Source organism: Ptychodera flava (genome assembly GCF_041260155.1).
Source record: "Ptychodera flava strain L36383 chromosome 23 unlocalized genomic scaffold, AS_Pfla_20210202 Scaffold_24__1_contigs__length_23054250_pilon, whole genome shotgun sequence".
Lineage (NCBI taxonomy): Eukaryota > Metazoa > Hemichordata > Enteropneusta > Ptychoderidae > Ptychodera > Ptychodera flava.
The window spans coordinates 10,738,645-10,810,733 of record NW_027248278.1 but is presented as its reverse complement, the minus strand read 5'-3'; the positions used below and the strand labels follow the sequence as shown (position 1 = coordinate 10,810,733).

At 37.9% G+C, this 72,089-nt stretch overlaps 2 protein-coding genes across 2 annotated transcripts; one reads left to right on the top strand and one right to left on the bottom strand.

Moving 5' to 3' along the window:
* Positions 1-13,424: 13,424 nt before the first annotated feature.
* LOC139124420 (protein NYNRIN-like) lies at positions 13,425-14,336 on the top strand. The gene has a single exon (XM_070690553.1). It carries the CDS (start codon positions 13,425-13,427, stop codon positions 14,334-14,336), a length of 912 nt encoding a protein of 303 aa, XP_070546654.1.
* A 9,026-nt stretch (positions 14,337-23,362) lies between these two features.
* Positions 23,363-61,764, bottom strand: LOC139124417 (NADPH oxidase 5-like). The gene is given in 17 exon segments (XM_070690551.1): positions 23,363-23,725; positions 27,228-27,420; positions 31,458-31,624; positions 32,047-32,313; positions 34,320-34,529; positions 35,126-35,200; positions 36,112-36,500; positions 36,957-37,089; positions 37,478-37,669; positions 38,709-38,890; positions 39,410-39,511; positions 39,514-39,609; positions 40,486-40,679; positions 41,687-41,897; positions 44,017-44,167; positions 44,584-44,698; positions 61,594-61,764. Coding segments are annotated over 16 exon segments (3,039 nt in total). The 5' UTR covers position 44,698; positions 61,594-61,764.
* Positions 61,765-72,089: the final 10,325 nt, after the last annotated feature.

Sequence of the window (72,089 nt, the reverse complement as noted above, 5' to 3'; positions counted from 1 at the left end):
AGTAATCCCACTTTATCAGGTTAAAACAATCTGAAATAAAATAACAACGACAAACTTAAAGTAAAATACACATGCTAAAAAAGATTGAATCATACAGAGACTGGAAAACGTGTAAAAGTTAAAAATAAAAATTGGCGCCAACTTACAAAAAACCGAGCAGAAAACTGCTCCGCTTTCCTTCAAACCCAGGAGTCGAATGGTCAAAGTGTGGGTATTGTTTCAAAACAACGTCAAGGCTTATTTTACTTGAAAGACATTTGCATATTAAAGTGTAGGAAAGGTGGCAGTGCAAACCACACAGAAATGACGTACTAAAAATATCCGACTCTAAAAATACAGCTCAAACAGGTGAAATTATGAACCGTGGACAATAGCGTACATCCAAGGACACTTATGTAACAACTGAAATTCTACAATACATCAAACTAGAACAGTTACAAAGAAAACTAAAAAAGAATACTGCTGAAAGAGTGATGCCTACTAAAAATCGTCAAATGAATGAAATGAAGAAAGAGCTGTAAAATCTGCTTACACATCTAGAATTTTTGTGGTGTCTCTCTGTTCAAACCCTGAGGATACATTGTGTTGAGTTGAAATATCCACTTGGACTCTGTGAAATCTCTGGAGAATTTGTCATCTTTGTGTACCTTTTCAAGAATTACAACTTTCATATTTTTGACGGAGTGGTTAGATGAATTAAAATGTTGGCTCACGAACATTGCAGGATTATTAGGGTCAGACTTATTAGATTTAATCATACTCCTGTGTCCAGCCATTCTATATCTGATTTTATTCTTGGTTTGTCCAACATATTGACACATGCATTTATCACAGTAGATACAGTATATAACATTCTCAGTGTTACAATTATAATTCCCTTTTATTTGAAATATTTTTCCATTATGGATATTAGTCATTTTGTCCGTTTTTACCATATGTGAACACATTATTTTACATTTACTATCTCCACATGGTCCTGAACCATAATTTATATTGTCACTACGTTTCAATGTTAATTTATGTCTAACAATGAGTTGGCCAAGGTTTGCGCACACTCTTTGTGAAATAAGAGGTGGGTGGGGCACGACTTCACGCATTCTTTGGAAATTTTAATATATCTTGGTGTTTTTTGGCCATTTCTTTTATATTTGGGCGCAGAGGATGAAAGTCACTGACCCATGCTACTCTCTTTGTTGTCTTAGGTTTGTTATATTGAAGAAAATGTGTCCTAGGTTTATTACGAACCTTCTCTATGATTTCAATTATCTTATTTTTATTATATCCTGATTTAACCAATTTATCTTGAACTCTTCTATTCGCTGATCAAACCATTTGTCTAGGGAACAAATGCGTCTCAGTCTTATGGTACCACTGTAGATAATGCTGTTGAATATATGCTTGGGGTGAAAAGAGGATGGAGGCAGATATCTACCGCTATCGGTTGGTTTAATATATAGATCTGTCTCTACTCTTGAATTAATTAGGCTGGTGGACATATCCAGAAAATGTTGCATTTTTGTTCCGTATTCTAAAGTAAATTTGATTGACGGGTGAATGCTATTGAGGAAAGTGTGATAAGTTTGGAGTCTTTTTTCACCAAGTGTCCAAATACCGTACAAATCATCAATGAAACGTTTAAGAAAGTCTGCTTGATCTTTATAAACACTTGTTTTTCTCCAAAACCAGCTCATAAATATGTTAGCATACATGGGTGCAAAGGGAGTACCCATGGCTGTACCATGTGTTTGAAGGTAGTACTCTTCACAGAATTCAAGTAGTTATTTGAAGGATGATATCTGCTAGATCAATGATATCATGGATGTTTTGTCATTTAAAGTAGAGCAGGTTTTGAAAGCATGTTTTAATGCTTCTAATCCTTCTTTACGGGGAATATTAGGATAGAGGCTCACCACGTCAAGACTAAAAAAGAATGGTATTGTCTGGCAAGTTTGACAGCTGTGATGCATTATATGGTGCATATATATATATATATATATATATATATATATATATATATATATAATATAATATATATATATATATATATATATATATATATATATATATAAATTGTGTATGGCTCGAGTAACGGCACACGTGAATAAACAAATGTACGCGTGAACGCCGTGGTTGGTGGCTTTTGGAACGACTTATCGCTTGACTAAAAATATATATCACATGCACAAGCCAAGTTTGTCGTCTCTGAAGAAAAAATACGGGATTTATTCTCTGGTCGTTCTACGTCACGACAACCCGCGTCTATGTCATCAATTTTGGTGCGTCGGACTTTTTTTTGTCGATCTTCGGTGTGCTCGTAATATGTTAAACAAACAACATGGCGGCCGATGTTTCTCCCACGATCAAAAGTCATGTAATGAAATCGATATTTTCACAGACTACGACATTACTAATCCGAACAATGTAAACTCAAGAGTGTACCGCCTGTATATTCCGAAGGAATTACGTGAATAATTTGCAGAAACAACGAACTCGAAGCTGGTCGCGTATACCGTGGGTTCCGTACGCATTGCAAACAGGGTCAGGCGCGACGTTTACAGTGTTCGCGCCGTCGAGATTCAGTCGATATTTTTTCCCGAAAAATAGCTTATCTTCGTCCATGATAAATTTCTAGGACTATGCTATCTTTGAAATAGAGTATAACTTTACGGAAGGTAGCCTACGTGTAGACCGAGAGCTGTCATTTGCTCCACACACGAACGAACGTGAGCGCTAACGCACACGACGGACGACTGGAAATGATTGACAACTTGTGCACGGCGTACTGATATTTATTCCTAAAGTAGTTCAAAAGTTTAAACGCAGAGTCGTCATGGAAAACTTATTTTATTTTGCAAAAAATAACGAATTCTTGGCTTGTGCATGTGATAAGTATATTATTCCCTAATATTTTTCTTCGTTCAGCTCGGAAAATACTCGTGACGTAATGACCGTATCACCACTCGTCTTCGACTCGTGGTGACACGGTCATTACGTCACTCGTATTTTCCTTCGCTGAACGAAGAAAAATAGTAGGGAATAAATATATATATATATATATATATATATATATATATATATATATATATATATATATATATATATATATATATATATATATATATATATATAACAAACTTTTCCTTGCTCCGAAACAGACTACATTTAGCACAATATTCAGACAAATACTTTCTGCGACACTGGCTTGTGTACAATACATTAGGCCTAATTCTATGCAAAAGGAGTGGTTGCCCTAGATCCTTGATGTGTCAAATAGGTTTCGTGAGTCCACTGACCTCAAGTTGGACAGTTAGGATGGGGAATGGTTGTTAGGCATGTAGAAGGTATTACCAGTTATGTGTGCACAGAGGGATGGATGCAGCATTTCTCACCCAAATGGCTGCCACAGAAATATGATGATAAATAAGTGGCATATTTGTTGTCAGCAAGGTCATGTTTGATTGGAGAATATCAAAGCTACAATTTTGTGGATTTTATTAAGCTAAGGTTGTCAACCCTTTTCAATAGCATTCCATAGGCCTGGGTGTCATAGAAAATCTTCTCAAATATCGCTTTTGTGTCCTTCAGCTGCAATACAAGGAAACCTGTTGACCGACCATCCCTCGCCCCAATAGACGAAAATTGTCTGATATGCCTACTACATAACAGTAAATGACCCAATGGATTACAGTGATAAAGTTTGTTCGCCTTAGACTCTCTATTGTCTTTCAATGACTCTTCAACGACTAAATTCGATTGAAAACCATCGTAATCTCTAACCTGGGTTGATAGTTCTGCTGGTGGACAGAATTGTCCCCGAGGCTGTCTTCCATCCAGTAAAAGCGATGTATTCATTGCTTCGCTTCGATAAAGTTTATGTGAGATGTATGAAAGTGTGTGTACCAGCGTGTGTGCTTCACGAACTCTACGGCGATCGAGTGGCGATGATGCCGTCAGATTTGCAACATCCTTATCTCGGTTATTGAACCATCTTTTTGAGATTGGGGATTTACCGAAGGGTTCTGTTTGCGGCCTCTGCTGCTAGGTGATTGGGTTTGTTGTGGGTTCGAGCCCGATTGAAAACCATCGTAATCTCTAACCTGGGTTGATAGTTCCCTGGTGGACAGAATTATCCCCTAGGCTGTCTTCCACCCAGTAAAAGCGATGTATTCATTACTTCGCTTCGATAAAGTTTATGTGACATCGATGAAAGTGTGTGTACTAGCGTGGTGTGCTTTACGAACTCTACGGCGATCGAGTGGCGAGGCGTGGTCAGAATTGCAAACATCCCTTAGCTCGTTTATTGACCATCTTTTTGAGATTGGGATTTAGCCAAACGGTTCTGTTTGCGGCCGCTGTTGCTAGGTGATTGGGTACCGTACGCTGTGGGTTCGAGCCCGATTGAAAACCATCGTATTCGATGTATATCATAATGTTAAGTATTTTTTTATTTTTCATTGACTGATGTAAAATGTGTCAATGTAGGTTAAACGAAACACAAAGTTTACAAAATTGTGCAGATTTCAAAAATTGCTTTCGGTAACAATGTGATGAAAGTGGTAATAGAAAACAGCGTTGAAAATAATGCAGTAGGGACCGTAGATAATTAAAGGCCACACAGCACGTATCAAACTCGTACTTTCACCGAATGCCTTCCGCTAAACGGAACTTCGGAAGAACGAATATTCAACGACAGACTTAAGTTTTGATCTTTTTCAAATACGATAAATTGCTGAACATGTTCATAATGGCATGTCTTTTAACGACTATCATAAACATGATTTTAAAACAGAATTTCAAAGGAGATTGAGTGTCATGCAAAGGAAGGTTACAGTAAGTGTATATTTGCGCATCACACTAATCGAAATAGAACTCAACCTACTCTCAGCTTAAAGGTATACTGTCACCTGTTCCAATTTTGCCACAGTTACCATGGAAAGAGAAAATCTAACCAATCACAGATTTTAAGCGGGTGGCCGCTTTTTAAAAACAGCGCCCTCACATGGGCATTTTGAATACCAAGGAATGCCCCTTTGACCATATATGGGCATATTTAGATTACAGGTGACTGTATACCTTTAATGCGAGGATGTTCAATTGTCGTGAATATTTAATTAGCTATGGTCCCCAAGACGTAAAAATAGTTTCGTCCAATCGTAAATATTACCTTTTCACTCTATTTTTCGGGATGACTCTTTCATGGGGTCTTGAAAGTATATCATACATTTGAATAAATAAATAAACAAGTGAGTAATTGGAATATATGCGAAAAAACAACTTCAAAGTGGTAAAGATGCAATGATATATATAACGGATGTGGCAAAATATACACAAATGCTGCATTATTTGTCAGAATTATGAACAGCCACTAACTTTCTCAAATCTGTGATTTCGAAATCATTTCTTCTATTTCCGTCGACCTCGTAAATAGAGTTTCTTGTTCTACTCAATAAATTATGAAGGAATGCTTAGAGTTCAGCTTGCTGACAATGCCTGTACCTTTGCAATGTCCGACGTAAACATTGACAAATGATTACTTTTCCAACAGTAACATCCCACGTGTATTCAATGCCTTATTATTGCAAGGCTAATACTTTGTGTTACTACACATCTGCAGTGAAGGAATAAAAAACTGTAATTTATTCTAAAAAGAAAGACAATGACATTTTGATGAAAATTTACAGCCACTATCCTCTTTATCGTAACATTTTCATCTTTACGACAGTATTTTTGAAGTTATTGCATCAACAAATTTAGGATTGACAAGGCTACCTTTGATAGAGGGATAAGGTCATTATCGTTTCAAATCCTTCCGATCATATGCGGGCAAATATTCATTGTTCTTCTGCTCACTGAGACATGCTAATTTGTAAGTCGTCCCATCTCCACTCCGCATTATATTAATGGTAAATACAAGATATTATGTGACATCTACGTGATTTATATTTTATGTATGCGCCAAGTGTGAGTAGATCTCAGATGGTTGACATCTCAACGTATATCAGTGAACAAAACGACATTTCTCTCGTGAAATAAAACTCAACACCATCATTTGACAAAGAGCGACCTTATATATGCCTTTCACAAGGCTTGTAAAAGCGGGGTAGATCTTGATATGTGTCAGAATTTTCATTCGATAATTCATGGTACTTACATGTATGAAATAAATGACAAAAGTGTTCAAATCAATAAAGCGATAGATATATATATATATATATATATATATATATATATATATATATATATATATATATATATATATATATATATATATAGTTTTCGACTAACGGAAGGATTGCAAAGTTCATCACAATTGCCTCGACGCTCTGCTGAATGTTCATTTAATGAATGACCAAAACAAAGTAGTGCTCAATATTAGAAGGCACTTTTCCATCTATAAAACAAATGATTAGAAATGGCTCCAAAGTACCCAGCATATGTTAAAACATTTTCTTTTTTGGCAATACTTGACCCAGTTGTTTTTCTAAAGATCTTTATACTTCTAAAATCTAACAAATACTGAATAACGGTGTGCAAGCAGTGTTGTATGTAGTATGAGGACTGGCACTGATTTTTATTGTTATATGCATCTTTATACATTTAACGGATATAAATCACAATTATTTGTCACGTATGCCAGAAGGTTATGATACGTTACTGTATACGATCGCTGAAGAAAAAATAATTCCGTTATTATAACATTAAGAACCGTTTTAATCACGCGAAACAGTACATTTTATAGTCGTTAAATGTTCCTATTGAATAAGAACCATTATTATTTGCCTGAGTTGACTTACTGTTTATCTTCTCAGTTTCTTCAAGATGCTCTGAATTACTACACGTATATACTTTCTTTTGCTCACTTGATGATATCACAGGACTTTGACTCAATCAGTACCGCCATTACATCTGATTGGACGCGTTTTTCATTACGTGACGCAACAGTCACAATGTCGGCTTAACTTAAAAAAACATTTGCGAATAATGTCACAAGAGTTTTTTTGTTCTGCATTATTTTGAACTATCAAGTCGGTTAACATTTTGTCACATGCTGTTTCTCTCAGTGAGTAAAATGCGATTCAGGTGACGAAAAGGCAGATCAAATTGAAGACAATATTATAGTGAGATATGTTAAAACTTTCTTTGAAAGACATTCAAACACATGTGTTGAATGAAGGCCGCCAGTGCTGGCTTGTATCTCATTGTCAATTTACCTGGGTGAACTGAGTTTGTCATGCCACCATCTTGCCGTGTCTGTATCTGCCTATTTACGTAATTGTTTCGTAATCAATGAAGTAATAACGGCATGCAGGCGATCGGAAGGTGACATTGGAAGACTTGTATACATACACAGGCAGGTAAAGAGTCAACAGATTGCCAGCGATGTTCAAAGTTCTCCTTCGAAAAACTTGAACTTGAATTTTCACAATGTGTTTGATGACTTTTCCCAGAGCTGGCAGCCGCAGAAGAAAACTTTAACCTTCCCTCGACCCTCTTCGGCGACTTTCGGTGAACAGCTGTAAAACAACGATTAAATTTTCTATCAGAATAGAAGTCACAGGAATGACCAGAGACTTAGAATAGACATTAACTCTTAGCAGACTATAATTACCATGGCGCCTTTTTTACCAGGAAATATTGTCATTTCATGAGTTCATGCAAGTAGCATATGGTACCTGTGTACCAATCTGATATGAATCTGTTCAGGCGTTTTTGAGTTATCGTGTAAACAGACAGACAGACAGACAGACACACACACACACACACACACACACACACACACACACACACACCACTAACAAACACACAACACACGGACAGACAGACAGACATCGCTATGACATTAGCCCACGTGTTCACAAATGTGAGTTAACGAAGGAGGTAGTCAAAATGGTGATCGTTCAACTAATGACTAAGAAAAGAAACAACAGGTACAACAATATGCGTCAAATTACAATATTGGCAATGACGGATAAACGATGTTTGAATGAACTACAATTAACTTTAGAAATGGAATAATAACAGGACATATACTTATAAACACATTAAACATTGCGGAAACCTTCCTAATCGAATCGAATACTACTGTACATCAACAACTGTGTTATTCTTCATTGCAAATTGAATGTATTAAGTGAAAACAACAATCCTTTACCGTTTTTTCTTCCTCTCCTGTGATGTAGGTTAATTTTAATTGTCATAGAAATTACTGTGCATGAGTCGTAAAACAAGAAGCATTTCGCTTCTTGCCTCAAATCTTAATCACTAGTCTAAATGCATTTGTGTTAATCCCAATAGCCTTGGCGATAAGTGGGACAGTAGCGTCATCGGGGCGAAAACTACTCAGCATTAGATAAGCAGTCTGTATAGACGTTAGACCATTTCAAACATACAACGCTATGGCTGTGAGAAAAATCCCGAATCACCTATCAAATATCAGTGGAAGTGTTTAATAAAAGCAGTGCCAGATCCATTTACTTACTAAAACTTTGGAAGGTGCAATGTCCAAAATCCGAATTGACAAAATAATATTGTGACAGAGCTATTCACGGACATTGAATAGCGCCCCCATGGCTGTACTTGAACATTGCCTTTAGAAACTTTGATACCTTTTGTTCGAAATCTGTAGTTGCTTAGCAACATGAAAAGGTACGCGCCTTCATGTGCTTGAGCAGACCACGTTGTAATCTAGTCGAATAAAGACGTTGTGTTTGACCCAGCTATCTGGCTGTCGTTTTGTCTCCTTGGTGCCTAGTACCATCACAGGTAGGTCAGCTGGACGCCTCAAGACTGACAAATTGACGGCTGGGCAGATTGGAAGCCTTTCGTGTGACCAAGATCCGTAAGTCTGTAAGTCAGAGTCGGCGGGACCAGGCGCTACCACTGTGCCGCCATTTCTGACAATTTCTTGTGACCGTTGACGGGGATAAAAGCTGAAGCCCAAACGGCTACATTGGAGGCAGCGTCGGGATCGATTATCGTGCCATATAACTCTGATCAAACTGTTAAGCGGGAATAGATGGGAAAGATTACACTGTCTGAGAAAATTTCAGAAAATTGAGTGTCTCTCAATCGCGACCCGCATGCACGTAGCAGCCATACACATAAGGCTTGCTGTGTTGACGTCACTCCCCAACCCCGACAACACGATTTTGGCATCAAATTTCGAAAATTCGTAGCGAGACTATCGGCTGGCGCTTCTGGGCACTGTACACCTCACAGGGCTGTCTTGCATGCGATAGTTGTTTTTGTTTAGCTTTTTTTTGAATTTAATTTGTGTGTTAAGGCAGTCGGGCGACAGTCGATGTGTCCGCGCTCAAAGTTGCGGTACTCTGTGCGGCTCATTGAGTAATTTACCCCACCTACTTAGTTCTATAGACGTGGCGTGGTATGCTGTTTCACTAACTTGGGAAACTTTTGTTTTGAATACACGTTATAAATTGCCCTCTTGTAATCATGGTAGACAATTCAGTTGATAGTGGCATTGTAACATTCAAAAACGAAGCTGATATCAGTGGTGAGGGTAGCAAGTCACGTGACTGTGATGGAAAGATGTCAGTGGAGAGTAACACTTTGCAGGTTGATCAAGCTACAGGTGGCGAGGCCATTTCAAATGCCGAGCTATTGAGTGAAATCACTAAATTGAAATCTCTCTTGGAAAAGGAGAAGGCAAAAACGCTGAGAATACAGGAAAAGTTGGAGCATTCTAAGTCTTTGTTTGAACAGAAGGAAACTGCAAGACGCCCATCTGACTATAACAAAGGAGTTAGTAATACTACCATACAAAATGCTGTAGATAGTGAGATTTACACTTTACCAACACCTAGTAAAGTCAACCTTGGTGGGTTCACCAGCAGCACGCCACTGGCGCCATCAAGCGTTGGTGCCATTGGAAGTAGTTATACTGGAGGGGATATGTCAAATAGTAAGGTGACATCCTTGGTTGGTAGTACGGATGTCAAGTCCAAGCTTGCTGATTGGGATTGGTACTTCCAAAACCCAGAGACATCACTAAAACCCCTGCTAATTTGCATAAATTTGATAGGTATACCCCCATGAGTAGCATGCCCTCTAGTGGTAGCCTGGTGCATATGATCGATAAACCAAGTAAACCACTGGCAAAACCAGACCGCTATGATGGTTCTGATATCTGGGGAGATTATAAAATGCATTTTGAAATTTGTGCCCAACTTAACAAATGGAATGACCATGAAAAACTTCAGTACCTACAAATTTCTCTAAAGGGAGCAGCACATAAACTTTTAACATCGGTCAAACATGACAGTTTGACATACAAGTCCCTTTGTGATATGCTTGAACATAGGTTTGGCACTGAAGGTCAAGATGACTTCACCGTCTTAAGTTGCGCCAACGCACTCGTAACCCTGGTGAGTCTTTGAAAAGTTTAGCTCAAGATATTAGGGAGTTGGTCACTTTGGGTTACCCATATGCTGAAGGTCCCATGTTTAATCGGCTGTGTATCGAATCTTTCTTCAATGCATTAAGTGACACTAACTTGCGTCGCAAAGTAAATGAAACTGATCGTTGTAAGGAGGCAAATTTTGATGATGTTGTTAGGGCCAGTGTCTGTGAGGAAAGTTTTCAGCAGTCAGAAACGGCCAGTAATCTCTGCAGCGAGCAAACAAAAAGAATATCCCAGAAACATGCTCATGAGTTGACAGTCTCTGCAATTGATGGTAATTACCCAAACACTGATAAACTAACTGATAAAATAACTCTAGATTGGCGGAGTTGCAGTCAACACTGAAAAGTGTTAACATAGGTCAGAATGCAAGAGATTATGATGCTGTTGGTAGGAGGTCTGGTGGTATTGTCTGCTGGCGATGTGGACGAAAGGGTCATGTTCGTAAAAATTGCCCGTTGGAAGGTGGTAATTCGGGAAACGATCACCGTCTTGTCGAGAGGGCCAGCGACCAGCCGGAACTGACAGGCCCGTAGAACTGATTTCAAGCTGTACACAAACGATAAATGCCAATTCCGAATTCTTATCAGAGTCTAGGGGAAACACACCAGATGATAACTTATCTGACTGTCCTGCTAATGCCCTCTATGTAAATGCTGTTGTGGGGGGCAGAAAAGGTAGTTTCCTTGTTGACACTGGAGCCACCGATTCAATTATTTCAGCTCAGTTCTATGATCAGATCAGTTCACAAAATAAACCCAAATTGGATGTTGTAAATTCTGTAGTGAGACAGGCAGATGGTACCCTTTGAATGTTCATGGTATTGCAGATATGAGTGTACGTATTGGAGAGCATGAGGCAATTGCTCCTGTCCTTGTGGTAACACTATCACATGCCAGAATCTTGGGTATGAGTTTTCTGTCCTTAATCAATTGTCTTATTGACACTAAAAATGGGAAACTCATAATCGGGGAGGATACATTTGACTGTCATTTGAGGGTGGCGAAACCATTTATTTGTCGGTTGGTTGTTAAGAGGGCAACTGAGATTCCACCAGGATGTGAAATGATTATTCCTACCCGTATGTCCCGTAAACCTGGCAGGGGTCAAGATGGTTACACTGAAGGGGCTAACTCTGCAGTCAAGACCTGCATGTCCGTCATACATTCTACCTGTTTTGAAGTCCGGGATACCTCAGGTACAGTAAATGAACCAAAAGTACTTGCTGTTGTTGAGCCGGTTAAAAGGACTGCATTGTTGGGGAAAGGAGTGGTTGCCTGTAAGACCCTAGTCAATCCTAGGGAATCTTGCCTACCAGTTAGAGTGTTCAATGTTAGTGAAGCACCAGTAAAAGTGCATTCTGAGGAAGTTATTGGATTGCTAAGAGTAGAAAGTGGAAAGGGTAGTGAGATAAAACCTGCTCCATCTGAACCAGCATTTTCTGATATCCTTCATGTTAAGGACGATTGTAAGGTGATCAATAATGAAAGTCAACATGTTCCTGAGCACTTGACGGAACTGTATAAACAAAGCTGCAAACACCTTAATCATTATCAACAGGCAAATGTGGCAACAATGTTAAAAGAGTATCAGGACGTATTAAGTAGTAGTGACCATGATATTGGTCGTACAAACATCATTCAACACAAGATTGTTACGGGTAATGCGCCACCTATTAGACAAGCACCTTACCGTACACCTATTTGGAAAAGAGATGAAATTGATAAGCAGGTCAAGGGTCTGTTGTAGAGGGGTCTTATTGAGGAGTCAGTCAGTCCATGGGCTGCCCCATGTTTGCTTGTGCGTAAAAAGGATGGATCAGAACGCCTATGCGTTGACTATCGCAAACTAAACTCTGTCTCAATAAAAGATGCGTACCCAATTCCCAGGATTAATGATTCTCTTGATGCCCTACATGGTGCTGTATGGTTTTCAACCCTAGACTTACACAGTGGGTATTGGCAAGTTGAATTTGAGGAAAGCTCAAAGGAGAAAACTGCTTTTGTTACCAGGAATGGTCTGTATCAGTGGAATGTTCTCCCATTTGGTCTTTGTAATGGACCTAGTGTGTTTGAGAGACTGATGGAGAAGATATTCGCAGGCATGCAATGGGAAATCCTACTTTTATATTTGGATGACATAATTGTATTTGGCAAATCGTTTGAGGAGGAACTGCAAAGGCTGTGTAAGGTGTTTGATCGTGTTAGGGAGGCCAATCTTAAATTAAAACCGAGGAAGTGTGTTTTGTTTGCCATGGATGTTGAATTTCTTGGCCACAGGGTAAATAAAGAAGGTGTATCTACTGATCCTGCAAAGGTCAATGTAATCAAATGCTGGCCAGTACCTGAAAGTGTTACTGACGTACGTAGGTTTTTAGGATTGACATCCTACTACAGGCGTTTTATTAAAAACTACGCTGATGTCGCAAAACCATTACACAACTTGACCAAGAAGAATTCAGTCTTTCTTTGGTCAGATGCTTGCCAGAAAGCATTTGTTTCCTTGAAGGAAAAGTTAGTCACTGCGCCAGTATTGGCATTTCCTTCTGAGCATGGTGATTTCATCCTTGACACTGATGCTAGTGGGCAAGGCATAGGGGCTGTACTCAGTCAAATACAGGATGGAACAGAAAGACCATTAAATGCAGGACGAGTATTGATGAAACCTGAAAAGAGCTACTGTGTGACACGAAAGGAGATGTTGGCTGTCGTTTATTACATGAAATATTTTAGACATTATTTGTTGGGACGATACTTCACCTTGAGAACTGACCATGCATCATTGACATGGCTGCTAAATTTTAAGTCACCCGAAGGGCAAATTGCACGGTGGCTAGAAATGTTAGGTCAGTTTAACTACCATGTTGTACATAGACCTGGTGTAAAGCACTTAAATGCTGATGCATTGTCAAGGTACCCAGCAAATAACTGTAAACAGTGTGGAATGAAACATTTTTCGAAGGTTGTTGATAACTCTGTTCCATGCTCTGCTGACACGTTTCTCAATGCTGAGGCAAGGGAATTCCTGCCACAAACCCTATAGCAAAGCATTGTCTATGAACACCTGTGAGGATTCTGGGAGAATAACTGTAGAGCCAAATCAAACTAGGGACCCACTATCCCATGATCGCATGAAAGATGACCAACCTGAACAGTCTCAGATAAGTGAAGCTACTGTAAAAAGTGTAGAACATCTCTCCTTTGATCCTGTATGGACTAAGGAGGAGGTCAGAAAATCACAACTTAGTGACCCTGAAATCGCAGTTATAGTGTCAGCCATGGAAAATTCTGATGTTCGTCCTGATTGGAATGACATTTCACCTCATTCTCCTGCCACTAAAAGTTATTGGTCAATGTTTGATCAATTAGCAATCAACCAGGGATTACTTTATCGTATGTGGGAGTCACCTGACGGAGGTTCTAATCCTTGGCAACTGATACTGCCTTGGGCCTATCGCGGGGCAGTTATAAACAGTCTCCATTCTTCTCGGACAGGCGGTCACCTCGGAATAGATAAGACTATAAGTAAAATACGGTTGAGATATCACTGGTGGGGTTTGACAATGGATGTGAGAGCATGGTTGCGGATGTGTAACACATGTGCTCGAAACAGAGCACCTGGTCAAAAGGTAAAAGGACCTATGCAGACCTATGTGGTAGGTGGGCCAATGGAGAGAATTGCCCTGGATGTTGTAGGGCCATTTCCAGAGTCACAGAATGGAAATCGTAAGATCCTCGTAATTGGCGACTATTTTAAGAAGTGGATCGAGGCGTTTGCCATTCCAAATGAGGAAGCCACTACAGTCGCTAGAGTACTGGTTAACGAGTTTTTCTGTAGATTTGGCTTACCATATGAGGTCCATAGTGATAGAGGGAGAAATTTTATCTCTGCTGTTTTTCTGAGGTTTGCAAGTTGATGGAGATTGATCGGACGTTTACAACGCCTAGACACCTGCAAAGTGATTGCATGATAGAGAGGTATAATAAAACCCTGGTGGTAACCATCATGACCCTGATGGACCTGATGCTACACCAGAAAGACTGGGATGACATTTAGCAGTGGCTACCATGGCGTACCGTTCATCAGTACATGCTTCAACCGGAGAGACACCAAATATCCTTATACTTGGACGAGAGACCACTATGCCTGTAGATCTAATGTTTGAAATGACATCCCCGATGGAAATGGAAGGGCTGTCTACCGACTATGCAATACAACAACATCGGAGAATGCAGAATGCTCATTCAAGAGCCAGAGAAAGATTGAAACTAAGTAGTAGAAAGCAGAAACGGTACTACGACCGGAATGCCATGAGAAAGAGCTATCAACCAGGAGATTTTGTGTGGCTCCGTGAAGAGAGGCGCAAGAAAGGGGTTAGTCCAAAACTACAACAAACCTATGAGGGACCATATATGGTAGTGTCTAGGGTGACTGATCTTGTCTACCGCCTCCAACGAAGTCCTAAGTCGAAGTTCAAGGTAGTCCACTTTGAAAAGTTGAAACGCTACACAGGTCAACTGCTGGATGGATGGCTACACAGAATCCGGTTGCCCAATGGTGAAAAGAACTTTCTGAACAAGCCAGGCGATGCTCTGCAACCATGACAGATGTTGAGGGATTACGACAAGAGCCAAGTAAACAGGACGAGGCTGCTGACGAGGTAAATGTTCCTGATAAAGGTGAAGGCGAAACTTCTGTGATGCCCGAGTTAACTAAGTTTGAGGACCTGGATGTGGTGAATCCTCCTGAAATTAATCCTACCAAGGAGAAGGTATGCCCAAATGAGACCTTAAGAACCTCACCAGTACCATCGGAAGTGTCAGAGGACACCATCTTGGACACTGGACCAATAGACATTTCACCAGATGTGGCTGTTGAGCCAGAAACTATGGATGGTAGGAAGGAGTATCCAAGAAGAAAACGGCGCCCTTTACAGCAATATGGATGGATATCGGCCATTCATTAACTGTTGCTGATGATACAGGACATTATGTTATTGACATTTGATGAATTTTATTCAAGTTTATGTGTTATGGTTATTGTGCATTTACCTTCTCTTACAGGTTTTCTTCAAGTAATGACATGTGTTAAAGACTTTTGATCATAGGACTATATCAAGCTCTCCATCAGGAGAGTTGGAGGCCTTGGAAGGGGGGAATGTGACAGAGCTGTTCACGGACATTGAATAGCGCCCCCATGGCTGTACTTGAACATTGCCTTTAGAAACTTTGATACCTTTTGTTCGAAATCTGTAGTTGCTTAGCAACATGAAAAGGTACGCGCCTTCATGTGCTTGAGCAGACCACGTTGTGTTCTAGTCGAATAAAGACGTTGTGTTTGACCCAGCTATCTGGCTGTCGTTTTGTCTCCCTAAACTACATCCTTGGTGCCTAGTACCATCACAGGTAGGTCAACTTGACGCCTCAAGACGGACAAATTGACAGCTGGGCAGATTGGAAGCCTTTCGTGTGACCAAGATCCGTAAGTCTGTAAGTCAGAGTCGGCAGGACCAGGCGCTACCACTGTGCCGCCATTTCTGACAATTTCTTGTGACTGTTGACGGGGATAAAAGCTGAAGCCCAAACGGCTACAATATTTATACGCCGATTCCGATGGACAAACTGTTCATTTTGTCATACCTTCATTATAACGGCAGTGTATACCGTGATAACGATGGCATACCAAAACGGAATCGACTGCAATTATTTTAACAGTGAACCGAATAAAGATGAGTTTTCATGTTTATTGGGAAGCTCTTTGCATTACGCTGTCATAATTGTAACAAACTTTCCCGTTAGTATCGTTACATGAAGAGTTTTAACTGTGACCCAGAGTTTCCTCTCTTTGTTTTCTGGTAAGACAGATGTACGTCAAAAAGCTACAGCAAAAGTGCTTACATTTCAGTATACTATTGTCATGCACATATGAGTCGCAGGTGTTTTTGTCAATCGCACTTGCCAACACGACACATCGAAGGCAATCGCAAGAATTTAGCTCTGTGTAGGGTTCGATATACACTCTTATTATTTTTGAAAAACGTAACGTTAATTGAAAATTAGCGAGTTCAGTACACAATTTTCTCAGACATTTTAAAAAATGCTACGCCGTATAATACTGTGTACGTTCATCATGAAAGTTTCGACATTGGAGTAAGAAAACTTCTCTTCTTCCACTGTGAATTCGCAAACAGGCGTGTTTCAAACAGATAATTTGTCCTTCATCAGTGTCAACACTTGAATCGTTTTGACACTTCGTACCCTCAGCTGTTAACACGCCTGCCTTTGGATCTTTCTGTCGGAGAAAGTATGGACACTGATGAAGGACAAGTGACCTGTTCGAAACATGTGTGTTTCCTAATTCACAGTGGAAGAAGAGAACTTTTCTGTACTTCAATGCTACATCCTGGTAGAACGCTACAAAATTACTAAACAATAGTTAATTATTTTTGTCGCTATCTGTATAGCTTTTGGAAGCCTTCGACCCAAGTATCAACTTTGCAGGACCAATACAAACATATCATAAGGGAATGAGTTCATGAAACAATTTCAAACATTCTTTTCTCGGTTTATCTGCTTTATAGAGAAACAAATCAAAGTTGAAAAATAACTCAAATGTTGTGAAGGAATAAGATATACAGGTTTCTCGTTGGTCTTGAATATTACCATTTACGTCTCCAGTCCTGTATTCATCCTCGAATGCAAGTCACACATCAGACTTTTGTCAATAGACATCAAAGGGAGACAATCTCTATTTTAAATAAATTTTAAAGCTTAAATTACGTTAAAGAGGAACATACACAAGTGAATACAAATGTTACAATTTTGTGTGAAGATAATGCCTCCCATGTCCAGAATTTCCCTAAATGTTGTTGAAGTCATAAATAAATAGAAAAACAGTCTTGGCACTGACGCATATATTCAATTGTCGGCTAATCAAAGCCCACCATGGTTCTCCAAGGTCACTTATGTGCACTAGACATCTTCCTGACATCTTCGAGGTGTCGATGCGAGGACATTCTTTGACTTTAAACCGCCCAAAAGCTTAACACATACACGAAACATTTTGGGCAGTTGACCATACAAATTAACAACGTTGACATCTGAGTTGCATTGTCAAACATTTATAATAAACAGTCATTTCAGGTACACGTATTAGGTTTCATACGTGTCTCGTTGGAAAAGGAAAATGAAATGGAATTATTTCACATTGTAAATTCACCTGCTTCGCACGGCCAGATATAACACGACAAAAAAGTGAATGTATGACTCATCGGAGAATGAAGTAGCTACTCATATATTCTCACCTAGAGCCACTAGTGAGTTACCAAGTTAACCAGAACAATATAGAAATTGTAGACAAGAAACTTTCAACTACGTGTTATCCGGCTTACTAGTTAAACTTTTAAATGCCCATCTTGAAAGTTTACACTATTTCATATTATCCTCTTTTGTAAAAAAACACATTTACTGTAAAAGTGAAGCGTTGATGATGGCATTGCTCGAAGGTATCGAGCAAATTAACAATTTATTTTGTATACAGATTTTTATATAACGACTATGAACAACAGAATACGTCCCTTTTAATTTCCTAACTACATTGCAAGGGAATTAAAAGGGAAGTACATTGTAAATGTGTGTTCCATTGTTGTATTATGATAAACTTTTGTAGACAAAACGATGCTGATATAAGTCTGACGAATGACATGTGGGTGCCCTCATGGCTGCCACTTTGTGATATATTTTTTGTTTTGGAACAATGACGTAAACATGACTTTATTGTTATCATCAAAGGAGGTATAAATGCTACCTGCTTTATTCTACATACTCATTTTAGGACAGTCAAACTTTGTTTATATTTTGAAGCTTAAAGAAAAGTGAGTTCTGTATTCAATGCATTGTTGTGATCTCCCTGTTTCGAGTTTACCTTAGACAATGCTTCAATGGAAGTTAAGCTTAATGTTATTTTCTTTCGGATTGGTATAAATCAAATGTGGATACTACAAAGTTCCGATAAGCTCTCGGATAATTTGCAATCAAGACCTTTTTTCAAAAATAACATTCATTAAAACGTTCGATTTTCCTCTTTATATAATAAATTGACAAAAAACCCGCTTTAAAAGCATCATCAACAAGCATTTTGGTACGCAAACGGTTCACGCCGTTACAAATGTTGTGTGGAATAGGGTATAATTAAGCAATAAAGCACCCCCTGTGATGGTATACCACGAGATTTTGACCAGTCCACGACATATATGCATGAGCGATAGAGAGTGCATATATGAAGTGGACTGGTCAAAAAAGAGTGGTATACCGTCGCTGGATGTATTTTATTGATTATATCATAAGAGTATATTAAAATTCTGGGATGAAACGTCAAAAGAGGATTTTTGCAGTTGCCGAGTGTTCGCGTGTGTGCTAATAGTGGTATATCGCGAATATACCATGGTTCTTTTCACGTCTCGACAATCAGGTCGCTGCATTTTGCACCGTCAATATACTGGTATGATATAATTCTATATATTTTGTTAAAGTGGCACTCCCACTTGGTAACATTTTTAAAACACCATTTTTAATGCCAACGGTCCATTTTTGATGTGGCGACTGCGCGCGGATCGCGAGATATCGATAAAAACATGTCCTCAAAAAGTAAAAGTTTTGAATTCCGGTGGCCCACCTAAATCAACTTCCGAACATCGAACGTTTGGCACTTAGTCGTTGTCAAATAAGCTATGGAGTACGAGTCTACGCTGACTGCTGTACGCCACAGTACCACTCGCGTCTGTGATCGGTCATACTCCGCGGGAGAAAGCCGAGTCGTACTGACTCGGCAAAAATCGAAAAAGAAAGTTTGCTGATTCCACCAGAATTTGCATAGGTGACTGGCACAGTTACGTTTGCCTTATACATAGCGGCCGCCACGTGGTATGCATAGACGCATACCACGCGGCGGCCGCTATGTAAGCTTATGTATCGAACCACGCGTAACTGTGTAGCAGACGACAAAATGTAGTCATCAGAGGCGGCTAATATTTTATACGTCAAAACTTATATCTGTGTGATATTGGTTAAAATATAATACAACTGATTGAGAATAATGAAAACGACAAAAACTAAGGAGACGTTTTTAAAATACTTACCTGAGGTAAAGGCATAATGCTGTATATAAAGTCTTCGCAGTGGGAGGTAAATTAATTGCGTCATGCAAACTTATTATGGACTCCCTAGAACATCGTCAATCAGCACAACAATAACCCTGCGGGGGATTTCGGTCATAATCAGAAACGATCGTAAAAGTTCGGGATGTGAAAATTTCGCTCGGGAAATGACATGTTTTAATCGATATCTGGTGATCCCGCGCGCAGTCGCCACGTCCAATATCGACCGTTGGCATTAAAAAAACATGTTTTAAAAATGTGACCAAGTGGGAGTGCATCTTTAAGAATATCACTAATTCTAATGTTTGTTTTTATACAGAGGAAGACATTATTAGTATGCTTGATTTCCTCATTGACAACATATTTGTTGAACATGGAGAACACGTTTTAAACAGTGTATAGGAATTCCTATAGGTACTAGCTGTGCCCCCTTGCTTGCAGACAGTTCTGTACTTATACAAGGCAGAATTTATCCAGAATTTAACCAAACGGAACACAGTCTCTGTAGCTGGAAACTTCAACATTTCATTTAGATAAATTTCTATGAATAATTCCAAATTCAGTGACTATCTCGCTATGATTTATCGTCCAGCATTTGAGATTGAAGAAATTACGGCTTCTTGTGCTTCGTATCTGCAACTTGACTCCAATGCACATCTCGTCAGTAATATTCCACTGTCAACAGATTATGTGGTACACATTTTCCAGCTTATTCGATATGCAAGAGCATTGTGTGGACCGGTACTTTGCTGGCTGTTCTGTGCTCTTTTTTACCTGTCTTTGTAGCAATTGACTATGTAATAACGAATCCTGACCTATTGTTGTAGGATTATGGATGGGTATAATTGTGATTATTTCAAATCAGAAAATTCAAAATACTATACGATTCAATAACATGTACAATTTTATCTAGAGAATTGTTGAGAAAAGTTTCAATAAAAGTTTACATTTTCTCACTGTTGATGACGGTACGTGTTGGTTGTAGAGTCAATTTAATACGAGCGCTATCGTCTCAAGCTCTATTACACGTAGGAGACAAGTACGTGTCATGTTATGCATTGAAAAGCTTTGAGAAGCACGGCGCGCTTTAATCAGCCTGTACTACGTGCACGATTTGATCCACCAATATATCCTTTCATCGATGATTGTTGCCATTATCTTTTGAAGATCCCGCCCTGTCAGAATCTAAAGGAAAGTTATGCGGACTAACAAAATAGAGTTTAATACTAGGATGAATATTTTGACCGCTGAAGCAAAGTGATTTTTTTATTAATTTAGTGATTTCTTTATCCTCATGAGTTCCAAGTGTGGGTTTACCTTTGACAATGTCACAATATAAAAAAATCAAATCAACTTTCATTAAAGATTTGTTTTTTCAATAACATTTTAACTTTTTAGTTCGATATGAAGGTATGAGCTTCTATGGAATCGTATGCACCATAGGATATGTTTGCGATACTAGTTTTAACCAACTTCACTCTATTGTCATAATCTTCCAAATTGGCGCACAGAATATTAATATTCCACACTCACATTCTTGAACGCGAGTGATCAAGCTGCAACGTTTCTTTGTTTGGACTATAACAATTCTGGCGCCACGAAATACCAGCACAGTATCGACAACATGATATCGCTCATTTACATATTTAAAATAATTACCAAGTAAATTATTTTTCTCATGTTCTGCGTAGTATCCCCATGTTCTATTGTCTTTCAACCAATCGTAATATTGAGCTGTTGCTATCATTTTAATTTATTAACATGGGGATAGTACGCAGAATACCTCCATTAGAAAAATTAGTTACTGGGTAATTCTTTTAAATGTGTAAATGAGCGACATCATTTTGTCGATACTGTGCTGGTATTTCATATATATATATATATATATATATATATATATATATATATATATATATTTATCACATGAACTGGCCCGAATTCCCACCTGTGTGACGTAGAACAGGACGGATAAGAAATCCGAATTACCCCTGTTGTACGTCATCAACCGGAACTTTTTTCTTGCATGGTACCGTTCATACATGCGGGCCGCGACGTGAACATAGACCGATTTGTCGTGATCGATGCCGTGCTCTCATGACAGTTTTACAAAAAAGGTGACCCGATAAATCCACACATGGAAACATAGAAGGCATGTCCAGCGAAATTTCTAGTCGCTAAAACTATAGCTGTTCTCGAGAATCGAATGGGGATACCGCCGATCCAGTCGCGTCGCCTCGTAAGGCTCAATGTGGACGTCGTACCTGGCGATCCCTGTTGGAGATAAACCTGAAATCTACACCCCCGGGGTCTACACCTCAACGGAAGTTCAACTGAATAAATGAGTACAGTATAATCTTCGGGAAAGCGACATACAGGCACAAGCATAAAGTCATTCGACTAAAAACGATAAATTTCCTTCATCATACAACAAATTCTGTAAATTCTTGCTCGGAATCAAACCTGTAGCGCGTAAGGCTGTAGCGCTAGCGAAGACATCAGCTATATGCATTGCAGCGCTGTGGAATCCGATGTACTTCGAAAGTTGACTCAGACAACACTCAAAACAGAGTTTCCGTCAAGTAAAATTAGGATGTATCTACGGGTGAGATATATGTCACTGCAAACGTCAAAGTCCTTAAGACGAAAACATTGACGACCGAGATCGGGATTAACCAGTTGACACCGGCATGGCAGAGACCGGTGACGGCAGCGTTGTGGGCATAAACATCCCGGATAAACATGCAATGAGGTACACTCTGTGCATGTGTGTGTCATCGAACGGAATATTTCGCGCTCGCCACGGTCGTAAACTTGTGTGATATTTGAAAAGCCACGGAATCTTGAGAATGAGAATTACTGTTTCGATCGTGTCGTTGCATTTACTTCATAAATCTATTTGTAAATATTCTGAATAACTCTGAATACTATGGCTATCCGTCGCTAGCACGATGAAAGTTATGTCCACCGCGCACCGTACCGATCGATGGCCGACTTGCCTTGGCATCGGTACTGCGCGAGACAATGATTGACAGGTTCACGTGACAGAATCCGTATGTCTGGTTGGTGGAGATACCATTTCATGTAGCAAATTTCAGCTTGATGGGATTTATGAATGAAAGTATCTCCTGGGTGACGGGCCGCTTTACTCTATAAATGAAAGTAATCCGCGTAAGTAAAACACAAATAGCGACGAAATTCATGCAATTTGTTACGATAATTTTGATCCATTCACATCCAAAAGAAAATAAGAAGACTGTTCATGTGATAAATATATAATCCCATGGTATTTTTCTCTGTTTAACGTCATCGTATACTCGTGTTTTTCGCGGAGCCGCACAACTTCTCGCCTTCGGCTCGAGTTGTACGGCTCCGCGAAAAACACTCGTATACGATGACGTCAAACAGAGAAAAATACCATGGGATATATATATATATATATATATATATATATATATATATATATATATATATATATATATATATATATATATATATATATATATATATATATATATATATATATATATATATATATATATATATATATAAATCGGAAGTGAGGATGGTCTCAACAAGACACAACAAAAAGGCTTTCACGGTGACTAGCTTTCGCCCTGCTTACAGGGCATCATCAGGTCCAACTGGAGAACTCAAGTACATGTGGCACTGTTAGGGTTTTAAAGTGCAAAGTATGTAAATCAATTATCCAAATCGATTAACAGAACAGTCGACGCAAAAACAGGTGTAAATGCAACAATGGAAAGGAACTTGTGAATGAAGGATGACAGTTAAAAGGACAGAGGGGTTTCGGTGTTCAAGCCATCTGGATACATTGTTTTCAACTTCTTTATCCAAAATGTCTCTTTAGAATCCAACATGACAGGGTCTTTGTTTGTGATTTGTTCGATGACGACAACCTCGAGATCACTGTCCGAATGTCCCGATCCATTGAAGTGTGGTGCTACTAGTGGGCTAGTGTTATACTGTCGTCTACGGATACAGCTTCGATGGCCGGAAGTCTTTGTTTGACCATATTCCGTGTTTGTCCAATGTACATTAGTTGACATTTTCTGCAGACGATCGAGTAAATTACCCATGTTGATGTACACGATAGGTTGCCTCTCACTTTGAATCGTTCTCCCGTTACTTTGCTAGTAAAGGTATCAGTGGTTATCATATATTTACAATTAACGCAACGGGTAGCATTGCAAGGGTGAGATAAAGTTTGGTGTACGAAGTTGATGATTTTTATAACATTATTAATATTGGATTTCCAAGAGAGATTAGAGTCAATTAATATTGCAAGATACCTTGCACATGTCACGCCCTTTATCCGAGTGTTATCAATTGACAGATGTCCATCTATAGAAATTCTCCTCTGAGGCGTTTTAATTATCGTGTAGTTTGTCTTGTCGACATTAATGGTTAGTTTATTACTCTTGCACCAATTATTGACCAGGTTTAATTCAGCATTAATGGGGTCGAGATTAGCATATTGTGATTTAGTGAATTTGAATAAGTTAGTACCATCAGCAAACAGTCTAAAGTTGAAGAAGTGGCACTATTTTACTAGTGGTATAGCCACAAACTGATGACGTCAAAATCGCCATACACAAAACACAGACGCTCTGTAATTGCGGCACCGACTAACTGATAAGGTTAAAATAATATAAATTTGCACTTTCTTCAAATCACTGTCACAATCTCCGACAGCTTAGTTTTTGTATTGGTGAAGTACAGTGGGGCCAGGAATTGGGGTTAGCTGACCAAATTGTCGGAACGGAGTGAGCGAAGTGAGCTATTATGGCCATATTGACCCATTTCAATATAGCCGTTGCCAAAGACGGCACATAGTTACATAACAGAATTCAGAGTTCATTCAAATGCAAATAATAATCAATATGACGGCCAAAAATCTTTGCATGTTTTCATTTGCATTACTTCTTCTACAGACCGAAAATCACAGCTGTAAATTAGTTCAAACTCTGTTATTTATTGGTTTAATTTTTGTCGACAAATTTGTTTCCTTTATCTTCGCGATATGCCTCCCAATAGATTTTTAGCCAGGCTGTATTATGGAAATTTATGAAGAGGGAGCCTACACGGATGTAAAAAAAACAACATCTATAATGCATTTTTAGTTCCGGAAGTCCAAATACAGCTTACAGTGACAGACATTTGGTGATTGGAGTTATTGGTTGCGATGTTTGTGCTTGCTTTTTAATTTCTGTTGACCGGCGTACGTAATGCCGATGCTTTATCGATTTGTTCCTAGAGGTTCAAATATTATTCCGATGAATGGTAGGGGGCTTATTCTTTGTTGTCCAAGTCTCCTCAGTTCTCTCATTTCATGGCTAATCATTGTCTTCATTTTGTTGATCCTCAAACCTTCGCCCACACCAGCACCTTTGAAGGCATGTGGATGCATGCCATGCAAACTTGGATTGGCTTCACACTTATTTCCAACTTGTCTTTATAGACTATTATGAGTTCATGTGGCGGAGGCGTTTCGGCCATAAAGCTAAGGCGTAGATTTTACTTGTTCAACATATTTCAATTCTCTGTCCTTCAAGTTTACAGTCCCCTTCATCGATTAATTGCAACTCTGCACATAACACCATATTATGCCACATGTTTTGAGACGGTCTAAAAACTAATATCACGCCTAAGTTTACAACTCAGGAGGCCACTGCCGCTGATGTGTGACACTGGGAATGCACAAACCAGACGAAGTTCTTGCTAGTGACAATATAAGCACCCTAAATCATTATATTGGCAGCTAATTTTGTTTGCTTCTGTACTTAATTCACTTCATCGATGGGTGGAATTTTATGTTATTTCCGTGGCATATCCAACGAATTGTTGTTCACGTTTTCATCTACAATAGCAATCAAATATTGCATTTCATACAAGTTGAGTGAAGAACCACTTTTATATAAAAGTGTATCCTGTCAAAAACGGAAAACACACCTTGAGTTTCGTATTGTAAAAAAAGCAGCAAATGACAAAGTCAATAATAAATTTCAAACACAAAGTTTTCAACATAAAAAACATCCTAAACAAGTGAAAATTTAAGTTTATACTTTAACTGTGCAAATACAACAAAAAATATGAAAAATATTCAAACAATAACAAATTTGCACAACAAACACGACAATGCAGAGAAAATAATAAAGACAAGCAATAAAGCAATCAATACAGAGGCATAAACTCAATAAAAGAATGAAAATGTGTATAGGATACTACAAAATGAGGGAAAGGAGTGAAGATGGTAAAAAATTGGGACCCTACTTTTCAATCATTTCCCCCTAAAATTTCCAAGCCACCATTCCTAACTCTTACCCCAAAAATAATTTATCGCCCCTTTTAGAACGTAACCTTCGACCTCATTTCCATAAGTACGCACATCTTTGACGTCATCACTTTGTGGCTATACCACTTGTAAAATGGTGCCGAAGAAGTTAATTGATTTATCAATGTCATTAATGTAGATCAGAAAAAGAGTTTGGCCAAGTATTGAACCTTGTGGGACACCACATGGTACTTGTCTAGGATGTGAAGTTTCTCCATCTATGACAACGGAATGTTGACGATTTTGAAGGTAGTTCTCGAACCATGAGAGCGGAAGTCCTCTGACTCCATAATGCTCCAGTTTTTGCAAAAGCACGCTATAATCAATGGTATCAAAAGCCTTTTTAAGGTCGATGAAGATACCAAGAGTTGTGTGACCATCATCAAGTTTGTCAGCTATATCCGAGACAAGATTGGCCAAAGCAAGTTTTGTGCTATGTTTTTTTTTCCTGAATCCGTATTGAGTTTCCAGCAAGATCTCATATTTATCAAGGAATGAGACCAACTACTTGTTAACCACTTATTTTCGAAGAAAGTCCCAATAAATAATGATTCGCAATTAGCGATGGTGATATGATCGATACGAGAAAATGACAATGACGAATGTACATACAGGGCGACACCAACACCTTGAGAATGTTGACGATTGCAAGTGATAAGTTGATATGACGGCAGCTGGAACAGAGAACAATCAACATTGTTATGTAACCAGGTTTCTGTAAGAGCGATGATGGGAAAGTTATGCTGAATGATACTCAGCAGGTGAACAAGATCATCAAAATGTTTGCTAATTGAACGAATATTTAAATGAAGTACGGAAAGTGATAATGAGTCCAGCGTGTTGGAATTACCTGAATTGAAATCCTCAATGGAAAGTGAATCGCAACAACACTTGAGAATTGAAGGCTGAGAAATTATGTCCATGGTGATTTCGTAATTAAAATTGTCGATAAATTCTCAGTTCAGGCTATGCGGTTAACGGCCTTGCTTGTAGTGATCATGATGGGTTGCGAGTCTTCGTCTTTTCTGGTGTATATCTTTCCGTTGTTTGTCCAGATGAACTTCCAGTTGAGCAGTTTGCGTCGTTCGTTTGCTTGATGAAATAAGCGCTTCATAACTGGGGACAGACTTTCATTCTGGGGACAGACTTTCATTCTGACCTAGTGTTATTGGATTATGGATCGGTATGATTGCGATTATTTCATTAATGTATATTCTGTTTGTTGCATGTCTATCAAGATTCAACTGTTTTGGTGACCTATCTTTTAAGTTCTTCCTGGAGTGGTAAATGTTATTTCTCACTGTTCTTCTTGTGAACTTCACGATAATTGGCGGTGGTTGTTTCCTCTCAGTCGTCGTTTCCTGGTGCTGGCGACTAATGTCAATGTCACTTGCTGATAAAGTTACACCGACTGCCTGTGCTAACTGGATTACAATGTCATCGGTGTCTTCACCAGCATGTTGAGGTATACCACTTATTTCTAATATGTTTCGTCTGGTGTATTGTTGCAGTTCATGCAATTCATCTATATATATACGCACGCACACTAACTCAAACGGACCATGTAACCCATATAAAGGTACATGTTGATAGCAGGACATTGTTCCCTTCATATTGTGGTAATCATGCATTCGAAATTTAAAACTACCAAACTTTTCCTAACTGAAACAAACTATATTTAGCACAATGTTCAGACGAATAATTTCTGCGACACCGTCTTGTGTACAATACATTAATTCTAAGCATCAGGAGTGCTGCCCTGCATCCGTGATGAGTCAAATTGGCTTCGTGAGCGCACTGACCTCAGGTTGGGTAGTTATGGTAGGAAACGGTTGTTAGACAAGTATTAGGTATGTACCAGGCGCGTTAACGTTTGCACAAAGTGATGGGTGCACCATTTTTCACTCAAAATGGCTGCCACAGAAATATGATGATAAATGAGTGGCATATTTGTTGTCAGCAAGATCATGTTTGATTGGAGAATATGAAAGCTACAATTTTGTGTAATATTTAGGGCCAAAATGTAACACCAAATCTACACCTTATGCATCTTCTTTTGATACCATATACTTTCTGGCAAGTTATGTTAGTTAACCACTTCAAGAATCCGCGACAACAACTTTATTCCGGTATTTCTTGTGACATAATACATTTCAAAATATTCATTTGCCTTCAATCATGCCTACCACTTTTAACTTGCAATAAAAATTAAACTAAACATTTAAAAAGAGTTCCTAGGGTCACGTGATTTTTGGCGCTTCGTCTCCAATATTTCCTTTGTGATACAATATGTTTTTTTATCTTGCTAATTGGCATTTATTTACACTTTTATGCCGCGGCTGAATTACTGGTTAGGTAATTTCATCGGGATCATAAGTACGTCAAGAAAGGGAAAAGATTAAATACAACCAAGTAAACCATTCCATAAGGGTAGTACTTCAATGCATAAACTGATTTGTTAATGATGGTCGGATGGTTTGACATCCAAGATTTTATTAAGCTAAGGTTGTCAACCCTTTTCAATAGCATTCCATAGGCCTGGGTGTCATAGAAAATCTTCTCAAATAACGCTTTTGTGTTTTTCAGCTGCAATACAAGAAAACCTGTTGGCCGACCATCCCTCACCCCAATACACAAAAATTGTCTGATATGCCTGCTACTACACAACAGTGAATGACCCAATGGATTACAGTGATAAAGTTTGCTTGCCTTAGACTCTTATAGTCTTTCAAATGACTCTTCCACAACTAAATTCGATGTACATCATAATGTTAGTATTATTTTATTGTTTTCATTGACTGATGTAAAATATGTCAATTAAGGATAAACGAAACAAAAAGGTTTACAGAGTTGTGTAGATTTCAAAAACTGCGTTCGGTAACAATGTGATGAAAGTGGTAATAGAAAACAACGTTCAAAATAATAAAGTAGGGACCGTAGATAATTAAAGGCCACACAGCACGGAACTTCGGAAGAACGAATATTCAACGACAGACTTAAGTTTTTATCTTTCCAAAATACGATAAATTGCTGAACATGTTCATAATGGCATGTCTTTTAACGACGTTTATAAACATGATTTCAAAACAGAATCTCAAAGGAGATGGAGTGTCATGCAAAAACAAGGTTTCGTAATCATGGCATTGAGTTAATATACAGTATACACAGTATACAGTATAAATAGTAAGTATGTATTTGCGCATCACACTAATCGAAATAGAACCCAACCTACTCTCAGCTAAATGCGAGGAAGTTCATTTGTCGTGAATATTTAATCAGCTATGGTCCCTTAGACGTAAAAGACAATAATTTTGTTGCAATTGTAAATAGTACCTATTCACTTAATTTTTCGGGATGACTCTTTCAAGGGGTTTGAAAGTATATCATACATTTGAATAAATAAATAACAAGTAAGTAATTGGAATATATACGAAAAAACAACTTCAAAATAGTGGCAAAGGTGCGATTATATACATGACGGACGTGGCAAAATATACACAAATGCTGTATTATTTGTCAGAATTATTAACAGCCACTAACTTTCTCGAATCTGTGATTTCGGAATCATTTCTTCTATTCCGTCGACTGTGTAAATACAGTTTCTTGTTCAACTCGATAAATTATGAAGGAATGCTTAGAGTTCAGCTTGCTGATATGGCCTGTACCTGAGCAGTGCCCGATGTAAACATAGGCAACTGACTTACTTTTCCAATAGTACCATCTCAGGATGTATTCAATGACTTTTCTGCAAGGCTAATACTTTGTGTTACTACACATTCCGAGGGAAGGAATAAAAAACTGTAATTTATTCTAAAAGAAAGACGATGACATTTTGATGAAAATTTACAGCCACTATCCTCTTTATCGTAACATTTTCATCTTTACGACAGTATTTTTGAAGTTATTGCATCAACATTTAGGATTGACAAGGCTACCTGTGTTAAAGGGATAAGGTCATTATCGTTTCAAATCCTTCCGCTCAAATGCGGGCAAATATTTATTGTTCTTCTGCTCACTGAGACATGCTAATTTGTAAGTCGTCCCATCTCCACTCCCCATCTCCACATCTCACTATATTATTGGTACATACAAGATATTATGTGACATCTACGTGATATATATGTATGTATACGCCAAGTGTGAGTAGATCTCAGATGGTTGACATCTCAACGTATATCAGTGAACAAAACGACATTTCTCTTGTGAAATAAAACTCAACATCATCATTGGACAAAGAGCGACCTTATGCCTTTCACAAAACTTGCAAAGCGGGGTAGATCTTGATGTGTGTCAGAAGTTTCATTCGATAATTCATGGTACTTACATGTATGAAATAAATGACAAAAGTGTTGAAATAAATAAAGCGATATATATATACATATATATATATATATATATATATATATATATATATATATATATATATATATATATATATATATATTTAGTTTTTGACTAACGAAAGGATTGCAAAGTTCATCACCATTGCCTTGAGCTCTGCTGAATGTTCATATGATAAATGACCAAATCAAAATTAGTGCTCATATTAGAAGGCACTTTTCCATCTATAAAACAAAACTAATACAGCTTCTTGCAGTTTACAATGATTAGAAATGGCTTCAAAGTACCCAGTATACGTTAAAACAGTTCATTTTGGCAATACTTGACCCGGTTGTTTTTCTAAAAAATTCTATACTTCTACAATCTAACAAATACTGAATAGCGGTGTGAAAGCAGGGTGGTAAATAGTATGATGACTGACACTGATTTTTATTGTTATATGCATCTTTATACATTTAACGGATACAAATCACAATTAACGTATGCCAGATATATTGAATACATTTGCTGAAGAAAAAATAGTTCCGTTATTATAACATTAAGAAGTGTTTTAATCAGGCAATACAGTACTTTTTTGTAGTCGTTAAATGTTCCTATTGAATAAGAACCATTCTTATTTGCCTGAGTTGACTCACTGTTTATCTTCTCAGATTTCTTCAAGATCCTCTGAATTTCGAGGTATATTTATATCTTCTTTTGCTCATTTGATGACATATACAGGACTTTGACTCAACCAGTACCGCCATTACGTCTGATTGGACGTCTATTTCATCACGTGACACAACAGTCACACCGTTGGCTTAATTTAAAGAAACATGCGAATAATGACACAGAGTTCATTGTTCTGCATTATGTTGAACTCTCAAGTCGTTTAACAATGTGTCACATGCTGTTTCTTTCAGTGAGTAGAATGCGATTCAGGTGACGTTCGACGAAAAGGCAGATCAAATTGAAGACAATATATGGCGAGATATGTTAAAACTTTCTATGAAAGACATTCAAACACATGTGTTGAATGGAGGCCGCCAGTGCTGGCTTGTATCTCATTGTCAATTTACCTGGGTGAACTGAGTTTGTCATGCCACCATCTTGCCGTGTCTGTGCCTATTTACGTAATTGTTTCGTAATCAATGACGTCATAACGGCATGCAGGCGATCGGAAGGTGACATTGGAAGACTGATATGCATACATAGGCAGGTAAAGAGTCAACAGATCGCCAGCGATGTAAAAGTTCTCCTTCGAAAACTTGAACTTGAATTTTTCACAATGTGTTTTGATGACTTTTCCCAGAGCTGGCGAGCCGCAGAAGAAAACTTTAACCTTCCCTCGACCCTCTTCGGCGACTTTGGTGAACAGCTGTAAAACAACGATTAAATTTTCTATCAGAAAAGAAGTCACAGGAATGACCAGAGACTTAGAATAGACATTAACTCTTAGCAGGCAGTAATTACCATGGCGCCTTTTTTACCAGAAATATTGTCATTTCATGAGAGACCATAGGTTTAAAGAAATGCAAATATTTTTCTGGTATAGCATGGCCAAGAGGAGTAATAAACGGGCGCTAGAGCCCGAATAAAGGGTACCTAATATGTGTTTAATATTACTAAACATGCCAATCTTCAGTGATAGGGACTTCAAATTTGATGTAAGCTAGCTGTAAATAACACATTGTATGCCGTTCGCCTGTCGAGTCCTCAACGATGGCTATTAGAGGTGTCAGTCTCAAGAAAAAGAAGCTAAAATGTGCTTAACACATTCAGTGGGTATCATTAACTGACCTTGTCCCATTCAGGCCGCCCAGGTTGCGTTCTGGTTTTCAAACCAGTGATTAAATCTCGGTTTGACTTCTTGTGCAGCAGGTCGAGCGCCATCTGGAGTCCAATGCCTTTCATGTCTGTTTTACCGAGTGCAGCCGTCATGAACATATGGAGCTCGAGAAATCTGTCGAAGGATCCCTCCTCGGCTTGTTCCATTTCAAGCAGTGTTAGCAGACTGACAAACCATTCGAAACACTTCTGGTCACGATTGATCCAGATAAAGTCAACCTATCATGTAAGAGAAATGTGAGTCAGTTGTGTTCATCTACTGAGCAATTTCTTGCCCAGGGTTGAAGCGTCAGTGAGTATCATTATGCTCACTGTGTTTCGTCGAATGTTATCCAATTTTATTGTCATTGGTTCTAAGTTACACCTATTTAGCACGGTTAGCTGTGACGTCATTGGTAGTTGCATCTAAAAGCGAATTTAGGAATCATATGAATATTTTATCTATACATTGCGCAATAGAATTGACACTATTTTCTTCCTTATTTCAGTATAAATCAACGGATCGTCATGAAATCTTTTTGATGGGATGGTTAGAACAGGAAATTATCTCAAATTTCCGGCCTTTTAAATTTCGCATTACCCACCTTTTATAGTGTTAGCGTTTGTCCATATTTTACTTTGGAAATTTTAATGTCGTTTTCCGTCGTCATAGAAGAAAATACAGCGTCACTGTTTCGTTTCGTATACTGCAAATTACCTCAAGTCGACATGTACTCAATATGCATGATGGCTGCCATTTTGTTTTATAGCGAAAATAAATTGCGTATTTTCGTTAAAAGAGAACGGACAGATATTTCTTTTCATGACGTACCTAAGTGAGTAAAAATATTATGTTGACCACAGTCAACTACGGCCACAATTTCCCTTCTGTCGGACTTTGACGATTTAGCCAGCGTATGCCGACGTATCAAAATTTCTCTAAAACGCTGACTTGCTGAATTAACGATGAATTTTTCAATGTTGGGCGTATAGTCCGTGGGCTGGAGGGGCCCACCGTGCATCCCCCCATAAACCTACTACATGAGTACTTTTTTGTTCTTTAGCATCAGCTGAACTAGGAAAAAGATGTTAACATTGGATATTTGGGGATGCACTACCTCTCTGCACTGGTTTTTTGATTTGCATGTACCGCGAAAAATGGCGAAAAAATGGGTAGGGGTATGGGGTACTATATCCTCCCCTACATTAAGTAAACTAGCATGAAATAGCACAAACCTTACATTTTTGGAAAGCTCAGATACTGTTCTTTCTATGAAACACCAACTTTAGCAAAATAAATTTTTGTACATAGAATAGGATGACTTTAAAATGAATTTTTTGACAATTTTGAATTTTTTTACCCAAAATACCATGTAACAATTGTGATTTACTTTTTATTAAGCAAAATTTTGACAGCTTTTTGTGTTTAAAATTTATTCCGACATATTAAACAAGAAAAAAGTGTTATCATTAGATATTTAAGAATACACTACTCTGGAGTCAATTTTGAATTGCGTGTATTGGTATGGGGTGTGCAAAAGCTAGGGTTAGGGATACAACATTCTTTCCTTGATGAAGTAAACTGGCTTGAAATGCTATAACCCTTATAGTTTTAATAAGCTTAGATACTGGTCTTTGTAAAATGCATGAGGGTTTAGCAAAGAAAAATATGACGTCATAGTTTTGGATAACTTGAAATCGATTCTCCCTGGTAATTCAGTATTTTTAGCCGGAAGAAAATATGATAAATATGGTTTCCTTCCAATAAAGCAAATTAAATAGATTAATGGATGTTGTTTTCTAAGTAATAATACGCATCTACGACCGGCCACTGGATACAACATAGGTGTAATTTTCGCCTTGTGTTGTTTTCAGGTCCATGATTTATCGTAAAATCATAGTGTATATATATATATATATATATATATATATATATATATATATATATAATTCTTTTGCATTATTCTTTGATTTCGCATGCTAAATCATGTTTTGTCATTGTATTCTTTGGTTAACGAAAACACTATCATTGCATTATTTTGGTGATTCTCTTGGCAAAGATCTAAGCCTTCTCAGAGCGCCACCATTGTTAAGTTGTAAGCCCAGTGTACTTTCCTGCGCCAAAGTCTACCGCTGGCTGCGCTTTATAACACTCGTTTGCACAGCGTATCGAGCGGCGGTCAAGGGACCCAGGCCAGCCTTCTCAGAGTGCCGCCATTATGTGGGGTGTTGCGTACAAGCCGTACCTTTCTCAGCCTCATCGTCGCTGACATGTCGTCGCTCATCCAGACGTGGTTACACTTGGGACAAGTCTGTTTCATTTTCTTGTATCGATTCATAATACTTTGTAGTATCGAAGCAAAAGGAGTGACACCAATACCCGCGCCGATCAGGATGGCATGTTCGGCTTGCATTATTTCTCGTGTAGGAGTGCCGTACGGTCCGTCTATGTACACCTGAAAATCATGACAGATATATCATCCTATTTTGACATTTAACGAGAAAAAAAAAACATTTAACGGATAAATATACTATCACGAGGTATATTTGACAAAATTAAAAAGTTGTCGATGAAAGTGCAAACTCTTCGTAACTGCCCTCAAACGACTATAAAAATCTCCCCTACGTACCAGTTTCCCTCTGTCATTCACGCCAGAAAAAAAAAAATTCTCATCGACCTCTTCCAAGTTACACAAGAAACCCTCTACCCTCTTATTAACAAACAATCTCCCTACTTATAGACTCCCCTCAACAATGCCCACCCCACACGCACATGTGAATATTGTTCCATGCCTATCCGTTAATAAATGCTAAATGCTAAAAATGCTGAAGAATACATTTTCTGATAGACAATTGCTCGCGATCTATTTGGACACCCCGTAGCATGACGAGAAAATTAAAAATGTCCGCTCAGCGAGTAACTGCTCACAAACGTCCGATATATGCTGCATTAGCTTGTGTGTATTCAAAGTATATCTAACTTGTTATAAATTACAATAGAATAATGAAAATGTCTTATTGCCATTTTCCACAGCATTTATTGTATAGTTACCCGGACATGCTGGGCTAGGTGACTGGAACTCTCTACACTGATCTTTGTGTCTTCCTGAACTTGAACTCTCGGCGACTGTGTAATAAACGAAAGAAAAAAGGTCATTTGTTGTGCTGTAGCTGAGAAATGTATCAAAGTTATCGAGAGTTGTACAAATTCAGTTCATTTAGACAAACCGAAAGGGTTAGTTACTTGAATTGTACCGTTTGAATTGAGCTGAAGTTCTTGCATATAAAAATGTCCTAAATAATAGAAAGAACTGTAACAGTGAGGAAACGTAGGACAGCAATATATGTCGGATTTGAGACGCTATTGAAATAGAGATTAGAGCCATGTTCTTAGATTGTTACAAGCTAAACCCGTTTTAGTTGCAAATAAATTACTAGATTCTTGATTTCAGAAAGATTAAAACTGAGTTAGCATTTGAATATCTCTGTCATTCGGGAAATAAACGATGTTGGTAATTGTGTCATCCACGTTCGAATTACTGATACATTTACACTAAAACTACAAAACGCGCACTGGCTGATTTGTTAAAGTCCGAACATTGACATCTTTAAAACCTTGTGCATTTTGCTGTTTTCAAAGAAGAGTTAAGAAGAGTTGACATATAAAATATAATAAAATATAGATTAGAAACGGCATTGATGATAAAAATGCGAGAAACTAGAGGCCTGATTTGTTAGGTTTGCTAAAATGACTTCATGTTAAGCTTTGAAATGTGTGACGTATTAAAATGACGAGAAAAGTATGGAAAAAGTACAAGCAGAAGTCGGTGCAACGATAAAGATGGACCTTGGTGACGTGCACTTCAACTCAAAAAAAACAAACAAAATTTGTATTGGAGCTTTAAATTATTACTTTCATTCATGTCCGACTTAAATTGAGGCAGAACATAGACAGTCGAGAAACGTTTCTCTACTGTCTATGGGCAGAAAACAAAAAGGATCCCTTTCAAGTTAGTGGCTTATTTTGAGCATACTGACCTTCTCAATCTCTGTATGGCCATTCATAGGGGTATCTTTAACTTCGGCTTTTTCTTCGGACGTTTTAGTCACAGGAACTGTCGGCAAACTTGACGTCCGGCGAAAACCGATCATCTTCGGGTCCTCGTCGCTTGTTGGCATGATTGGGTAAGATGGCGTCTTTGAGATGTGCTCCTTGATAACCGAGTTCCGGTGTACAGCGCCCCCATTCAAATCCGTCAACGGAATGCCGCCATTCTGACGGTCTTCGGATTCCATATCGATGGCGAGGTTGACTTCGCCGATAGACGCGTTGCGTTGCTCTCTGGCTCGCCGCTTCTCATCTTCAAAATATTTATAAAGCCTGTTTGTCCACTGTCCAGCTGAACGAACATGTATCCAAATTGTGCCTGCAGTATGAGCGAAATCAAATCTCACTCGAGGTGTAGTTAATTATGCAAAAGCAATTGATAAGGCAAGCTACCACACAGCTCATAGAGTGTCCTATTATTCGGAAGCATATTTTATAATACAAACTGAAACTTAAATTTAATGGAGCCCATCAGCCGTTTAATGCATTCCATTTTAGTGTCGACGCATAAAATATTCAGTGTATGTGAAAGATGCATTTTGTGGCATAGATTAAGCCAGCAAAACTACAAGCACAAACGCTAGAGCCTATTTAAGGCTCGATGTTGACATATTTTCCGTTTCTCCTGGATTGAAGTCAGTGACAACAGTACTGGGGTAATGTAGCGGGCAAAATATCGTACTATTCTTTCATAAACGAGAAACACAATCTTCCTTGATAAAGAGGGTATTTCGCTATGCTTGCCATGGAGAGGCGGGGTGAAAAGAATCAATACCTAATTGTTCTGGAGCACTGCTTATCGTAAATGGATGCCACTCATACTTCGCTATGGCAGGTATCTGCAGATATATGTAGTCGCCAGCACGAAAGTGAAAATTCGTCGGCCTTGTAATGACCAAGTGTGTAACCTGGAGAACAATCAGATATGTCAGTTACAGAATGAGAGAGAGAGAGAGAGAGAGAGAGAGAGAGAGAGAGAGAGAGAGAGAGAGAGAGAGAGAGAGAGAGAGAGAGTTAGCATGCTATTTACTTGGCTTACTGGGTATGATGTACCTTACTACATTCGTCACGGGTGACCTTTAAGTCAATAACATTTTATCACTATCAACGTATTTAGTATTGAAATATAAAGATATGTCATACCAATAATATATAACTAATAAACTTTGAATATAGGTGATCAGCAATCAACAATTGCACGTGTTATATAATTTGTGCATTGACACCTTTGGAGGGTCTTTTACAAGTTGCAACTACTACTTGAGTGACTGTAAGCAATAAGTAAGTCGTACGTACCCCGGATGGCAGGAGGTTAGCTTCTTGGATGTACGTCTTGCCAAATCTCGCCATTTTGACTAGTTTAGACCGTGCAATCTTCTCTATGAGGAAAATAACACCCGGTGCAATAAACCACTTCCAGAACCGAGGACCGTGGACCAATAGGAATGCCCAAAACCAAACGTAAAGGAGATGTGTCCAATAGAATACCTGAGAGTATGACAGGAACATTCTTATAGGCCAGGATTATCAGGTGCAGTTAAGGTAGTATGCGCCTCGAAAGTGAAAGACTTAAACTTTTTGTCAAACATTCCTCAAGCAATCGTTCAAATGTTCTCTTTAGAACTCAGGAATAAAATTCGGGGTTCACCGTGAAAATTTTAGTACTACAGAAACAAATTACCCAAGATTTACCGACATCTAAAATTCAAAATGGCCGCCATCCCTCTGTTAACTCTATGAGGAAAAATAAAATTTTCGATTTTCGAAAAGCTAGGACGGTGAAACGTTTTCTTACACCAAGAGCTTTAAAATGAACCCCCACAAGTGGTAGATCAGAAAAGAATTGTAGAAGTTTGACAGTCCGAATTTCTTTCCCCGAGGCGCATTCTACCTTAAATCAACTTGTCAGATCTGACGAAAATTGCATAACGCATAACGCACTTTACACTCACTCAGAGCACGGGTAAATGCGATATAATCAAACGAAGACACATTCTGAATTTAATTCAAAAATGAATCTTAAAAGCTTGATTCGTTATTCATCTGGCAATATATACTGATTTGAACATTTGGATTGTAGTTTCGGCGCCAAACATTACATTTTACAGTTGGTTGAGAGTAGTTTTGTAAAGCCTTTTTCGGGATTGGCATATTCGGCTTCGTATCATTCTTTCCGTGTTCGAATGACTTTGTAAGTCATTCTAATGTCGTAGGTGCCACGGACATTAGCACTCATATGGCATGAGTCATTGCGTTCAGGAAAATGGCAACTGCGATTGATCGAGGGAAGCAAAGATCCTAGTCAGCTAAACATTTGAAATCGTCACTATATGCAAGGATTACGAATATTTCATACTATGCCTATGTTCTAAAAAAGGTTCAAACCTTGATTTTATCGTCGGTTTTCGCTCTGCCAAACGTTTTGTTGGCAGGGATTTGACGTAAAACGCGCTGTGTTTCGTTTGCCATGCGCGTGTTTAAATACCCATGGTCCCTAAGGGAGACTCTAGGCTAGCTCCGAACTGACCTGGAAATGTCCACTTCTCCTGACAAAGGGCATAGAGCAGACGACCATCACAAGCAAAATAAGATCCAAGATCCATCCTGTGAGGTACGCCGTGCCGTAATGCCAATCGACTGACCCAACCATTGCCTTCGTTGTGAAGAGACACTCCCAGATTTCAAGGCCAAGGGCGTCGTGGTTTGCAACTGTTATTGTTAAAGATACAGGTACGATATCAAAAAAAAAAGAATTCGTCGGTTACAGGGGCCCATGGCTGTGCAACCGAGTAAAAATAAAATTGAGATAATTATCTGATTGAACGAACGTTACATGCATACATGTACAGACACGTACATACATACATACATACATACATACATACATACATACATACATACATACATGCATACATGTACAGACACGTACATACATATACACACATACATACATACATACATACATACATACATACATACATACATACATACATACATACATACTTAGCAATCATTTCAAGTATACTGAAATGATATCCCTATCTCAAGTTTTAAGTTTATCAAGACGGTCATTGACATTCGTCAGAACCGTCTGATCATTGCTGTTATGCCTGAGTTCACGATATCATTATTGAGTATATTGAAGTAATTTTAAGCGTTTCCTGTCGTGAAATATTACAGCAAGGTTTTTCGTATTACATATAAGTACATTTAATATATTTAGCTTACTTATGTTGCCGATATGTGCTACAGTGTGAACTAACGTGAAGAAACCGATGACTAGGCCCACCATCTTGTGGAATATGATGTTCTGATCCAGCGGTAGTAGCCCGACGCCTTCGTGGCCCTTAGGAATGTCAAGCACTGTCTCAGCATGAGGACGAGGATGAATGCAGAATTGAAATTTAGACACTGGCCACATGCCCTGGCTGTAATGATAGTGACAGAAAATGTATCGAATGAGAAGAAATCATTGAAAAAACATTTTTCCACGCGATAGTGCATCTTTTTACGGTGAGCTTTCACCTAAAAATATTCAAAGTAAGATTAACAAACATCACTGTTTTCTCACTTTTTAAAACTTGCATAGCAATTTATCGTCATAGATTTTATCGATTTGTTTTGCCACATTCGGCTAGCTGGATGAAGCGCAGTTGTGACTACTTCAGCTACAACCTGTCGACGGTCTGCCTGAGGTCTGTTTGTTTTCAGTGTTTTAAACATAAATGTTTCCCTGTAAATATAGATAAGTGTTTTGTTGTGACTATATACTCCCAGGATCTTAAAACCTACAACAGTGACTGGCCGTAGTTAAATTTTACTGACTCTATGTCAACTAGACTGCCATAAATTATTTGTCCCGCGCCTAGTCTTGCTCAACTGGCCAGGTATAAGCACGTGGGTTCTAATTTCGTCTCGTATATTGAAAGTAGTATGCGCCCCGAAAGTGATAGACTTAAAACTTTTGTTCAAACTTTCCCCAAGGACTTTCTCAGCCATTCTCTTTCAAAATCAAGAATAAAATATCGGTGGCCACTGTGCAGATTTTAGTACTAGAGAAAGAAACTACCCAATATTTACAATATTTGAAATTCGATATGACCGCCATCCCTGACAGGTGTTAACTCTATGGAGAAGAATAAAATTTTCGATTCTCGAAAAACTAAGATGGTGAAAGTTTCTCTCACACCAAGAGCTTCAAAAAGAGCCCCCACAAGTGGTAGATCAGAAAAGAATTGTAAAAGTTTGAGAGTTAAAATATCTGTCCCCTAGGCGCATTCTACCTTAAATTCTAAGCTACCTACCTACAATGATGTACCAGTTGATTTCGCGGTACCGCCACCCAGCTTCAATGCCAAGGGCGATGTTGACGAGGAGGTACATGACTAGGAAGACAACTTTTCTCAGATTGTTGTGTATGTACCGCCATGTTAGATATCTGGGGATGAAATGGCGCACCCTCTTTTTCTCGTCGGGTGGCTTCAGCCAGCTTGCGGCACTGCAACGAAGAAAAAAGACCTAAAGCGCGTTAACGTTGCCCGATCAAAGCAAGTCTGCATATATTGTTATTGTAAAAGAGGAGTGCCTACCACTTGCAGAATGTCGGTAGTCCTATTGTGGCGTCACAATATTCATTGCATGGTATTGTACCAGTTAATGAAATTCAACGTTCGGTTATTGGTGAGATAAAGCGATTTAAAACTTACAGTTTCGCCTCCAAAGTTATTTAATACTACAGATCAAATTTTACTAATAGGTTCATCATATTATTCATATCGGTTTTTATGGACCACATTGCAACTTTTATTAAATCGGAAACAAATTACCTACAAACATTTAACGATACTTGAAGTTCAATATTGTCACCATACAGAAAATAAATTTTAAAAACACAAGACAGTAGACATTTTTTTCTGCAAAGGTTTTGAGATGAGTCTCCGAAGGAGACAAGTAAACTGTTTTCTGCATGTGTGTTGCCGGAGCGCGTTCTACCTGAATTCAACGAATGCTGAAAATGGAGACAGGTGGATAAACACTTACAGGGTGTGTCTCAACTAATTTCAGAGTGACTATGCATTTTAATGTGCCAGGAATCGTATCTTATGTTTGACTTCCCCCGTTTAGGTTATTATCAACTTTCAACATACAAACAAATAGAGACAGACGACCAAAATCAATTTGTCTAAAAGGTATGCATGAATTTGCTGGCCATAACAAAAGTCGACAATACTAATACCAAAAGTCGACAATACTAATTAAAAAATTTTGTCACTGTGTACTATCATTTATTTTCAATCTTAAGGTGTCCAATGCAAAGCAAATATACCTACACGGAAATTGGGTCAACTAGGGTCATATTCCATTGAGTTGTAATACATCGCATGCAAGGTTATACGACACAAGAATGTAACCTTTCATATATATATAACCAAATTGAGATCGAACGTTTGAATCCACTACAAGTATGAATCAGAAACGTTTGCCGTAATAGGAGTGTCATTTTACCTGATAGTAAGGTTTTCCATAACCTCTGGGTTTTTCTCAAGCTCTGCTCTGAGTTCTTCGAAGCTTATCGCGCCGCTTCGGTCAGTGTCGGCCGCTTCAAATAGAGTCGTAGTCAACATGTCCATGTTTTCTTCGCTGATTTGCAGAGCGCTCTCTTCCATGCACGACTTCAAAACTGTGTGTAGCTCATCTTTGTCTATCTGTCCGCTACCTGTGAAGGCCATTTTAAACTTTGTAAAAATGACAAATAGAGTCTTTGGTACATGCAACAAAACAACACAGGAGAACAGATTTTTTCCGACTAACGTAGATGCCAGTGGAGACGCCTTTCCTTCTAGTTCAGACAGCCGATAGTTTAACACAATACAGCGTGTCTTCCACTGTATTGGAATTTGACCACCGGCTTTGTTGTATTATCTTCGTATCGAATGATAGAAGAGTTCTTTGGCACAGCGGTAGCTTGTCTGACTCGGTGTTGCCCTTTGACTATTCAATCATTTACATATCCTGTCTCCTTTTCTTGATACCACGCGTTTTAGGGACAGCACCAACCGTCTCTCTCTCTGCCCGGTGTGCTGATGAAAGTCGGGGACGTGCGAGAAACTGCGCATTTTTTATGTCAGTGAAGACGGACGGAGACACAAGGCAAGGAAAGTCAGACAGGTTCGGTGAGCATGTTCCATTGTGATCTTCAGTGTGTTGCTCAAAATAAGTGCCATTGTCCGAAAGTAATAGTGCGTGGAGCGCGCGCCTGTAAAATTCTACGACTCTTTAAAAAAACATTTACTTCAAGAATAGGACGCCACAAATAAAACTGAGGTTCGTAAAAGCGCAGTGTACTCTTTAACGATCTCCTTAGTAAACATCGACTCAATTGCCCTGTATAAGTCATATTGGCGCAGGATTGACAAGCCGTTTAAGAATCAAAGACTCAACAGAGTACCTTTGAAGGATTGTTATTGTACCGACTTTTTGTTCCAAAGGTGCGTACACAGCCTGTGGCACGTACGGCGGAGCGGAGGTCATGGACATTTCAAATTGACGCCTTAAGGTAGTATGCGCCTCGAAAGTGAACGACTTAAACTTTTGCTAAAACTTTTCTCAATGTAACTTTCAACCATTCTCACACCAAATCGAAAATAAAAAATGGGTCACCCTGCAAAGTTTGGAACTAGCGAAACAAATTACCAAACATTTTGCGATATTTGAAATTCAAAATGGCCGCCATTCCTGTACTAACTCTGTGAGGGAAAATTTCTGATTTTTGTAAAAACTAAGGTGGTGAAAGTTGTTCTTTGTCCAAAAGCTTTAAAATGAGCCCAACGAGTGGTAGATCAGAGAAGAATTGTAGAAATTTGAGAGGCCGACAATCGAGGCACGTTCTGTCTTAATGTTGTGATAGCTATTTTGGTATCGCATTCTGCATGCACGGTGCTTTAATGTATTGGTTTAGCGCGTTAAAGCGGCGTCTTACATCTTTAATAGTCACTCAACAGAAGTTTATCGTCTCTTTACGAATATAAGACATTGTAGCAACATCAACATAAAGGACAAATAAGATGTCGATTATATATACAGACAGATTTCGCACCGTCGCTTTGAACCAGTTTCTTTGGACGCTGATTGTTCGACAATCTCTGAGTTGAGAAGGGCATCGAGTGTCGTCGTGCGCACAAACTTGTCTTCACGCCGAAGAAAGAGTACACATTACAATATATTTTACAAAGGTGTAAACGTGCGGCCCTACCCATCCCCATATCACACACGAAGCTTCAATTTCACAAAAGAGGACTCTACTTAAATAAATGAGAATGACATTATAGACAGGAAGGCGCTTAAGGCTCCCTAAAATGTCATGCTTTTTTGTTGTCATGGTATTATTTTCTTTAATTATGATTCTCGCGTTCTGCATTTTCACAGTGTACGTTTGGCTTTAATAGATTCCACTACCAATATTTTACTAAATATTGAATTTGCATTGCAGCATATCAGTGACATCAGGCGATCTTTCTAATATGTGAGCAACAATAGCAATGCAGAAAATTGCTGATGTGCCACGTAGTTCTTGTAAAGTAAAAAACAAAAGTCAAATTTTTCGAATCACTCTCCATTCAGCGATGTAGCCCAATACACTGGACATCATACCGGTTAATTTTTAAATTATACTTTGCGACAGTCTGGCATAGGTCGACAACCTGAGTCGTCATACACCCTTCTCAAATGTAACTTTATCAAACACAGTTTAAAAATCAAAATTTACAGCTTTTGCTGTATTACGGACTCTCTGATGGAAGGCCAGCTTTGGTGATAAACGACAATGGCAGACTTACCGTCAACATCGTAAACATCGAATAGGAATTTGAGTTTGTCGGACGGAGACCCTTTGAGAAGTAACCGAAGTCCATCCATCAACTCCTCTAGTGTTATACTACCACTCCCATCAGCATCAAACAGCGCAAAGAATCGCTCAGCAAAAAAGGACTGCAATTCAACATACATACATATTATACACATACATATATATAGAGATTGTCATATATATATATATATATATATATATATATATATATATATATATATATATATATATATATATATATATGTATAGTATTTGCTCATATCAAAAAGTCTTAAAGTAAGAATACGCAAATATATTTTTAACGTGTTATCGACTCAGCAGTAAATTAACCTTCAAACGTGTTTTACATCTGATTAAGAGTTATAAAGAATTACATTCTGTAAAGTTCATGAAGTCGTCATATTGAACCTTGATGTTTGTGCTGCTGGTGGTTTTCATACAACTTGGTTTTTAAACTTAACAGGTATATCACCTTTTAGTATAATTTGCAGGGGCGTGAAAAATGACAAGGCTTTGTACAATTTACACTCTCACTTACCTTTTTCACTTTTAGTGACTTCTTAAATTCTTGCAAATCGATCTGTCGGTCCTCGCCAGCGATATCCGAAAATTGCTTTTCCACCCACACAAGCCACCTGGTGTCTTCATCCATGCTGGCGAGGAAAACGAAAGAGGGCGTGATTGATCTTCAAAGGAATTAAGGTATTCTCCTTTAAAGTATTTTACGAAATTCTTTGCCAGGTTGTATTTTAGTGATGATTGTGCTTGTATCACTTTTGCAAGAATGTTTGATTGAAAGATATTTAAGATTTTAACAGCGAAGATGTTGAATGCTCGATGCTAAAAGCACAAATTACATCAAGTACAAATTATTGAACACTGAAGCATTGGGAGGCCACTCTCCTCTTCTGTACCGTTCACACATTTATATGTGAAGATAAATTCCTTTGAAAGACTGGACCCTGGTAACACTTTGCGGGCTTCCGAACCTAATTATAGACACTGCGTAAATGAGACAGTTCTTGTTTTACACATGTGCAGCATCAACAACACGATTGGAACTAATTTGGGATCTTCATATCTTTCAAATTTCTCAAAAGTGTTAGGTGCCCTATAGCTGAATTTGTATTATTACAAATTAAACACAAAAACAAGTGTGTAATATAAAAAAGAAAAGTAGAAGAAATTACATTTGCAGATTAAATCGACATTACTTCACTATCCAATTATCCCAAATTAGTTCCAATCGTGTTCAACGTAATTGACGGATGACAAACACTCGTCATGATAGGGACAGGACGTTTAATATCACTGCGATTAGAATTAGAATGATTACTATACAATAATAGACGACATTGTTACCAAACATGTAGCTGTTTGGATCTTATATCAATGAAAAGCGCTTTTAGGACCTGTGATTAACCTGTAGCTGCATGCCTTGCGCCGAATAAGTTAGTTGCAAGACGTGATGTTGTTGTTGCCATGGATACTGATAATTGTCACATTTATAAAATAGGTGAAAGTGACATATCAGGTATTTTCAAAACTAGAAAATGTGCTTTTGCGGTTATTTTAGCTAGCGCTATTCTGATTTTTATATTTGGGGAAACGATGTACGGTAGAATACGGTATATACCAAATAGACACTTTCAGATTTTATCTTTTCTCAGTTATAGGAGTCCTGACCCAAAGAAAGCATATATTTTCTGCACAAATATCAACTGGAAATCTTGCAGCGTGTTTGCTGAAGGGAGTAAAAACCGATTTTGGAAGGTTCAGCAAAACGCTTGTCACGTGACTATTATGAAAATAATGACTGTGTACTGTGCAAGGTCGGATTTTTCCGATGTTAGGGCTTTCAGAAAATATATACTTTATCGGGGATTGGGACTTCTATAACTGAGAAAATATAGAAATTTGAAAGTATCTATTGGGTATATAATAGTAGCTACCTTAATAGTTGTTTCTGACTAGCATGAAATTTAAAGTTAGTTAGTAGCTGTTCCTTCAGATATGTCACTGTGGATTTAGTCAGGACAGAATTTTCAACCAACATATATCACAACTGGTTATCTGCTTTAATATTCTTGCCATTAGGAGTGTTTTAATATCTGCGATGTGACCTCGCGCCAAATTGACTGAGTACTTTGCTGCATCGTGCCATCGTTTGGCGTATTGCGCTAAATAGCTCGGCTGCTCTTTGCACGCACAAAGATTTCTGCGTATACTGAGGCCATCATTTTCAGTTGCGTGTTTAGCTGTGACACCACTTTTATTACTGGGTCACACTAGCCTTCTTTGGTTGTTTTACAGCTGCCCGATAATTCAATCAAGAGCAGCCCATTACTGTTGGTGGAAGTTAGGACATAAATGCCAAATGGTTATCCAAAGTAAGGACAGGATTATATTACATGTACAGGCATACCATAAATGTACAAAGTCGATTGGATATTCAATATTTATACATTGCATAATTTATGCAAGACGACTTAATCTATGTAATGTAGTTTTACTGATAAGAAGTGCATATACTGGCGATCAATCAAAACGTGATTAAGCTGGTGCCGTACGCCGTGAACTCGAAACTGATCGAAAATTTACTGACTCTTTTACTCTTTGGGCGAGTAGTTCTGCTACTGGGACCAAAGTGTCCCCAGGCTGTCTGAAACTCAGTTTAACGATGCATTCGTTGCCTTAATGGTGTTGGTTGGGATACATTGAGGCAGAATGCGCCTCAGGACAGATATTTGGACTCCGAAACTTTAACAGTTCTTTTCTGATCTACCGTGACTACTTGTGGGGTTCATTTTAAAGCTCTTTGTGTAAAAGACGTTGTCACGTCTTTGTTTTTAGAAAACCGAAAATTTTATTTTTCTCCACAGAGTTTACACGGGAATGGCGGCCATTTTGAATTGAGTTATCTGTAAATCTTTGGTGATTTGTTTCTTCAGTAAAAAAAATTTGCATGGTGACCCCCGATTTTTATTCCTGATTTTGAAAGAGGATAGTTAAAAGATTCCTTGAGGAAATTTTGAGGACAAGTTTGTCTTTATTTCCGAGATGCATACTACCTTAAAGAAAGTAAGCCTATGTGTAGCGAGTGCTTCATGAATAGTACAACCCGTGGAGGTGTCGGAGTAAGAAAAATTGTAACAACTTAGTTGGGTATTTAGCCAAGCGGTTTTGAGTGTGATGTCTTCGCTAGAATTAGAATACTGGTATGTGCCGTACGTTGTGAGTTCGAATCCGATGAAGAATTACCTAAAACAACATACAAGGCCCCCAAAAAGTGACGCAGATAAAAACAAATGAATGCAAGCGACTTAATAGACACAACAAATTATTATTTTTTTCATATGCTTAACTTACTGCTACCTACAGTTAATAAAGGACTTTAAGGGACAAGACCTGTAATTTTTTATAATGTTTTCATTTTGGACTAGAAGCATCCTGAACAGCGTCTCAGCCTTAGAAAAACAGCGAATATGAGGTTAATGCAATGTTATAGTCGATCAAAAGATTACAATCCGGATAGAACTTCTTCAGATGTCAACGGTACCATTGGACAATGCATTCCTCCACTGTGTGTTTGCAAAAGTTAAACACGTGGCATTTAGATATGAGTGTACTTTAAGACAAGAACTATGTTTATAAATGGAAAAATAGTAATTAAGCATATGTCAGCAAAAAATTGCACTCGCTGCAAATTTAAGGTAGAACGCGCCTCCTTAACAGATATTCGGACTGTCAAATTTCTACAATTCTTTTCTGATCTACCATTCGTGGCGTCATTTTAAAACTCTCGGAAAAAGAAAAACACCCTCTTAGTTTTTCGAAAAAGAACCGTCACACCTCCTTGCTTTGCGAAAACTGGTGAGGTTTGTATGTGAGAAAGTTTATTGAATTCGGGGAGAAATACTTCGCATGTTTGTAGGGATTAAAAACTGTTAACACGATTGGAACTAATTTGGGAGAACTTGATCTTATAATAGTTCAAAAATTTATCAAAATTGTTAGGTTTTCTATTGCTAGAAGATACAATTTTACAAATTACCCATAAAAACAAGTGCATTGCCAAGAAAGAGAAGTAGATGAGGTTCCACTTTCTGTTTGACTTTCCAACGTTAATACGATATCCAATTATCCCAAATTAGCTCAAATCGAGTTTGCTCTTATTATAGAAGGTCAAAGGTTTACACATATTATCACCTATACCAACCATAGCCTCCAATGATCCCAATGCAATGGGGCATAAATAATACCCCTGGATTATTTTTAATATTATTAGGTTACCTATACCAACCATAGCCTCCAATGATCCCAATGCAATGGGGCATAAATAATACCCCTGGATTATTTTTAATATTATTAGGTTACCTATACCAACCATAGCCTCCAATGATCCCAATGCAATGGGGCATAAATAATACCCCTGGATTATTTTTAATATTATTAGGTTCATATCCACTAACGTTGCAAACTTACACTGTAAGCATAAAACAAGTTCGCCAAACTTTCGGTATAATGGCGTAAGTCAGAGAAACGTTATTAGAGATTTATCGAGATTCCCCCAATCTTCTCTGATTACTTCTTGCCAGAAAGCAACTTGCTCAGCAATCTTTGAATGCTTTTTTCATTTAATATGCATTTGATATCTCAGTATATATCGAATGGATTTGTATGATCGCTAATTACAATTGATTGTCCTTCGTCTCTGAGTGAATTATTCCACTTTCATTGGCGCAAAGTAAGCAAGATAAATATATAATCTATTGAATGCAGTTTTAAAAATTTAACTTTGAAACAGCGTTCCTGAATAGAGCGACCATTCCAAGTTTAAGGATTCCGACATGATAATTTTTGACAAAATGAGGAAAAAATAACTGACAGTGAATTTCAAAATAGCTTGGCTGATAAGAAAAACACTTCCGGCGATAAAAAAGGCCTCCTGCATTCATTACAAATATTCTCCTTCGATAATTTTTGCAACTGTTAGGCCTAACCCAATACGACGTTCACTGTGCCATAGTCAACATCGTCAGTGTTGCAGTGTCCCCACTGAAAAAACTCACTCGTACACTTACTGCTTGAACATTTTTACATTGCCTTTATCACACTTCCGGTTATGTACCTGCACAGAACGCTAACGATACAGGTTTCTTCGGTAAAGTGCTTACGGGTCGGTACAACGATTGATGTTTCCTACACTGAACGTGTTCTGTACGTGAGAACAGCGGACGTCGTATTGGGTTAAATTGTTGCAAAATCTATCAAAGGAGAACGTTTGTCATGAATGCAATTGGCGTTATTTTCTATCGCCAGAAACGTTTTCACTAATATAACCCAAGCACATTGTATTTCAGCGCTTTTTTTAAATTCACTGTGAAGGGCAAAAATATTGGTTGCTGTAAAGCCAGTGTAGCAGACAGAAAGTCAGTCAACGCTAAGCGATAACCACATGTTTTTTCAATAAGCCCTTTTCATGGTTCGACTGATTGTATCAACAAATTTTCAGTTTCCACGGTTCAGCATGGAGACAAAGGACGATAAATGATAACCACATTCATTTGAATTTCACTGATACACGTCCGAGACATTCAACAAATGTTTGTATATAATCTCAAAGCATACAATTCAAACAAGCCGCCTTCATGATCTGTATCTAGCCTTCAGGCGTCATGCCAACGCTCGGGAACGAGCTGAATGTAGATGATTTTGGTCATTCGTTAACCATAAAATGTCAATTAATCCTTTGGGCGCCAAAGTCAATTTTTGTCATGTTTATAAAATATACCCCAGTCAAGACAACATTTTGATAAAACTGTAGCCTGCGAAATGTGATGTCCATTTGGTCCAAAATTATGATCAACACGATTGGAACCAATTTGGGATTGGATGGTGAAGTCATGTCTTTAAAATCTGCAAATGTAAGCTCATCTGCTTTTCTTTCACAGTTATGCACTTGTTTTTTTTATGAGTAATTTGTAATAATGAGACATTCAGCTGATGGGCACTTCACATTTTTGAGAAATTACAAATATTAAATTAAGATCGAAGTACCCCAAATTAGTTTCAATCGTGTTTATCAAAAAAAAATACATAAAAATTCATAAAAATTGGTAAAATGTTGCACTAAAATTTTGCTAGGAAAAATTATAGCACTCAAAGGATTAATGTACGGTATGAGTATTCATACTCCTAGTCTAATTCATTCAATGATTAAAATGAAAACTTTTATGCTGATGTTAACGTTTTACATCTAAATACTATAGAGCATACAAATGCACAGAATGTATATTCGGCTTATCCTAGCGGCGAAACTTATTACAAATGCCTATACGAAATCACTTTCGCGCTGACTGAACCAAATTGTGAACTGACAATTTATGAAAACGCATTTGAATTCGCTTCAGGTAGTTTTAAGGGCCTTGGATAATTAAAACATGCGCAAGGTAAACGAAACTAAGTGCGTTTGGCCTCAACCCCCCTCCCCCTCCCCTAAACGAAAGTTTGGAAGTGCGAAAATTCAACCAAGCCTCGAGCTCATTCTGTATTTGCATCCAATAATCGGTAATTACGTCGCTATAAAATCACGCTTACTCTACCGACCGTTCCCCTCTCCCTCTTCATACCCTCTCTAAAATCAATCTCAGTTCAGCGCCAACTCAACAATGACGCAACCAATAGAATACAATGAAACTATGTATCCAAAATGATTGTTACGTTATTTTACTTGTGCACTAATCATCACGTTTTTTTTGTCAAAAGAATGCTGGTGTAGCGCCGGTGCCGTACTGGCCTGGTGCACGCCAAACAATATAGCGCGATATTTTGCGATACAGAAAAACGTGTAGCGAGATGTTGCGATAGGAAAACTTGTAGTGCGATATTTGCGCACGGTAATCGAAATACAGCCAAACCCCCTCCCCCCCTAAACACAGAAGTTACGTTTACTGTGCGCGTGTTTTAATTATCCACGGCCCCTTAGCAGAGAAGGAATTTTGAAATTATAAGAGCATTTGCATTATGTCATCGTTGCTTGAGAGGGTATCTGACTCGAGAGAGTAAGAGTGTCAGAGAGTCGGAATGTGGGAGTTACAGAGGGTATCAGTGAAAGCTACAGTGTCAGAGAGAGTCAGACACAGACAGACGTAAAGAGATATGCAGGTAAACAAAGCCAAAGCTCGGTTTGCTAGAAACAAGGTCATCATTGGCTTTTTGTACTGTAAAGAGATATTAAAGGGATGTAGTCGTTGGAACTGCGCTCAAAGGTCGCTAGGAACCCAGACGAACGATGGTAACACTGTATTCAAGGTACATTGATGAAAGTGAAAACTGGTTTGTCGTTATAATGTACATCGTAAATTTAAATGTTGCAGCTATGTTGACATAATGCATATATATATATATATATATATATATATATATATATATATATATATATATATATATATATATATATATATATATATATAGTGAATGAATACACCGTTTGTAAACAAGAAATTCGCACATGCGCAGTTCCGACAAGCGCTTCCTTTTAAACGTATGACATTTATACGAGCAAATCCCTCGACTTCACTGACTTTTAATTTGTAGAACAGCTACGGCGCCAAACATCTGTGTAAACAAGAGTTACACTTTCATTCAAATTAACAGTTATAAGCAGATTGTTTTGTGTGAAGGATCTATCAAGGTCGTCCTTCAATTAAACTGTCAGTCATAAATAATGCCATATCATTTTGGATTCAATCCATTTTTCCGAAGCCAGCATGAGAATAGATTTGAATGGCGATAAATTGATATTGGATGTTTTGTTCATCATGGTGCAACTCATAATACAATTATTAATAGGAGTATGGGAGATAATGAGAGGCACAGATGGCTTCGGGACAAAGGGAATTATTCTGAACAGCAAGGTTGTTTATAACAAAACATATAGTCAGCTATGAAATAACGTTAAGAGAACAAAGCGCAACCCCATAGTCATGTTGCAGACAACTCGTTTTGAATTTTGTTATTTGTTTTAGTAGAGGAAGGAGACTTGAAAAGTTTCCCCAGAGGGGTGTTTGGTGAGAGGAAAGCTTTAGAGATTGCCACCCCACCTCTCGTTATAAATTTAGCGTCGTTCAAAATGATATTTACATGTGAAAAAAACTATGCCTGTGATATGGAGACAGGTCGTACAGCTTGGATAGAATAATGTGGCACAATTATGCACCTGAATGCTGATATCATGCATGGGCGCTCGCAGAAACTTAACGGCGCGTATGGTATCTAGTCATGTATAATGGTGCCAGAAATTCCCGCCACTGAAAGTACTCATGAAGTAAAAGATTTGTAATTCTACAGTGCGCTTTGACACTGTGTAAAATGCTACCTTTGAGGTATTGAAATAATATTTACAACCTGACACTCGAGATATTGTTTTATACTTGGCCGAACTTAAAAATCGCCAATTTTCTAATATGTAAAGAACTCGAATTTTATCTCCTCTGTTGATTTTCCTATCTGTTTACGCAACATGAATTAATAAGTTTTAATACGTATTCAAAAAATGATTATCGTAAGAAGGAATACTTATTGACTTAAAATCGATAAGAAATGGAGGGGATTTATATCCACATAGCACAATGTGTTACACTTTTGAGAATACACTTTTGAGAAACCAGACACACTGTAAACCATGATGAATAAGCAATAACACTATTCTGAAGCAGTGTTTTAAGCATGGATAGCTAATAGGTCAGCCCATAAGCACATTGTGTACTCTATAAACAATTTGCCAGTACGAGACATTTATTTTTTCATATCTATATGACGTTGAACTCTCTATCACCAATGCGACAGCATAAACTTCTTATAAAAAAGTCGAGTATAGTTTTCTACAGTGTCGTGTTTGCCGTGGGATGTTGGAACGTCATCTTACACAATATATAAAGATTGAAGTTGGGGTCCAGATCAAATAGAGATATCGAATATTATACATACAAAGATTTGGGCAATAATCACCAAAAGCAGTTTTTTCATTGAAGTTCGCAGCTTTGTCGTTGACTCGAGCATCCATAAAGTTTGGATGCTAACGCAAATACAGAAATTGAAACTGCACTTTCATATCATTTTATCTATTTTTTCTCTTTAGAAAAGCTAAGAACAGTTTCAATAATGACCAAACTTTTTTAAGCCTAATTCTTTGTTAAATATCTAATTGTGTATATTTAGCTTGGCAAATCACTGTAAAGTATGAAATACGCATAAATGAGTGTCGCCTTAATGGAGTGTTAACTGTGATGTAAAAACCGACTTAGCTTTCTGAATTGTGCATAAATCATTGCTTTTGTATGAATACGTAATCAGAGTACAGCCTTTGTCTTTCACTTATCCGAGTCGTTGCTCGAATTAAATCACTCGCATTGTTTGCACATGAATTTTCCTAATGGGCGCAGAGAAATAAAACGCTCACCTTGTTAGGTAAGAAAATATTGAGTTAAAATATAGTAAAAACTGTGAAACTAGAAGAATGGGTATTGTCACATCATTATATCCATAGAATAACATTAAAGATGAATTACCGGGAATAAGAAAAATAATCAAATACCTTTTTAACCAAAACATGATGTATCATATACTAAACATCCAGTATAGGACCTCGTAATACTTTCCACAGAGGTTTCCAGATTGTTGTAGTTATATGTAATATCCCTCATAGATGCTAAAACCTATATCATTGTTGTTTATTTTCATTTTTGACTGCACATTAGATGGACAACATGCTTTATCACAATTTCTTTCAGTATATTCAATGTTTCTAATTTAGAAAATATTACGTTTTTAGTACATGAAAATTATGCATGGTTGGTATTTACCGAAGACTTGAAATTTGAATATTATTCGTATAAGGGATATATATAGTGAATAAGTTAATAGATTAAAGAATCGATATCTGTACAGAGACAATTTGGAAGCATAAAAAGCTGTGTTGCTACGTTTTCAATTACGGTGTATATAGAAGTGGTCTTTGTAATAGCAATAAAATTTGCTGTGCATGCCAATATTTCATTTTTCCATTGATTAATCGCAGCATCATGACAAATTGCTTGATGTTCAACAATGCTTCGGGGGATATAATGGGATTCGATTCACTGTTACGGATTGAAGTTGATGAATATTTCGCCTAAAAGAAAGCAAACAGATGCAACAAGGTATCAGGTCATAGAAAATGCGCCCAACAAAAACTAGGAATTAGTAGCACACACAGCAAAGCAAAGAAGCACCAAACTTGGGCTTTCAGAGAAGTGGTGGTAACACAGCTGTTCTAGGGTGAAGACATTATACGAGGCCGTTACATACAATTTTATAAGGAGTGTTTTGTTTTTGCTACGATGTAATAATATTCTATAGATCTTATCGAATTATATATATATATATATATATATATATATATATATATATATATATATATATATATATATATATATATATATATGCATTCATACAATACATATAGCAAGCACTGTCTGTGTTCAGTAACGAGCATATGACGAATAAAGGGCCATAAAGATATATTTTGGTTTAATTTCAAATATGAAATCCAACGAGTTGAGTCCCAATCCATTGCATCAATAGACACGCAAATGAACGTACTTTTGTAGAGTAACACCTGTTTTGTTCATTTACAATAGTCATTTTCTCGTTTATTTGTTTCCCATATGTCACAAGGCACGTATATTATTCGCCAATTCATCTCGCTCACAATTGAAGTTTTAATTTCATTTCCATATGTCTCGTACTATGGTGGCCTATTTAATCGCCAATGCTTCTAAAAGATGTCTATATGCACGGCACTAATTCATATCACTGACTGTCCATATGAATTCATACAGTAGTATATGGTATACGCCTTCAGAGCTTGATAAGCGTGTTAGTTAATTGTTTGAATATTCATATCAACCGATGATGAGTGTTTATCGACTTAACTTATGCGCTATCTGTTTATGTGTGTTATCTCCTAACGTTTAACAAAGTACACCTCTATCCACCCTAGCAACTTCAACAGTCCAATGACAAAATGGTAACAAAAATCTTTACCGTTCGATAGCCAAATCTAAAGGTTCCAGTTACTGTCATTATTATGTTTTTATGTTATATTTTATGTTTTTATGCTAATGCAAGTTCTTGTTCTACTCTGAGTCTCCAAAGCATGTTGAAAAAACCAACTACTTAGCTGCCAACACAATCCATGCGCGTAAGAGCTCTGGTATTGTTTACATTTGAATTATTGTCAGGCCAATAATTCACTTATCGGCAATAACAATTGTATTTATACTCGTACAGCTTGACTGACGAGCTGAATGCTGTGTATCTCAACATGCTTGAGGGAGGTACAAAATAGACCGTTGATGACATCAAAACCAAAAACAGTAAAAAAGTCCATCGAAAGTTACAGATACTAGCTAGTCCTTTGAATAATACTGGTGAAGCCTGTACGTTGTGCCAGGTCGGTATCTTGCGCTAACTAGTGTGATCAGGGAGCGATTTACATTCGAGCCTCGTCAATTGACAGAATGCCTTTTTAATGCATTTTCTATACAAAATGTATATCTCTATTTGATCTATTTAGAAAATGTACTGCACAGCATGCATTGTAACCTGGAACAAGCAGTTTTTATACGTCAACTAAATCTCTGTATGTTTAGTTTAATCATTTGTACCATCTGTTGCCATTTTCCCGTTGTCATGCCATTTATTGGATAAATTCCCTAACTCGCATGATTACAGTGAAAAGGCCTTTTTGTTAAATTTACAATGCGTTTCTTAGCCAATGCTGGAAAGCTATGTACACAATGTATTCTTTGTATTCCAATCAGAGCTCCTTTCTATCTGTTTCTATGACTGATTTTGATGAGAACTGCTTGGATCTATTTCTGTCACTGGTTTCAATCAGAACTGGTTTTGTTTTTAAAATACATGTCACGTCCAGGTTGTTATGTACTGTAGAGGTGAGATTGAATGTTTTATTTTTTGTTATGGGCTTTTTTATACGTCGTTACCATTTATTTATCCTGACCTTCGAATTCAACTAACTTAACATTGTACGTTTAGTGGCAAGTGAAAGAACAATATATAAACCATTACATTTAATATTCTAAAATTACCTCTGATTACGAATCTCAACGTCCATGAAGGTAGCACGCGTTATTGGCGCAAAAATAGCAGGACCTTGGGGAGCATTTAAACATTGGTGACGTTGGAATATTGCCTGGACGACAGACGATCGATAAATGTGCCACGATGGCAGCGCTGTTTATAGTTATAAAAACATTGAAATAAAATCTAACGAAACACCACTTGTTGTTCCGTTGTGTTCAAATTATTTTGATATGTATAGCGTGCTTTGCATCAAACGACATGACGTCAGCAGACCCCACTGGCTATAATTCAGCATCGTTTAGACTCCGAATTTTAAATATCGACAAATTTACACGTTCTGTTTTTAGACATTGGCAAAATATATATATCAACTTGATGTTTTTTTTCTATAATCTACATAAGTAAAATATAACAACAGGAAAAAAACTAAAATAGTCCTCACTTAGCTTACTCGATTGCTGTCCGACAAATTTCTAAACCGTGCCACACTTTCAAAACACGTGTAGCAAAACCAGCGTTTGTTCAAAATGTAATCCTTTGAAATCCTGCACGACAATCCTTTCCCGCCAAAGCTGTCATAGCGACGTCAAAAGTATGGCGCGCGGAATATTTCGTTATCGCCAACATAAACTATGGACACAGAGCCAAAGAATATGAATTCTATAAAAATGAGAGTTCGTAAGGTTTTGGGTCATATTAAACGGCATTAATGTAATATCAAAACTGTCGTCTGGCTTTTCTGTGTACAGAAACAACTTTTCAATTTCATTTTGTTTTGCTCACCCTATAAGCTTGAACTCGTACAACTCAAATGCACCATGATACATAATGTCACACCTGTGATATGGCCATGAACGGATAGTTCTGAATACCATATTCATCACATTTGAGTTGATTAATACGTACCGATAAGGGTTGAATTTCAGCAATGCTGTCATGAAATTTATCGACACCCATTCGCCAGAACATGGCAGGTGGACAACGGAAGGGTATATTCCAAACCAAGCGACATCAATCAATGACGAAGGGACACAAAATACGAAACTGATAAAGAATAAAAGCTCTTACCCAAACACCGACAGGGTTCTCTTTAATCCCAGCTCTGCTGACGCACGATTATCGGTCCTTGCATATACCATTTTAACACCCTACGACTTTTGGATCAACTAATGCACGCTTCGGCGCGTTTTTTAGTTTTTGCCGACCTGACTGATTTCTAACTGACGGAGATACTTGAAAATTATTCGGGGTGTCTTGAGGCTGTCATTGTGGCTGACACACGGGATTGATTGAATCATATATGACGAAGTTGTATACATAACAACGATTTTTGTTGTCCAGCATCGTCATCTATACCATTACCATACTATAATATTCCAATTGGTGGCACTGGCCAAACGATTTTATTTTTTTGTTATCAACGTAAATTTCTGTTCATATACATAGCATATTTTTGAATTATTTTAACTAAGAACAAAGCAGATGAGTGAACTATAGTACAAAAAGAACAAGCAGGGGGCAGCTTTGAATGTTGCTATTTTTCGCGATTTTATATATGTATGCATATGTGAAAGTCTGTCTGTCAGTCTATCAGTCTGTCTGTCTGTCTGTATGTCTGTCTGTCTGTCTGTCTGTCTGTCTGTCTGTCTGTCTGTCTGTATGTATGTATGCATGCATGCATGCATGCATGCATGCATGCATGCATGTATGTATGTATGTATGTATGTATGTATGTATGTATGTATGTATGTATGTATGTATGTATGTATGTACGTACGTACGTACGTACGTACGTACGTACGTATGTATGTATGTATGTATGTATGTATGTATGTATATGTATGTATGTATGTATGTATGTGTTGGGATATAGGAAGGTGGATTGATGGATTGGTGTAAGGTATATTGTACGTATATGTGGGTACATTTATATAAATGGAATTATAATGTACGTACTACTGGTAACACGTTTTCATCAACATGAGAAATTGATGGGCAGTACAAATTTGAATAATGCCCTTGTGTGAGTAAGTACATCCTAAACTATTTGCCGGTCTTCCTAAACAAACAGGCGTCAAAAAGGCCGACACTAAATTAAAATCTTCTTAACATGTGAAGTGCGACAGCTTTCTGGAATTTATAATAAGTATTTCTCTATATAGGAGACTAGCGGTTTGGGGAAAAATAGAGGGAGAGCTTTTACCGCTACAAAAACGGATGTTAGACAGGCGATTGTTAACTTGGATAACTCGATAACTATCCCCTATCCGCTGTATTATGTATTCTAATAAACTTGAAAACGATAAGGATATTCCATATTTTGATTGTGAATAGGTTGCTCCTCGTAATTGCGCATGCTGAATTACATATTGTTTCCAACTTGGTCCTAATATTTGTCTGTCACCAGAGCTCTTTGTCAGTGTTGAAAACGTTTGGAAGCATGCACTAAAGACGAATAAATATGATTATGCTGATGTCACTGGCAAGTCAAAAATAGCACTTGGTAACTTAAAAGGTTTAAACATTTCATTTGAATCTTATACAGCAATACTTATGTAATACTTCAAGAAGTCTTCAAAAATGGTGTAACTATTTAAATGATACAGCCAGAAATAGTTGCACTTATAGTAGCAGTTTACAATGTAACAAATTGGATAAAACTTAGAGCATTTCAATGGAAGCTTCTTCATCGTATATTGACATGTAACAAATATTAATATTTTTGGAAGTTGAAAGACTCCATGTATTGTCCTCTTTGCGATCAAATTGATTCTTTGGAACATAGATTTTTATATTGTGATATTGCTGAAAGATGTTGGGGAAAATCAAAAATGCAATATGTTTAGCCACTAGAGAAAGGGTTCATTAATCATATCATCAAACATTAGTTTCGGTGACTCCTTTGATAACATAGCCACCCCAAGACATTGTAATACTGTGATGCATTTTTTAATATTATTAGGAAAATGAAGCATACATAAATATTGGATAACTGGAACAAACACACCAATTTGAATATTTACTGAAAAAAGAATTTACCATATGTTACAATATAGAAAAGAAAAACATACTTGACCTGATGTCATTGAAATTTATGAAAGAGTTCACAACCTTTTGTAAATTCTGTGTATGACTTTCGGCTGTAATTCTTTGACTCATTGATGTAACTCTGTAATGAGTTGATTTATAATAAAAGAGGGAAAAATTTTGGAAGGTGCGCCCTCACAGTCTATCCAAACTTTCCCTTTTTAGCTCTGTCTGTCTGTTTACATGATAAGTCATAAATTCAGATAAAGCACCGAAATTCCTATACTAAATTTGATGATACCGGCTACAAATATTAATCTGATTCATCTAAAACGCCAGAACGGATTCAAGTCAGATGTGGTAGGTAGGTACCATATGCTACTTGCAAGAATTGATTACATGTTGATAAGTGTGGCTTCCATATTGATGAAGTTATGAAATATCATTTTTTTCATATAACGAGTTTCCTATGGAGACAGTAATGACAGTGTAGACATATATCAAGAACTGCTGCACAAAACTTCATGAAACTTTTCACAGATGACAATCTCAGAACATTATGATGATACTGTCAGTGTCATGTCGATTATCGACTCATTTGCATATTTAATGAACTTTCTTAGCAGTGATAAAGCTCCGAAAGTTCCTTCACCAAATTTGATGATACCGGCTACAAATATTAATCTGATATATCTAATTGCCCTAAGAAGCATTGGGCAGTGTCAAGTTTATAAATAGCTCATTTGCATATGTAATGAAGTTTTGTTATTAGTCATATAACTCCGAAATAATTACACCAAATTTGATGAAATCTACTGCAAATACTGACCGGGAGGTATCAGACTGTATTGTGAAGCATTTAGTAGTGTGAAATTAATTAAGGGCCATTACCATATTTAATAAACTCTGTAATTAGTGATACAACTCCGAAATGACTGTACCAAATTTGGTGAAACCTGCTACAGATATTGATCTGATAAATATCTAATTGTCACGTGAAGCACTGAACCGTTTCAAGTAAATTAAAGGTTCATTTGCATATATTTAATGAGCTTTGTAATTAGAGATATTACTACGAAATTACCGCATTAAATTTAATGAAATGTTACAGATGTTGATCTGATAGATTTCGAATTGTCTCATGAAGCATGAGCAGGGTCAAGTTAACGTAGATCGCACCTGGGGGAATTGACATTTGGACATTTGGACATTTCGACTCTCAAACTTTTACAATTCTCTTCTGATATACCACAAGTGGGGGTTCATTTTAAAGCTCTTGGTGAAAAAACCCTTTTCCATGGCTTAGTTTTTCGAAATTCTAATTTTTTTATTTTTCTCCATACAGTTAACAAAGGGATGGCGGCCATTTTGAATTTCTAATATCGGTAAATCTTGGGTAATTTGTTTCTCTAGTACCAAAATTTGCATAGTGACCCCCTATTTTTATTCTTGATTTTGAAAGAGAATGGTTGAAATATTCCTTGAGGAAAGTTAGAGCAAAAGTTTAAGCTTTTCACTTTCGAGGTGCATACTACCTTAATATACAGCTCATTTGCATATTGAAAGAAGTTTTGTAATTAGTGATTAAACTGCGAAACTACTGTGCGAAAGTTGATGAAACCTGCTACATATAATGATCTGACAGATATCTGATTGTTCTGTGAAGCAAACTACTATGTAATGAACGTGTTGTAAACCACGTGAGCACATTCAGTTCTAATTACTAATTTCAAAATATTTCAGAAGACTGTCTGAACACTATAGCAACTATAACAACGCCCTCAACTGATGCATTTGTTGCACTGTAGTAAGTCGTCTCCATCGGACTCACAGTCACAACTTGTCGCACAACAACACTATCCTGGAAGTCAACATTTGGGGGAGACACTTAATAAATGTACCCGGGAAAACCAATGAAACCAATTCGAAGTATTTAGATTAAAACAAATCAAATCTAAAGAATGCAGAAGAGGCGATTCCGATGGACAATATTTCTTATTTGTTTAGCTTATTTGATTTTTTTGGAGGAGGCACCGTAGACCAGTGGGTAGGGCAACAGACTCATTATCCTTAATGTCCAGAGTAATGGACTCACTGTCGGAGGACGGTGAATTCAAGACTCTAGCACGGTGTTGTGCCCCTGAGCAAGGCACTTTACTCCTCATTGCTCCATTGGGGGTTAGTGGGTTATGCGTACCTCGTCCTGTAATTGGGCTAACGCCCGTTGGATGATGGACTGATTAAAAAAGAACAAAAAATAAAAAAAAATATTTTTCATACTGAAAAGCTAACGATATTTCAGAGACTGTCTTGGTGGTTATTTATTTTCATGATTTACAAAATGATCTCCTCTAAAATGACAGAAACATACCTGCCAATGCTGAGTTTTCGTTTGATGTAGCGGACGTGTTTTGATTCTCGTCTGCCTCTCTTCTGATTGGTCGGAGTTCGTTTCTCGGCGCCACAAGATGAGCGCGGCGAGTCAACTGTCGTGCAGCCTTTCTCAAATTGGCCACAGCGAACGTTCGACGAGGAGCTATCCTTTTCTATTGAAGACAGAAAATAAATAAATTATTCTTGGTCAATGATTTGTTGGCATATTAATATTAGGGAATTATTTTTGCCAAAGTAAGAAAGAAAGAAAGGCTAAAAATAATAAATTTGTTTCTCATCCCTGTGTGCGCCAATCTCCACAAATCGCGCCAGCCTTCTTTCACGTTTGCTAACGAAACAACATACAGTGTGCTACGCACGGCAAACAGTGTAACATGTGGTATCTAAAGGACCGATGTACACACTGCACAGTTCTGAATAGTGAAGCTACCAGTGTCGTTTTGCTTCGGTATCAGCAGAACTACCGCAGCACGAAAACATTTCTGATTTCCATTTTGTAATGCAGATAGGTTCATCCTGTGGGATAAAAATGATACCAACATAATAAAAGAACAACATAAAAATTGCATCAGCGCATCATTCGCTTGTAAAACACTTAAAACTATCTACTGTTGATTGACCAATCAGAGTGCTAATTCAGGGTGTTTTATTTACTCGTAAAGCCTTGGTCACCAAATTCCAGAAACGAATGACAGCGCCGTAGTAAAGTATAGGTACAAACATAAACTAATGTGCCCTAGGGCATTTATAGGATGTTCTGTTACATTGGAAGGCTATTTCACAATAAAAGTTTTAATTCATATCCTAAACATGTTACATTGACAAAGGGGACGGTTGACGTAAACACATTGAAAACGAAAATATTTCAGTTAGGGGCGATAGTTTTTAAGTCGGAGTACTCGGGCATTTCTGGTATATAAAGCCTAAACCCTACGACAAAATGTCTGGGCCTGCGGCCTCGACATTTTATCGTTGGGTTGGACTTTATATACCAGAATAGCCCTCGTACTCGGCTTTATCCTATACATAATGCATGGGAAACAGTTCAGAACCATAAAAGACGTGAGTATTAAAAGCCATGGTAGAACTAAATATGCTGACCCAAAGAGAAGTTGAACTGTTGCGGGAAGGCCAGACCCATTAAATTATCGTTCGGCATCGGCAGCTATCGAGTATACAACGTAATGACCGCCACGCGACTGGGGTGCAGTCATAGTTGATGTTATTAGCCCACACTACACATTTTAACTTACAAATGACAATCTAGGTCAATGACTCTCCAATTTATTTTCTTCCACAGGACAAGACAAAACGTTCTCACAACCATGACACTCCGTAATAAAATGTTATCTTCTCGTACACAGATACCACAAGTAGGCCTTCAATAATCACGAATTCATTTTGCCGCTAAAATATAACCGACACTGGGAGGGGGCTGGAGTGACGATCTGATAATCAAAATTCTTTTTTTCAACACATGCACAAGTGGAAATGAAACTTATAAAATTGGATCCATCCGCACAGTTAAGACATTGTCACGAAAATCCATATAGGTTTTGAAAGCAGAGTCTGTTCGTGACCACGAAGCAGACTATCCTTAGATGCACGGATTTAACTTTACTGAACGTAGCAAAAATCATAATTTATCTTGATGTTCAAGAAAATATGACCGGTAACAGAACTGAAAAATCACATTTCGATTTTTAGTGAAAGGCACGATAGCTTTTCGGCGGGAAAAAGCCCGCTGTAAACAAAGAATGCAAACCTAATAATAGATACTAGTGAGACGTTTCTCGATCTAAATTTACTTTATTTACTGTTTTGACAGGTTCCGTGGATATAAATTCACTTTCCAACCTTCAGTTGCGTCATCATCATCTCGATGACGTCACCCTCAAAATACAATCGCGTCGCATTTAAACTTTTGATGACGTCTCGGTCAGAGTACAAGAGGATTTTGTTGTAGGCTCCGATTCTTGGTATTCGAAAACGGACGATAAGCTTACGTTTGATCTTTGACGACAGATGTAGAGATTGGCAAACCATTAATTTTATAAATCTCGACCTTTTTTTATACGACCGCTGAAAACTGACGCAGGCATATCCGAGTTGCAGCCGAGGAAATTCCTTAGTTGAAAGTTGAGTTTCGGGCAGCTGTTAATGTTACGATAAACCGCTCGCGCCATAGTGAAGCGACTGGTCTTGCTCACTGTAGAGATGGACGCTGTAGTTACCGATGCGCGACAAAAGTAAAACCGACCAGCGAGAGAGATGTTGCACATGCATACACGGTCGATATTTGCATTGGTGGATAGAGTCAAAACGAAAGATCTGGATTTTGACAACTTCAGTCTCGACAATCTGTCAAAATCAAGATGGTGGTAAAGCTAAAAGCACACTTATTTTTATCAAGTTTTAGACTGACGAAATTACACATTACATGCACTCAATCCCTTGAAAGTATTACTCCAGGTGTAAGCAAATCGCTGTACTCCTACGCTTTCTCGCGCTTGCGCACGCTTGCATTTCAGAAAAGTTAAAGCTAATATTTCAACAATATAATGTTAGAAACACAGCAAAATATATTGAAAAAGCATTTCTTCGAAGAAAAGAAAGTTTGTGTAGGCTCACTTAGGGTAATTTCTACCTTTGCTATTGTATATTGTACACCCTTTTATCCTCTGTTTTGTTTTCAAAGTGACATATAAGTCCTTTGGGCTGGGAGGTTTTCTTATTCACATTGCTACGTTTGTTGTAAAGAAAATGTAATTATGACCTCATGTCACTGTAATAAACTAACTAGCTAACTATGTAAACCGTCTATAAATACCCTCAACGCAAACTTTGTCACAGACATGACGTCAGAACTTTCTCTAATACTTCTCATTGCGGCCGTCCTCCTGTTTGTATAAAGGCAAAAAAAAAACATAATAAAATTTATTTGAATACAATATCGGTCATTCTCGATGTGGTTGCACAGTTGAGACAAACATATCAGTTCTATCCAGTCCGCAAAAATTGAGAACGCTCCATGGAGTGACCGCCCTCTACTTTAAGCTTCACTGATGGCGCCATCGTATACCTGTGATAATTACCAAAGTTGCAATCGGCCCTGGTTGTCAACACTTTTAACGACGAGGGTAACAATTGCACATGTTGTGTAAACCCTCAGATTGTTAGGAAGGTGTCCACAATGTGGTGATGTAATCAAACCAACCCGGGCGCATTGAACTATTCAAAAGTAGTGGCACGACACAGATAGTTGAGTTCATAAGTTAGCCACATTGTCGTCATTTAACAGCCCGCCTGACACGTGACCCTGCGCCGTCTATTTATCTGATCGTGTTGTTGGGATCTTAGCTATGCGAATTGCTGTGTTTATTTGCCAGCCAAATATTGTGTCACGGAGGAGATATTTCAACGATTTTAGCTTGGAGGTTACCCAACTACTGTTCCATAACAGAGCAAAGTACACTCGTAACATTTTTCAACCAAAGTTGTACAAAGAGACGTTTCACTATTAGCTGAACCATATCTCTGTGATTAATCTGCGTTTTGTGGGATTTGAAGCGCGTCGGATCCTGGTTAAAAATTGCTTGTTTGTTTGTGAAAGTCCGTGTTTGTATTCACGCAGAAATAACTTCAATTTTAGTATTGAAAGAATAACGCACGGCATCTGCGAGACGTATTGCCAAAACTAACGAATTGCTTTTGCGGGAAAAATTAATCTGTTCTGAGCGGTCACATTATAAAATACAGATTTTAAACCATTCAAAAAATAATACTGACTGACATTCGGCAGCAACGAACCGACTTTAAACAGTCACCTGTTTCATAACAGTGTTTTCAATGACAGTATGGGAGGGAATACTTTCCTAAAAATCAGCACATTTGGCTTTTTGTTGAAAATTAATGCAGCTGTAAATAGTAGAGAACAAGTCAAGAGGAAACTATCGCAAGGCCACTGGACGACCACATTTCCTAAATATAAAAATGGCATCTCTACATCATATAGTCATTCCGATTCAATGTGCAAAGCCCCACTCCTCGCCCTGCCTGCCCTTTAATATTTCAGTGAATTGTCTTCAACGTTTCCTTTCAGTATGTCATAACGCCAAGAGTGTCTGTCTGTCTGTCTGTCTGTCTGTCTGACAGTGTTTGTCTGCCTCTGTTTTTCTATCTGCCTGCTTTTCTGCATGCACGCGAGCAGCGTGCTCTGCAATTAATCGTGCTATCCTCCTGTGTGAATTCGTCACTTCACCTCTCTCTCTCTCTCTCTCTCTCTCTCTTCTCTCTCTCTCTCTCTCTCTCTCTCTCTCTCTCTCTCTCTCTCTCTCTCTCTCTCTCTCTCTCATATACATTTTGTCACATTCTGTTGTGTAATAAGGTTCTTGTACGGTCCTACACATGTCCCTATACGTCTCCATGATGCATGTCACGAGAACTATCTAGGTTGCACAGCAGTTGAAATTAATCCCACTCATATACAACGTTGACAAGACATATCACCAGACTACCGATGCAATAATTCTCGCGTGTGACACACTACCCTTAGCAAATGTTGCTGAAATTTCAAGTCTACGTTCACATCAATATATTTGTCCAACAAAAGCAGTTTTTCACCCGGTATGAAACATCATAATACCAAAATGTCGATGATTTTTCTTTCTTTCCGTAGGTACACTGGAATTAATACCTGACAACAAATTATTCAAACGCAGCCTACCCAAAATTTTAACCGCCTTTTAAAAAGTTTGAAAATAACTGACCTTGATTTGTGCTTTCAACAGCGGACACACTCATTTCAGATATTTCTTCCTCTTGTTTAGTTCCAAGCGCCATAATCTAGTTTTTTGTGGACGAAGTTTTTGGTTGACACACGCTAAATAAGTTCCTGGTGGACACTGAGTCGCCAGTTCGTGCTATGACCGCGCTTTTTTTTATTCTTGATTTATGCTAATGGAGTCGAGCCGAGCCGAGCGCCTGGGGCGTTCTATATTAAGAATCGGATTGTGAATGAGATCTGAATCGTTGCTACGCAAATTGTTACAGTGTACCCCTTTGTTTGTTCAAAAGAGAGCTGAGCTGCTCGTCACGCGGAACGGCCAATTTTTCCTCTGAAAATGTAAGGGCTTAAGTACAAAATGGCAAATAAACAAACTAACAAAAAAAGGTGCTAAAGTTTTCGATGTAGAAAAGATCAGATTCTTGTTGTCGTTTATGGTCCGTGGATAATGGCCGCCAAGTAAACTCCAAATCTTTCCTGAAATCGACGAATTCGGTTTTTGGCGTAATTTTTAGAGTTAGTTTTAGTTCAGATATTGCGTGTTTTTTGTACTCACAATTCAGAATTCGACGAGATCTTCGAATTTGGTTTTGTATGTATGATCCCGAATTTTTAAATTCGTTTTTTTTTTTCAATTCCGAAATCAAAATCGGAAAAAAAACCAGAACAACGTTAAATTTTACACGGGTGCCAGGGAGTCTCGCAAGAAATTGTCACATTTGGATATCAACAGTAGTGGATCCTAATTGATGTCTTATATATACCTTTCTGTCGTGTTTTAATTGCGATAATCTTTATAATATATGCACTAGACGATATTTTTGATCGGCTGTACATGTTTTAATGGTTCTAGGACAGTTACCACCCAGACAAATACCCTCTGGACAATCACCACCAGACATTTACCCCCGGCTAATTACCACCAACCATTTACCACCGAGACATTTACCCCAAAGACATTTACCAACCGGATACTTATCCCATAAATGCTATTTATAACGACAATATTGCTTTGTCGTCAATGATGTTAAATGGGAAATGATGAAAAAAGAAGGTTCCCGAAAAAAGCGAAGATTCCAACTTTTCTAGTTATTTCTCCTTCTGGGTGCCAAATAAACTACCTTTTGCTACACCTGGCAAGTGTTACCATACATTCTAAATTTTACCCTATCTAATTTGTACCCTATGCCTAACAGGGAAGCTAACCCTGACGCCCGATACTAAAGACCCACTCTCTAACCACTACGCCAAGCGGAGTTGTCTGTGGCTGTAAGTTGAAATGTTACTCTTGAACTTGACACTGTATGTCTAACCATGCACTATATAATAAATGAATACTTTAAATGAATAATAATAATATAATAACTGTCCTGTTACCGGTTTAATCTGTAGACACCACACACTGCAGAGTGAGCGATTCCAAAAGTTATTGACAAAGCAATTTTAAAGATGGCACATTGCTGATTTGTTACGTAGTGTACTTGGCATACGATTTTTATGATTTAATAAAATACTTATCGTAATGCCTTCAGATAGTGACGATTGTACTCTTCAATGCGCTACACTCGGGGAGAAAACATTTATCGACTAAAACTAGTTCATTTGAAGGTTGATGAAAGTCTTTTGACAAACACATCTAGAGGGCTGGAGAATTGACCGAGGGAGATTTCAAAAAAAAACGTTTGAGGGTATGCCGAACGTTTTCAAAAAACACTGAGATGGTAAGGAAACTTGAATTTGTATTGGCGTCCGTCTCAGAATGCACAAAAAGCACCATTTTGTCTAAAAATTCTACAGAAGTAGCCGCGACAGCCCCCCCCCCCCATATCCACCCCTAGTCACACACTATGTGTACCCCTTTCACCTACTACATAACGAGAGGTGTCGAATAATCAAAACCCCCTACTTACTAATGTAATAGACCATAGAAAGAGAAAGGAGATCGTCCATGGTTTCTATAATATTGTGCAAATTTCAATACAGAAGATAGGAATTAAGTCACTACAATATTTAAGGGACAATTGCTTTAACTTTTGGAAACTTGAATTTTCAGGTTTTTCAAAGCTATGGAGGGAATGGCGCACTGTCACTAAAATTCACCGCACAACTGGATGTGGGGCAGCCAATCAGTCCAGTCAATCTACGAGATTTTGACATGAATAGACAGCTACAAGGCACTTCTTTCACGCCGAGATCAGCGTCTACTACCTTTAGAAGCCGCGGATAATTAAAACATGCGCACGGAAAACGCAACTAATTGTGTTTGTGCCTCAACCCCTCCCCCTCCCCTAAACGAAAGTTTGGAAGTGTGAAAATCAAACCAAGTCTCATTCTGTATCTGCATACCAACAGTCGGTAATTGCGTCACTATGAAATCACGCATACTCTACCGAGCCCCCCCCCCCCCCCCGCATACACCCTCTAAAATCAATCTTTCAGCGCCAACAATCTGTTTTCTCGGTTATTTTTGAATTTTCAAAATCGAATTTTGAAATTCGAGACCGATACTGCACAACCGAATCTGAAAATCGTACTTTATTCTCAATATTTAGTACAAAAACGCAATATCTGAATGAAAACTAAACCAATAAATTAAAATTACGCCTAAAACCGAATTCGTCGATTTCAAGAAATATTAGAATTTTACTTGACCGCCATTTATTAGCCACGGACCGTGTATACCCAACAAATAACGCACGTTGGACAGAAAACTTATGAAAACCTGGGTAGAACTAACTTTTTAAAAGTTGGAGCACTTTTTTGACAAATACATAGACGCTGAGAACATTTTACACCAAAACCGTATCCCTATCTAATATATAAATAAAATCCAGTTACAAGACTTCCTTATCGGTCTGGGACGTGTTTGTAAAGTTGCCTTTTACGGGCAAAAGTCGAAGAGTTTGGCGGGTAAAAATGTACTAAATATTCATTTGATCAATATTTCTTCCTCAAATGTTTGCTTTTTACCGTGACGTTCACTTCTAAGATGGCTTTGTTAATTGTCTCTTCAGAAAGGCTGACGCGCGCTTTCTGAAAAAGCGACAGCAGAATGAAAACATAACACTCACGCGTGGATTTTTACTGCAAAGATTGCTTTGAGATTAAAAGATTATTCCAAGTGAGAAAATTATCAAAAGACTAACTTTCCTATGAACAGATCTCTCACGGCAAAATCATGTTGTAAGCTGACGGCGTTTGATAGGGGAACTGATCAATATGTGATAGCGTTTTCAATTAGCAAAAAAAGCTCGATATCAAGTGATATGACATACAAATGATAATAAGCTATTCCTGATTTTCCTCAACGAAATTACATTTGACGGTATGGATCTTACTGCATCGAGCCCGAGAGAGAAAGAGAGAGGGACAGGGTCAGACAGACAGACAATCAGACAGACAGACAGACAGACGGACAGACGGACAGGGACAGAGATGACAAAAGCACAGACATGCATCAAGTCAGACAGACAGAGAGACAGACAGAGGTGGAGTGAGGGAGGAGGGAGGGCAGGAGACAGTAGTATTCACCCACATTTTAAAAATCCTATGACGTTGTTCTCTGAATGAGCGGCCTTGTAACCCATGTTGCTATGACGACTCACATGTAAAAAGACGACCCGTTGACACTTTCCCAAGCAATGTTTACCACAACAACTTGAAGTCAACGCGAGGTCGCAAAAATCAACCTCAATTGGCTGCACTGATGCACGTAGCAATTTGGATAGAGATATACCAGGGAAAGCTAAAGGAAAACTTCGCGGCATGCATTATCCATATGATAAATAGTCAACTGCTGACGCTCTTTGGTTTGTTGACGTGCGTAGAACCATATCAGTCTGCTTCGATTCATCGATGGTTTGTCTGTATTACCCGACAGCTACGTCTTTTGGTCAGTTTACATTACAACTATATATAGCTGTATATCTGTATAATGTATATATATTATTCCACATATTTTCGATGCCAAATTGTTTGTTTATTTATGTAGTCTGTGTCAATAAATTTCCTTTCGAACTCATGAACCTAAAGTCTATGTGCATGCTCACTATATTGTATAATATTTGGACGCAGAGGTCTGATTGGAATAAAAAATATGACGGGCTAGGTCTGATTGGAATCAAAATATGACGGGCTACTTATTTGATTGAATACGTACAGATATCGTTGTCACAAAGTGGAAAATCGATTGCGAACATGCTTTCGAAGCATGCGCAGTATTGACGCAGATGAGTTGTTGTATTTATTGCTGTAAAGTCTCGCCGAAGTGAAAGATAAAACTTCATCATAACTCTTTATGAATATTAGTATTTTTTGTGCTGACAGTTTCATAATAGTTTCTTTTTCTACCCCAACTCCAGCCAATCATGTTCAAAATGCAGAGTGGTCAAATTGTCGACAGAGAATTTTGTGTATGTGATATCCAATGTTATTTTCAAAGCTCTAAAATGTAGTCCTGACACAAATGCGTTTTTCAAAGATTGAATCGGATGCTATACAAAATGCATTTTGGGTTTTTTTTGTTTTTGTTTTGTTTTTGTTGTGTTTTGTTGGTTTTTTTGCAATTCCGATACTTTGTATTGCAACACACACACACAAAAACCACGGACAACAAAATTCACTCGTTTTCAGACACGAAGTCGCGATGAAAATGATATATATAAGCCACAGCTGTTTAGGCTCAAGTGCCTTATCGACAGAAATTCGGTGTTTCTCAATGTTTTAATTTTTTCTGGTCTACCACTTCCGGGAGCTTATTTTGAATATCATTGAATAAATAATATTTTTACTGATTTAATCTTTGGAAAACAGAATCTATAATTTTCTCCAGTGCGTTAAAAAAGGGATTGCGCCCATTTTGATTTCAAGTATAGGTAAGCATATGGCAAGTGCCAAATTTTTCCACGATGACCCCTGATTGTTATGATTGATAACGAAAGGAAATGGTTTACAGTTTCTGTAAGCAACAATGTTCGAGCAGAAGTCGGATTCTTTCAATTGCAAGACGCGAACTACTTTATTTTGGGATAAAATGAGTGAGCAAGTGTTCTTGAGTAACAAAATACATTATATGGAACTTCTTGTCTCACTGCATGTTTTATTAAGGGATTATGCGTCTCGGAAGTGAAAAACGTAAACGTTTTCCCAAACTTTACTCAATGAAACCTTCAACCTTCCTCTTGCCAAGTAAACAATTAAAATAAGGGGTCAATATGAAAATTTGGTACAAGAGAAACAAATCACCTAAAATTAACCAATATTTTGAAATTCAAAGTGGCCGCCATCCGTGTGTTAACTCTGTCGGGAAAGTAACATTTTCGATGTACGAGAAAAACTAAAATGGTGCAATTTGTTTCTTACACCAAGACCTTTAAAATAAGCCCCCACAAGCAGTATACAGAAAATAATTTCTCAAATTTAAGAGTCCAAATATCTGTTACCAAGGCGCGTTCTACAGGAGGTAGGGACTGCAGCTGATACAAGAAACAGTGACATAAATGAAGAAATTCGAGAATCTTGTGCATGTGTATTTTCTGAAACACTAATACTTTTGTTAAAAACCTGGCTTTATTTCACTTCAAGTGTGCGACCTTTTTGAGGTACAACTATGGCATAAATTATCGTAGTATATTTTCGAAACGGTTTTGTAAATAAACGTAGACGGGAAATGACAAGCCGCCAGTGTT

Excerpts from the sequence above, each read along its gene's own strand:
- LOC139124420 (XM_070690553.1), top strand. The coding sequence starts at position 13,425 with ATGCTGAGGCAAGGGAATTCCTGCCACAAACCCTATAGCAAAGCATTG.